This window comes from Culex quinquefasciatus, chromosome 2 (genome assembly GCF_015732765.1).
Source record: "Culex quinquefasciatus strain JHB chromosome 2, VPISU_Cqui_1.0_pri_paternal, whole genome shotgun sequence".
NCBI lineage: Eukaryota > Metazoa > Arthropoda > Insecta > Diptera > Culicidae > Culex > Culex quinquefasciatus.
This window is the reverse complement of record NC_051862.1, coordinates 18,309,162-18,381,250: the sequence shown is the minus strand read 5'-3', so window position 1 is coordinate 18,381,250 and position 72,089 is coordinate 18,309,162. Positions and strand designations below refer to the sequence as shown.

General features: G+C 36.0%; 2 protein-coding genes across 2 annotated transcripts; both read right to left on the bottom strand.

The window, feature by feature from the left end:
- Positions 1-20,216: 20,216 nt before the first annotated feature.
- LOC119767919 lies at positions 20,217-42,491 on the bottom strand. Its single transcript, XM_038257894.1, has 2 exons — positions 42,486-42,491; positions 20,217-25,469 (listed from the first exon to the last, which is right to left on the bottom strand). The coding sequence occupies exons 1-2, from the start codon at positions 42,489-42,491 to the stop codon at positions 20,217-20,219; spliced, it is 5,259 nt and encodes a 1,752-aa protein (XP_038113822.1).
- A 26,227-nt stretch (positions 42,492-68,718) lies between these two features.
- LOC119767918 lies at positions 68,719-70,137 on the bottom strand. The gene has a single exon (XM_038257889.1). The coding sequence runs from the start codon at positions 70,135-70,137 to the stop codon at positions 68,719-68,721; it is 1,419 nt and encodes a 472-aa protein (XP_038113817.1).
- Between the last annotated feature and the right edge of the window lie 1,952 nt (positions 70,138-72,089).

The window sequence follows — 72,089 nt, the reverse complement described above, 5'->3', positions numbered from 1 at the left end:
CTAAATCGTCTGGAAGTCATTAACCTAACCGGCGCGCAAAGTTTGGCGTGAAATCGGAATCCGGTTTGCCTTATCACCTGTGCCGGCGCAGAAACTTTTCCGCAGAAGCTCACACAGAAAAAGCTACTAAATTCTCTCGCCCCAACTGTAAGCAAAAGTTTCCTCATTTGTGCGCTTTCTGCTGCTGCTGCTGCTTCTTCCCGGTGGCAAACAATGATCATTAAGGGGTGGCTATCTTTCAAGCCAAGTCGAGGAAAAACTGCTGGGTTGCAACCCAGAAGAGGACGAGAGTCACGCAGCAGCCAAGCCTTTTATCTACTGAACTCGGTACAAAGGTGCTCACCGGTAAAGTGCACACTTTAATATGAGTGTGTAAACTCGGGCGGGAAACACATATGTGTGACATCTTAAACCCCTCTTTTTTGCTCAGCTCTAGCAGCTGCTGCCACTGCTGGAAAATAACGAACTGAGCGGTGAAAAGGATAGTTTTTCCAGGGGAATCTTTTCTTTAGCGAAAATAAAAGTATCATCAACATCATCATCATCTGGGAGCACTTTTATTTTACTCTTTTTTTCATTTCAACCAAGAGGAAACACTTTTTCGAGTATTTTTTTTCGTGTCTGAAGCTTCTAATGGATAAAGTTGCTCACAAGAGGGCGTGTTCGAGGGGGTGTGTGTAAGTGCTTAGTTCATGTATGTTTTCTAGCTGTTTGACTTGTATACTTTCTTTCATCTTGTAGTGGAATGATTCACTGGATTTTATGAATTTTCATTTTAAAGCTTTTTAGCATGTGTGTGTTATTAAAGAAATTCTCTGAATACAACGAGCTGTAGCTGTAGCTGTAGCTGTAGCTGTAAGCCTCCATAAAACAAAAACACACAAATTCCAATCCACTTTGCTGCTGCTGACAACCTCGTGAATGACCTAATGAGCTTATATTTGCTGGCCAAGTGGTGGTGAAGTGAAAATTATTTTGCACCCGCAGGTCATCGGTTCGCTCGGTGATTTGTTGATGGCGGGCAAATAATTACAAAGCCGATTTGTTTAATGAGCTTCGGTTGATCCATCCTACAAAAACGATTAAGTTATATTTGAAATTTTTCCCAGACTATACTTCAAACTAGGTCAACAATGTTTAATATGTTTAAAGTGTTTTAATCATGGTTTCAACATTCATCGTTTTATTTTTCGTTTGAAATAAGCTGTTTGAAGAAACTGTCCCGAAAACTAGCCAGAAAATTTAAGCTCATTTGTATAAGGTTTAGTAGTTCCACCCTTGACCTTAAGTTTTAATGGAGTTTTAATCAATTTAATTTTTTTTCACTTTTTAACTCTTTTTTGAGATGATTTATAATTAGATGTAATTTTCTCATCCTAATGATTACTTATAGGTTTTGATCCGCGAACAACTTTGATAATTTGATGAGTATGTTTTTTTTTTTATTTTGCAATGAAAAAATAAACTTCAAAAAACATCCTGTATATTTTCGGGATCGATTCCTAGCGCTTTGCAATGTTCTAAAAAGTAGTTCCCAGGATCAAAACCTAAAAACACATAAAGAATAGGAAAAAATAAAAGGGTTTTGGTAACCTTTCCTTAAAAAGAGATAAAAAGTATAAATTCCCCAAAGTAAATGGATTAAAATCCTATACTAACTATATAAAACATGTTTTTTCTGTTGTTCCGTCGTGAAACTACATGCTTTTCCCATCAATTTTGAGCGACAAACCGGCACATTTTACTCTAACAAAATGGGTCCTAAAAAGATGAACATTTCAACTTTTTTTCGAAACGTGCACACACAGAAAAAAAATGATGGTAATATTCATCAGGAAATGGTGACAGATTTTGTGGCAAAAAAAAAAATTAATTTTATCCCAGGAAATGAAGAATATTCATCAGTTTTTGATGAATATTCATCAGGTTCACATTTTTACACATTTTTTATGTAATATTACTCAAAAAAGAGGTAATATTCAACCTACCAAATTTTCAACATTCCAAAATTCAACTTTTTTTCTCTGCAGCAAAAAATAGTGTAAATTTATAAGGTTGAATATTTCCTCATTTATGATGTATTTTTACCTAAATTCAGACTGAAAAAGTGACATTACATCAGGAAAAAGGTAACATTACACATTTGCATAGAAAAATTACACAGTTTTCTGATATAAAAGATGTCCCCCTTTCCAGATGGAATTTTACCATGATTGTTTTGAAATAGCTGAATATTGTGGCATAATTTATTTATTTGAAAGGTTAAATATTACCTCTTTTATGTTGTAATTTTACCTCAATTCAGACTGAAAAAGTGACATTACACTATAAAAGTGGTAAAATTACACATTTTCAGAAGTATTTTTTATTCCGACATAAAAAATGTATTCCTTCCCAGATGTAAAATTACCATGATTTTGTTTTACTGTGAAGTACAGTAAAACGGGGTAACTTTGATAGCCAGGGTGACTTTGATAGGTTTGCGATTTTTTCGCAAAATGAAGAGTACAATTAAAATACATACGGAATGGTTTCGAATCATACTGACCGTGGTAGAGAAGTATTGAATACTACAGAAGTATTGAATAGTACATCAAAAAGAACTTTTCATATAATTTTTAAAAGTTTAACAAGTTTTTTTTTAAGAAAATGTTGAAGAATAGCATTATTTTAAACTACTCAAAGTGTCATGATTTTCTCAATGAACATGATTTTGAATTGGAAAACGGAATGCATTTTCGGATTCTTTGGACAATTATCCACTAGGAGAAGGTTTTTAAATAATAAAAATATGAGTTTTTGAAACACAATTTAAAGGCAATTTCAGTTGAACAAATTTCATGTAAAATGTGATTCGTGCTTCGAATTCAGTATGAAATGCAATTTAAATCGATAGTTTTATAAACAAAACTAGTTTTAACAAATTTCAGGAAAAATTCCGACATTTTATCAATTTTACCTGAAATTTGTTAAAAAGCTTATAAACTTAGTTAACTAAATGAAAACATTGATTTTTTACTTAAAAATTATATCAGCTACTTTAGTGATGGTACATTTAACGTACAAATAAAGTTTGAACATCTTAATTATGATTTTAACAAGAAAAACTATGACAATCAGAATTAAAACTAAGACGTAACTATTTTTCTAAACACTATTGATTTTTTTCCAAAATAGTGCATGGACTTGGTGTGGCGTACCCCAGTACATATTTAAAAATAATAATCTTGAGAAAAACTTTTTCTGTTAGAAAATATTCCAAAAACAAATTGAAATTCGGTCGAAGTCACCCCGGTTTACGGTACTCAAAATTTAATAAAAGGAACTACTGCTGATTTTTGAAGAAACTGTTTCTGTTTCGTAGTCACTATAAAAAATAATTTAAAAAACTCATATTCTACAATTGAGAAAAACAGAAAAGAATCTGTGCAATTTGTATTTCGTCAATTCAATTCGGTTTACTTATTACGTATTTCAACTAACAAATATTTTTGTAAGAGGAATACAGGGTTTCCTTTCAGCTGTGTATTTTTATAGTCACTGAAAATAGCCTTAATTAATTGGTTTAGTTTTTCGAACAGGATACGAAAAGGGATCAAATCTTCCCAGTCCCCATCCTCACCTATTATATATAGTTTTCAAATGATTGCTCTTCAAATTTCTAAAAAAAAATGGATGAAAATTAGAATGGTGGGATTATATTTTATAGATGAAACATTTTCAACTTATAAATTTTAAGCAAAACCAGAACTAATCCAAATAGAAACAAAAATATCAAAAAAAAAATCGCGAATAAAACAAAATCTAAAAAAAATTTCCTTAATGCTAAGGGATACCTACCTGTTGAAATAAAGGAAGACGCGGAATTGATGAACTATAAAGTTTTCCTAATTTAATTTTGAGGAAAGCCAATATAACCATCAAATTTTCTTATATCCGAAAATTTAGTCGGTGGTAACATAAATAGAAATGACATCAAATAATGAGAGATCACCAAATACTTTCTTTCCCACGCGGATTTTCCAAGAGTCCCCATGCAAAAGCCCTCACGTCATCTTGGCCGCTTTTCGCCCAATCCCATTAGCATACAACTTTTCCCAAGCTCGTTTCGCAAAGCTCTCGACGTCAGAACAAAACTATTCTCCAACTGCGTGACGGATTATAGGGGGGGGAGTGGGGCGCAAACTTTTCCTTCTTTTCCCGGAGAGGAATCAATCCGTCACGATTTTTGCCAGGGGCGAAAGCTTGCACGCAACGAAAAACACGTGTTCAGCTATGCATGCCAAGATGATTTTGAGGGAAAAGGTGCTCACGAAATTTGACAGCACACTAAGACGCGTGAAAACATGCTTAAAATCAACACCCCGAACTTTTCACTTTTATTCGGGCTTAATGTCCTAGCTTAACTTTTCACTTTGTCAGAGTCGAAATAGAGAGCCTGAGGTGGGAAATAAGGCAGCGGAATCCATTATTGACAGAGTGAGAAGTTTTTTGGAGTGGGGTCAGATGAAACTTAAAAGTGATCAACTTTATGATGGGAAAGTTTTGTGAAGAATTGACATGCTTTGGGCAATTGCCAATACAATGAATAAATCAACTTTATAAACTTGTAGAGGTTAACATTCTTTTGATTGTAAAACTTTTATGGGTTGTTTTTGCAGCTCCCTATCCATCTTTCTCGTGAAACTGTTTGATTAATGAATCGATTTTGAACAAGAACAAATCGCATAAAAAGCGACTGTGTAATTGGTAACTCCAACTCAGGTTCAAAAGCTTCATTCATGTTTCTGCGATTGGTTCATCTCTCACATCGGCAAATCCATTTATTTTATCACTTTTTTCTCGAATTGATGAGCCTCCTGTTTTTCCCCGCGCGTACTCCATTAATCACAATCGCCAATGGGATCGATTTCGTGCCATTTTTTTAACCCGCCAAAAACCCATCCAATGAAACAACACACTCAAAAAGCTGATCGCCCGTTGGTCATATTTGCTGCAGAACCCCCTCTTGGGAAGGAATAAATTGAGCTGGAATCAGAATTTATGATACAATCGAGCACAGCCCCCAAACTGGTTGGCTTGTTGGTGGTTCAATTTATATCCCCCTCTCTCCGGGGTGGGGTTATTTCCGCGAAATTATGCTCTTTGTTTCGGGTAAACAAGGCGTGCTGGAAAGAAGTGAAAAAAAATGGTGGCAGAATTTTAATTCACTCGCGATGAACAACAACGCCTACGCCTTCAGGCTGATTAAAACTTTGATCACTTTCTGCCGCGGGCGAGGCAATGGTGGAATGTGGGAATGTTTGACAAAGGACAAATTTTTTGAAAGAAATATTGATTGATGTTTGACGAAAAAAATCACCTACTTAAATTGTTAGAGTGATTCAAGAATTCCGCATTTTTCTCGAGACTTTTAATAGCGTATTATTAATGTTTATGAAACTTTGTCTATGCAAGTATCCGTGCAATTTTGTGGGCTGGTCATCAAAATTCGCATGTAAACATTCGGAAATCTGCTGTTTAGCTTCATGAAATATTTTAAAATTCAAAATCAATCGCTAAAGTTAGTTTGCATTCAAAAACGATTTAATTAAGCCGAACTTTCAATATCTTCGAAAATATATTTTGAAAGAAAATTGATATCTCTAGTACCAGATATGGCACTATTCAGAACTCTAGCGTGAAAGATGCTTTTAAATTCCACTAAATAACAATCAAAAATAGAAATTAAAATCAACAAAATCACCTAGAAATTTTTCCGAAGACACCAAATCGGTCAGAAAAACCCATCTCAAGAAACTGATTTTCAAATATTCACATTTTTTATTGTATTATATACAGGGCTGCGGAGTCGGGTCATATTTAAAGCGACTCCGACTCCGGCTTTCTGAGATTAGCCGACTCCGACTCCGACTCCGACTCCGGCTCCGGCTTTCAGATCCAACCGACTCCGACTCCGACTCCAACTCCGGCCCACCAACTCCAGCCGACTCCGACTCCAGCTTTCAAAAAATGGTTGGCTCCGACTCCGACTCCGACTCCACATATTTTTAAATATTTCAAAAGTTAGTGAACTGTTATTTCGAAAACATTGATAAATAGGATTATTTAAAAACACTTTAAGTGGAAAAAACCGGAAAATTTTCTAGTTTTACAAGTTTTAGACGTTATTGAAACAGAAATAAAAAAAACGCCAGTTTTGAAGGCATTTTCAGAAGAACAGTTTGGTAAGTAAATTTGGAATTATTTACTTAACCTCAAATTTTCATTCAATTGATTAAAAGCTAAAATATTAAATTGTTATTTTTTGAATGATCATTAAGAGAAAGCTGGCCGAATGATTGATTTAAAATATAAATTCAATTTGCTTACTATTAGATTGACATTTATCAGTAGCACAGTGACTATCATGGTCACCTTGTATTTTTAAATAACAATTTTAAACGAAACTATTTTTTAAAGCTCCATTGATATTTTAAAGACGTACATGGACATCACGCCAAGGCTGAAGAAGTTTATTATTACAAATCAATGTATCTAAAACAAATCTTCGTGGTAAGGACGCTTAATGGGTCCTTTTCAAATATCCGTGACCTAAAAAATATTTTACCTCGGAATTTTGGATTTATCTGAATTTTAAAATTTTTAATATATTTAAAAGGAGGCGCGCGATACTTTTTGCATCTTCACCTAAAACGAAGCTTTATAAATGGTCGTGCGCCTCCATGAAAATATATGAAAAAAACTAAGAATGTGATAAAAAAAAAAAACAAAAATCCACAGGTTAAATATTTTCTAGGTCACGGATATTTTTTTATCTTGAAATCCGGTCCTATCCTGAAGTCTTCAGATTTCTTCAACGATAATTTGCAACAATATCAAAATAGTTTGCCAAAGGATCAACATTCTCAGATTTTAGTAATAAAAATAGTAAACATTAAGATAATCGATTAGTTGCAACATTTTTTGATATTTGATGTCAGTTTGAAATATTTTAAGCGCGACACTTTTAATTTTTTGTAGTTATAAACAAAATGCGCATGTTGAGTTCCAAGAAATAGATTGTTATAATCGTTGAATATTTGTAGGAAGAGTTATCCTGTCAGTGATTTATTTTTCTAAATAGTGACTATTATTATATATTTTTTTATGCACCTCGTAACTTTTTCCCTGAACATTGATTTACTTAAAACCACCAAGACATTCGCTTTCGGGGTATAAGATGACTATGTGTGTACTTTTTTCCGAAAGAACTAGATTAAATTTGGTCAAATTTGAATTTAAAGGGTACATAAATATCGGCAAAAGGATGCAGTCAAAAATCAATTAAATATTTCTGACTACAAAACCAATATTGTTTTTATTTTTATTTGAGTTATGATGATACTACATACTTGGATAAGAGCTGATTAACAGGTTATCATATAGTGATCTCTAAAAAAAATTAAAAATGGCAACGCAGCGCATGCAACTTGAAGAACAATTAAAAATATAAGAAGTTTTGTAAATTAAGCTGTTTTATAGCAAATACTATAAAATAAAAAATAAACATATTTTTTGTTGAATTTAAGATAACTCCGACTCCGACTCTGGGTAATCAGAAATTTTCAGCTCCGACTCCAGCTAACACAATTAGCTGTTCGAGTTTTGACGACTCCGACTCCGACTCCACAGCCCTGATTATATAATTACAAGGAAAAAATAATAATGCAAAATGGCATTGACTAAGTTCAACACACAAAATCATCGGAAAAGCAGCGAATTACTCAGCTGAGTAATTACTTGAATTTTGCAGTTTGTCGAGATATATATAGTAATTTTGGTCATTTTGGTAGTTTTGGTAATTTTGGTCATTTTGGTCATTTTGGTCATTTTGTTCATTTTGGTCATTTTGGTCATTTTGGTCATTTTAGTCATTTTGATCATTTTGATCATTTTGATCATTTTGATCATTTTGGTCATTTTGGTTATTTTGTTCATTTTGGTAATTTTGGTAATTTTGGTCATTTTGGTCATTTTGGTCATTTTGGTCATTTTGGTCATTTTGGTCATTTTGGTCATTTTGGTCATTTTGGTCATTTTGGTCATTTTGGTCGTTTCGGTCATTTTGGAAAAAAACTAAATACATATTACAATAACCACAAAAAAATACTTATCTCACTGTGCCATCCCCAAAACCACCCCCAGAGGGCTTAAAATTTGTGCCACCATGACCGTCCCCGGTTCAAACAACGCGTGACCTCTCCCGTCTTGCTCTAACTCACCGTTCACGGTTGATGCTGCTGCTGATGGAAAGAAAGTTTTCGCGCTCTCGCCCTCACCCAAAAAGGTGACGCTCGGCGTGGCACGAAATTGAAATATGATAAGCTTTCATTAATGCCATCATTCATTCTTTTTTCCAATTTTCCTTATCAGCGCGCCTGCTGGCTGGCTGGCTTGTGTGTCCTGGTGGCGAAAATAACTGACGCCCTCGTCGTGGCCTTAAGAGGATTTCGGTTCCACGTGGAATAGCTTTTTCCCACCCATCGCAAAACCTCCCACTTAAATATATGATACTTTTATGCTTCTTTCGGCTGATGTTAACGCGATTATTTTATTTTTTCGTCACTGTTGATATCTCACGGACGCACACAAACACACACAAAAAAGAGGTGATGAAATAGGTCTTTCGGTGAATTACTTCTTCAGGTATCATTGCTGGGAGGTGGGGTGGGGAAGCTTTTCTCTTCTCCATTGCTGACAGGTTGTGGATTTGCGTCTTTTTTTTTTCTGAAGTGAACTGATACCGATCTGTTTACGACCTCCCACCCACCACAATTGGATTATCTGATCACAGTTGCAAATACATTCAACCGCCACACACACTCATACACCATTAAAAGAGTACTTGAATGGCAGTGGTGTAATCAATCACAAGATTGCCAATTGCGTTCAATGAAAGCGAAGAGGTTCCTGTGAATAGGGTGATTAATCGAAAAGAGGCTCTTTTGTTCAGTGAGGAACACCACACACTTACACACATCAAGCTCTCCGGGCTCAATCAATCTACATATATTTAACATACTTGGAATTGACGACGAGTATTCGCACTCGCATCGATAGTATAAAGAAGCTGGGTAGAAATCTTATCAATGGTTGAAGGGAAAATGGGAGCAAAAATTAATAAGGAAACATTATAAAAAATTACCAAGATAAAATTTATCAGATTCGTCTCCAGCACAATGCACTGGGAACTCATTTCAATTGAGAAGCATGGTACTATTGGTTTGACTGATAAGCCAAAATCCTATAATTTGTGACAAGCTAAAATTGGTTCAGCCATTTTGGAAAATGTTTTTTTTTTTATTTTGTTGTAGCGAAAAAACTGAATTTTAATTATTAAATATTTGTATTCTCGTCAATTGTGGGCATTGTGGGCATAAGGACAAATAATTTTTAATAATTGCATATCAAAACCATTTTGATTGATTTAAGATTCAGAATCATAGAACTGATGAAACTAGAACATTTATTATATTTTTCATGTAATCACGCCCTGGCTGAAATTGATTATTATTGCAAACAAATGTACAAAAAAAATCTTCGTGGAAATGACGCATGAGGTTCCTTTTAAGATATCCTTGACTTGAAAAATAATTTATTTGGGGATTTTTTTCATTTTTAAAGTTTCTATGTATTTCAAAGGAGGCGCGCGATCTTTCTTGAATCTTCACCTAAAACGAAGCTTTGTAAATGATCGTGCGCCTCCATAAAAGTTAAAATTGGAAAAATCAAAAAACACCTTCCCCCATGGCGTGTGTAAGCAATTCTTCCAAGAATCAGCATTGACGATTTTTTGTGAGTGATTTTCACTATTACCAAACAAGCCATGTTGCATCATTACACGGAAAGAAATCAAGATTAATCCGGTAACTCTATGTTGTCGAATTTGTAAACATTAAAATGTTTCCAAAATCATCTTCATTTTTCCCGATTTTAAACAACAATTTTGTCGATTTTGAAAACATTTACAAATAATTCGAAAAAAAAAGTTGATGGTTTTGGAAACTTTTCATTGTTTACAAATTCAACAACATAGAGTTACCGGTTAATCTTATAGGACTTTTATTCGTGACGATTTTCAAGGTTTTCTATTTCCCGGGAATCGAGATGTGAGTTTTGCCTTTCTCAGGAATTCCCGGGACCCGTGATTTTTTAACTATGCCAATAGTGCCAATAATTTAAAAAGAAAAATAATGCATTTGTTTTTTTTTTTTCTATGATTTCAGATACAATTAATTTATATTTATTCAAAGAAACGTTAACTCAAGTAGCCAGAATATTTTGAGGAACTTTAATTACCTTTTGAATTATTTTTTTCTGAATCTGCAAATACAAGATCGTTTCTTAAGCTTTTTTGGGACTCAAAATTGTAGTTTAAAATGTTTATAAATTCAAAACAACAACAAATTAAAGTTGTATTTTTCCTTCTCAAGATCTACTGTAAATATTAATTGAAGAAATATTTACACAATATTTACAGTTATCAAGAAAACCTCAATGTTCATAATGAGCGGACCTTAACTCTACAAAGAATGCCTGAGTTTTTTTTTTTTTTCAATATGTAATTTAAGCCGTTGCAAATATTTTTAAAAGTTTATGTTTATGTAATATTTTTGTCAATACTTAGAATTTTTTTTAAACTTATGATTCTACATTCAAGTTGTCGAAGTAGCATCGCGCGATTAAGCATGATTTCTCAAAATGTATTATGCAACAATTGATTAAAACATTTAGCATTAGTATGGTACTAGAAACAGTTTTTTTGCATTAAGTTTGTCTTTATGATTCTATGTAATTTATCATGGACCCTAAAATTGCCGAACAAATTATAGAAATGGTAGAAATACGACCATTTAAAAAATTCCCATGAGTTTGCATCATCAGCTGGCTTTGTTTCAACCTGCTTCACTTTTTGAAACCCTGTGTCATGTCCGTTCGTCCGAGCTTTATGGTAAATTTTATGGCTTAAATTTTTTGGCTACCTTCAATTAAAGTTATTGGAATTGTTGACAAGTTAAAATTTACACTTTCTAAATAAGAAGATAAGAGAAGCATAGGTTCATTCGAACTTGAACATCGAACATTTTTGAATTTTTCAAAAGTTTTTCCGATTAGTTTATATAATTTTGCTTCGATATTTATAAAATATGAAATTTTCCGGGAATCGACAGGTCCAAAAATGGTCGATTCCCGGAAAAAAATTTCCTCGGAATTCCCGCTCGTCACCCTCTCGAGTAGTTAATCGTTTAGTTCAAAGTCATTACAAATCTTAGTTCAATTTTGCATGTAACTTCATCCACTAACGATTGTATTAAAATTTATGTAAAAAAAATAATTATAAATTCATTCTTATTTTGCAAAATATCAAATGTATTGTTACTAGATATGTAAAGCATAATACTTTTTGTTTCAAAAATTAAAAAATCTGGTGAAATTTAGTTTTTTGTTGCCCTTGATTTCGATCAGAGCCGAGGGACAAAAACTTCAAATATAATTTGTTTTCTTTTCTGACAAGTAAAATAAAAAAAATAGTCAAGACATTTTAAATTATTAAATATATAAATTGGAGGTGGTTAAACTAGCCTTATACTATCAGACTAGATGAAAACTAAACGCAGAATAAGAAAAGTAATGCTTATTAGTGAACATGTAAGAAGAGGCGAAATGTTACTCTCTGGGTTCCAATCGTGCGATAAGACCTGGCATGAATAACGTTGGAATCACTTTATAATATTGTTGAACAAAAAACGAGATTTAAACCACAATTAACTACACTTGTAGATATTTGTTTGACATGTGTTCAGTTTTCAATTTTAAATCGATTAGTTTTCATAAAAGTGGATTTTCAAGCTTCTTATACTAAGTTCATGTTTAGAAAATTGATGATGGCTAAAATCAGGAAGGCTCAGAGCATCAGTACTTTTTTATTTAGAAGCTATACAAATAACGAACGGTACGATATTCCTTTATAACAAATTAAATACGAAAACTTGGGTGAAACAATTGTGCGAATAATGCTCGAAAACCTTCAAACAAGATTTTTTCATTTGAATTTGTGATTACCTAAAGCAGTTTGGCCAAAACATATCCCAAACCATCCTCTCTTCCTGAAATTGTTCAACGTCTGGTTTGGTCACTTTCACCGTTGATTTTCCCCAGCCTCCCAACCCCACTTTCCCGGTGTCAATTAAAACTTTGCCAATTCAATTTCCTGTCGCTGTTTCTCGCTGTTCTTACATTTCTTTTTCTGCAAGGGAAATTGCTCACTTTCTTCTGCGCCAAACTTGCCGAGTATATTTATGCCACGGATCAATTTGCTTACGCGCGCGCCTTCCCTTCGAGGATTTTCCGGCTCGTTGTAATGTCTTGTTTTTTTTCTCAACATTTATTTTCCCCTTCGATCAACCAACGCGGTCCAGCGGCTTGTTCAAAGTTTTCATTTCTGATACGGCAGCGGCTTTTTTTTTTGTTCGGAGGAAACTTTAATTAAAGTCGTCGTCACCGTGTCTGGTGGTGAAAAGTGAGCAATATTTAATTATCCAAGAGGAAAATTTGGCTCATTAAAATGTTTCGACAGGCCCACTTTGGAAACATTTTCATTAGCGGAAGGCCTGAACGCCCCCTGTTGAACGCTGTTCCGGTGGAAGTTGGGGAATTTAGTCATTTGGATGAAATTGGATGGCAATTTTGTGGAAGTTTTAATAGTAGAAAATTGAAGGACAATAGCGATGAGGTGTGCAAAAAAATACGATAGATTCAGATTAAATAATATATCTCACATATATTTATCATTTTTTCAATTTTCATACTTTCCTCAATCCATATAAACTACGGAGTGTCCAAACATTGAAATCGATTCTCAGAAGCGATTCCAATTTGTTACGTTGTTTGCTTCACCTGTGCTTTTGATACTGACAATATCGAATGTTCAATATCGCTTCCGGTGCCCTTTTCCAATTTATCAAGATAAACGATACTTGATACAAACAATCACTTTGGATTGAATTACGTATTATCAAATTTAATTAACAATCAACTTCGAATAAATAAATTCAATTTAATTTGAAGTGTTCTCCGAATATTTGTTCAGTAACTAACCAAATCCAAATCCGAAACGCAAACAGATTATTTGCCAAATATCATCTCCAGTTTCCAGTTTCCACCACCAACCAGCCAGTGGAATGTTTTTCAAACATAATCAGTGGATTGTACCAATTAAATTTTCACCCAGACTCTTGTTTGCTCCCCCCTCCCCACTAAACTCCATCGCCAACGAGGATCGCTCTGCTGAACACGTGTACGGTCCATCTGTTGTTTTTAGCTCTGTTGTAATAAATGAATTTACATTAACCAAAGCGACGATTAGCTCAAGCGGAAAGCCACTCCTGGATTTGCCCGGAAAACACCGGTGGCGGTGTTTGGTGAACAAATAATGGGAGGGGTGATGTGGGGAAAAATAAAAAAATGATGGAAAATAAAATGATAAAAAGCAATGCTAGAAAAAACTAAGATGTAATTGTTGCAAAACCCAAAAGAAATAATAACCATTTTACCCTCGTTACCCCTTTAACTTAGATGTGTGCGAATTTGAATTGTAAACAAGGCTAACGAACTTCATTTCTCATAAAATTAATTGAATTTAATCTGTTTGAATCTCATGCATTTAGTGTAATTTTAATTTGTTATTTCAAATATTTGGGTAGTCAGCCATATTATGAGGCTTAATGATTTAACACGCTAAAAAAATCATTTTTTTTTACGGGGACCATGATTTTAAAACAACAAATTTCACGGAACGTGCAGAACGGAAACGTGGAATAACCTGGAAAATCTCTTGTTTTAATTTTAGAAAGCACCTTTTATACTTAATTTTATATTATTTGCAATCAACTCTTCATTTTCTTCCTCAATTCATAACGTGATACACAGTAAAAAAATCATGGTAATATCACATCTGGGTAGGGGTACATCTTTTATGTCAGAAAAAAATGTGTAATTTTACCTCTGAAAATGTGTAATTTAACCACTTTTCTGGTGTAGTGTCGCTTTTTCAGTATAAATTTAGGTAAAATTACATCATAAAAGAGGTAACATTCAACCTACCAAAATTACACAATCTGAATTTACATATTTTTTACTGTGTATAAATAAAAAATCTTTTCAAAATTTCTTTATTGTTTACAGCAGGGGTACTCAAAGTTTTTGGAAGCCAGGCCAAATTTGAAGCTTAAATGAGTTTGCGGGCCAAATTCATAAAATAATCAGTTTTTTTAAACTTCTTTTATTTTTACCATTTTTGTTGATTTAAATAATAGAAAACACAAAATGACAGTTTTCGATCACTATTGTTGATTTTACTGTTTTTGGAATTTGAAAATAAAAATTTGGTTGAATGTGTTTTCATTAAAATTTTAATGTTTAAACAATGGTGACATGTAATCTGAACAATTTATGTAACGACGTAATTTTATCTTTGAATTATGTGTAACTAAAGAAAAATCGTTGAAAGCCAGAATTTCAATATTTCAATGAGAAAAATGTTAGAATATGTTTTAAACATCCGTCAAGTTGATTTGCAATCATTATTTCCAAAAATTGTAAGATTCGACGAAATAAACACATTTTATCGAAAAAAAACGAATTGTCTTAATGTTCATCGTAAATTTACTAATATTCAATTTATTTTTGAATGAATCCGAACATGCTCAAAAGGATTCTTAACGCAGAGGAATGCATTTCAATTTAATTCAGCTGATTCCACTTAAAAATCATTGATATTTTAAAATAGATTTAGTCACGATTTAAAAAAAAACATAGTCAGACAAAGGAAGGGTTGGTCGACAAAAGCTTTGTAAAATATTTGCAACAGCCTTATTTCCCCAATTTAACATTTTGTCTGCCTAAATCAGATGGTAATCAATCAGATTTGTATCTTACTGCTATGATTTCGAATCCCGAGGGAAGGTTTCTTAGTGCAAAGAAAGTTTGAGGGTCAGTCATAAAAAAGGGTCATTAATACTTTCAAACCAATATGGAAAACTTTTTTTTTTGCAATTATTGCAGATTTCTGCCTAAATCAAATTTGAACGTATTGTAAACATTTCCAAACATGTTTGAAGAAAGTTTGGACGATATTTACCAGTTTCACTCACTTTGAAACTTGTGAAATTGTTTCAATTATTAAGATTTTAGAACTAAATATATGTGTCGTAAAATGGGATCAAAATATTAATAAATCATTAGTTTTTTAACAAAAAATAGAAAAAAAAAGTTTACATAAAAAAGATTAAAATAAACCTTGAAGTATAAAATCACTTTACAAGTGGTCAACGGGCCATTTAACATGAACGTTCAAAATGGGTCCACGGGCCACAAAAAATCACCTCGCGGGCCACGTTTGGCCCGCGGGCCATACTTTGGTCACCCCTGGTTTACTGAAACATAGAATTGTTCTTAACATGACATTATCCATCGAATTACGCTTACTAGTTTTCTCTGATTCGCTTCTATTTTATCTCTATTAAAAATTATTGAATTTGGTATTAAAATTAGATTTAAAGTCTATTACAACTCACATGAAATCGAAAAAAAATGCCCCAACCCCACTTTGATTTGCGTGAAATTTTGTCCTAAGGGGTACACAGTAGATAAAATTATGGTAATATTACATCTGGGAAGGGGTACATCATTCATGTCCGAAAAAATGTGTAATTTTACCTCTTAAAGTGTGTGATTTTTTAACACTATTTTGGTGTAATGTCACTTTTTCAGTCTAAATTCAGGTAAAACTACATAATAAAAGAGGTAATATTCAACCTTCCAAAATTACACCTTCCAAATTTACACATTTTTTACTGTGTGATTTTGGTCCCTGATCACGAATTCAAGCTCCAATTCCCGATAGCTCGTGACGGGGGGGCGGTACGACAACTTCCATTTTTGAATATTCAAAAAAGTCGTGTTTTCCAATAGTTTGCAGCCTGAATATAGAGACTTTTATTTAAAATTGGACGCTCGACTCAGAATTCCGAAAAATTTAATTTTCATCAAAATAGTTTCACAAACTTTTTTGTTTTTCTATACTTGTCTATAAAAAAAATGGTATTTATTTTTTGTGATAGGGTGGTCTAAATAAAGTGTTTCTAAAAAATTTCCCAAAAAAAAACACATTTTTTCAAAAAATCACATCTCTCGAGCGGCTGAACCAATTTTCGCTCACCACGTTTTATAAGAAAAGTGATTAGACGGGCCTTTAATGAAAAATAAGACAATTAAAAAACATAGCTAAACAAACTCTCAGATTAATTGAATAATTGGTTTGCTGATTAAAAGGACTTGGGCCCAAAGAGCCAAGACACCATCCATAAACCACGGGGAAACTTTATGGAAAGTGGGGGGTGTAATTGTGCACGCTCCCTACAAAAACTATTTATTTTATATGGACAATATTTTTTTAATGATTTTTCAGGATGTTTTACGAAACATATCCAAAAATGGCGAATATCCATAAACAGGATTCTGAGACATGATTTTCTGAAGAAAAATAAATCGGATTTTGGTACATTATTTGAACCATGCGCTTCCATGGCCTACTGGGAACTCACCTCCATAGAAAAGAATGGTACTTTGAAACATTTTTTGGACCACCCTATTTTGCACAAAACCACCCCATCACCAAAAAAAAACAGGTCGAGTTATTTATATTGGCCAAGGAATTCTCAAGCAATTTTTTTTCAAATTGGAACAATTTTGACTGGAATCCATATGGTTTGACGTAGAATCGCTGTGAAGATATTTTTTACTAAATGTGCAGTGAAACAACCTCATTTATTTATTTATTTATGCAGTGGAAATTTCATACATTTTCAAAAACCTCCATTTCAAATGTGAACTTTCCACTTCATTTATTTAGAAAAATATAAATATTGTTCATACAAAAGTGTTTAGGAAAAGTTTCAAAACAATTTTGTTTTAAGTTAATTTTTTATCTGTATTCACCATTCTCGCCAGCCCGATTCACAGCTCTGATTGAAGCATCCTTTTCAATTTTCCAGCTGCCTTGGCGAAGGGTTTTGGAATGTCCCACCGGAATCCAGAGTGGCAGAAGCAGAACTTGGATCGGTGAAGAAAAATATTTTCCCACACACCCAAACCCAAAACCCCTCTAACGAAGAAGAATATTGCGATGCAAAATGGGTTCGAATCCCTTCGCACGCAATTCCCCGTTTGATTACGGGCCGTTTTTTCTTTTTGTCCCACTTCGTGCGCCGTTTATCCGTTGTTGGATCAGATATGTCGGATTGCAGTGGTAGGGTTTGGTGGAAGAGTTGGAAAAGTTTAGTGTTTTTTTTCTTCGGATGGGAAGTGATGGAAAATTTAAACGTCTCAGGGTCGAACGAAGGTCGCAATGGTGAATTTTACCTCTAAGTATATATTTGATGGTGACGAGGGTGCAACCAGGGTTTGGAAAATAAACAATTTGTCGCCGGGATGTGACCCCCTTCGAATGGGTCAATTATGTTCAGGAGAGCGGGATGTTTATTCGGGTGGCACATTTTGGAAGTAAATTAACAATTTGAAAAAGGGTGCAGGGTTGGTTGGATGTAAGAAAATGTGATAATCCGAAGGGATTTTAACTTAGTGGCTATGATTTAATCAACACAATCTAATCAAATTCATTTTAAAAACTAACTGAATTCAAATACAAGCTCAATTCTAATTACAATTTCAATTTCTAATTACAATTAATCTAGTTGAAATAAATAATAAACAATAATTTGATAGTTGCATTAGAAACAAAAATATGTATCACTTAAATGGCCATAACTTTCAACATGGGGACCAGATCTTCTTAGCTGATGACTCAATGGATAGGATTACCTATCCGATGATGTGGCACAAGATAGATCTGGACATCATTTTCATCTAGTTAACTGAGATCCGGCTACAAAAAAAAGTATATAAATATCACTTAAGTGGCCATAACTTTAGATAGGGTGACCAGATATTCAAAGTTTATGACTCAATGGATAGGTCTTTCAATTACCTATCCGATTATGTATCACAAGATAGATCCGGACATCATTTTCATCAAGTTTATTGGGATCCGGCTTCAAGAATGTACATAAATATCACCTAAGTGGCCATAACTTTAGATAGGGTGACTAGATTTCTAAAAATTTTAACTCAATGGATAGATCTTTCAATTACCTATCCGATGATTTGTCACAAGATAGGATCCGGACATCATCAAGTTAACTGAGAATCGGCTTCAAAAAAGAACATACATTTCACTGAAGTTGTCCTAACATTGTGTAGGGTGACCAGATCTTCAATGTTTATGACTCAATAGATATGTCTTTCAATTGTTTATGCAATAATGCATCACAATATAGACTGACGGACTGACCAGATCTTCAAAGACCCAATAGAAAAGTCTTTTAATTATTTTTCAAATAAATTTAGTATTTTGAGGTTTGGTGTTCAATATCACTTTTGTGACATCCGAACATTCACGAAAACACTTTTGTTCGCGCGTCAGTTATTTCGGTTTTCGGACACTACACAAAAACTCGCACTTTACAAAATTAAAACACGGTTTATTCACGCGAACTAAAACAAGACGTTTATTAAAACGCGAGGGTCACTCTGTGACGGTTTATTTCTGACTGTGAAGTCCTAAACTAAAACTACATCGGCTGACCGGTGAAACACTCTTTTTCGCGATGTCCAGCAGAGCTACGACACTCGCGGAGTGGGATTCTGCAAATCAGAACGGGAGATCACAACTGATCTCTGATGCGAGAAGGTACAGCTAGGGCAAGGGGAATAAGGGTTCAAAGGGATTACAAATCTATCTCCTAACTCGCTTCAACATAACCGGCCGCCTTGAAAGCTCCCAGGTTTCAAAACTCCTACTCTCTCTTTTCCTCCTCTTACTGTCCTGGGAAATATCTTCGATAGCTTATCACTAATTTTGTTTTGATTCCTACTTTCTAGTTAAAAACAATCGGCTTATATACTAACACAAAAGAATCAGGGTCAAGATTGGGACGAGTACATAGATCGTTCTTCTTGTGTGGACGATACGGGTTCTTTTGTTATCCAGACTGTAGCTTGGCTCAGTCTTCTTCTGCTCTCGAACTGCTGCAAATCGCACGTACGGACACCTCATCGCTTGACTGACTGCTGCACCAACCGCCTATTTCGACCTGGATTATGCTGCTGCTTGTGCTCGTACATGCTTCGACGCCGACTGTTGACCGCAATGCTCGGACTGCTGATCATGCTGCTGGATCTTGACGATAGTAACCGTGTGCGCTGCTGTTGGGATTCGATGCTGTTGTTCTCTTCTTCTTCTGGTGCTCTTCTTGGCGTTCTCGTGCTGCGACGCGTAACCGCTTCGGGACTGGTTGTACTGCTGCGTTGAACATGCTGGGGTTAGACTGCTCCAACCGAACTGTTGCACTGCTCTCTCGGCTCAGATCTTGTGCTGCTTGCGGGGGCGTAGTGCCGTGATTCGTGACGCGGGCTGGTCCGCGCATTTCGTGCCGTGCTATCTGAGAAATGAGAGGGTGCTTTTTTACCTTTATAATCACAACATAAAACGACTTGCCTGGTTTGCGGAGACCACCGTCCGTGGCCTCCGCGGACGTCCTCGGACGTCGACGCTCTGCTTACTGCTGGTGTGGTTCGGAACTCGTACTTCTTGGTGCTTCGCTGGTAGACCGTTGACTTGCTGGCTTCTGTTGCGTAGGTTCTGCGTTGTGACCGCCTGGCGAATTGATCAGATTCGCTGACGACCGCTGCACGGACCTCGAGAACGGATTGTACACTCCGTCTCGGCTCGCCGTCGAAGATTCGATCGTACCTCAAAGTAGCAAATGGTGGGGGTGGCTTTTAGTTCCGATACCGACTGTGTGGTGCCCTTGTGGCTACCGTTGACGCTTGGCGTCCTTTCTTCTTAACCCATGACCTGACTGTAGCTCTTAGCTACTCCTTAATGCAACATGCATGCAACCAACACCGAAACGACACATTTTTACCTCATTTGGACGAGACAACTGGACTTGCGTGACTTCGCCGGGTCTGGTTTGGACGGACCAGAGGGGCGTGGGCGTGAACGATTAACTGGGAGTGCGGAGGCCTCCCGGCCTCCGCCGGTGGAGGAGAAGCTAGTTCTCCCCTTGCTGCGAAGATGGTACGGTGTTGTCGCGTATTGGGAGGACGCAGATCTTAGATACGCCTCGCTTGAATGTACCGTCCTTAGTCCGCACTGTGACAACTCGGACACATCCGTCTTGCCCTGGGTGCACCTCGATGACACGTGCCAGGGGCCACTTCAGTGGTGGGATGTTTTCGCACATCAGAACCACCATCGTGCCGACTCGTATGTTGTCCTTCTGCTGGGTCCATTTAGTCCGATTGTGGAGATCGGAGAGGTATTGAGTTGTCCATATCTTCCACAGGGTTTGCACAAAGTGCTGAACTGCCTGCCACGCTGAAAGTCGGTTTTCCGGAATGCCATCCAGATCTGGTTCTGGGATGGCCACGAGTGGACGATGAATGAGGAAATGCCCCGGTGTCAGGGCCTCAAAGTCGTTCGGGTCGTTGCTTAGTGGGGTCAGAGGTCTGGAATTTAAGATCGCTTCGATTTGGGTCAGGATTGTCTGCATCTCGTCGTAGAACAGCTTGCGAGCTCCAACGGTTCGTTTCAGCAGCGTCTTGAACGATTTTACGGCGGACTCCCACAGTCCACCGAAGTTCGGGGTGCGCGCTGGGATGAACTGGAACTCAATACGGTCTGCAGCTGTCTGCGCGACCACCCTCGCTTGGAACTCTTGGTTCAGGAACAATCTGTGCAGCTCCTTCAATTCTCTCGAAGCCCCCACGAAGTTTGTTGCGTTGTCGCACTTAATCAGTTCGGGTTTACCGCGGCGGGCTGAGAATCTCTTGAGTGCTGCAAGGAACGCTTCTGTGGTCAGGTTTGCCACTAACTCCAGGTGTACCGCTTTAGTGACGAGGCAAACAAAAACAGCGACGAAACATTTCACCGGAGATCCACGGCGCAGACCGTGAACCAAATAGAACGGTCCGCAATAGTCAACGCCAACTCTTTGGAATGCGAAACACGGGTTGACTCGTTCGGGCGGGAGGTCCGCCATCAGTTGGTTCTGGACACGTGGTCTAGCGCGAAAGCAGCTTACGCATGAGTGAATCACCTTGCGCACCACGTTCCTGGCGCTGGTCGGCCAAAACCGTCCGCGCACAGCTGACAGCAGCAGTTGCTGTCCAGCGTGGTACAGGTTCACGTGGTAGTCAGCGATAACAGTCTCAGTGAAAGGATGACGATGGTCCAGGATGTACGGATGTTTTCGGCTCGCTGAGACATTGGCGTTCTGCAGCCGGCCGCCAACACAGAGTAGACCATCTACCAGCTGTGGGTTCAGTGCAGCGATCCTTGAGTTGTTCTGCACTTGGTGACCTCTTTTCAGGTCAGCGATCTCTTGTTGAAAGCATTCCTGCTGTGCGATGCGCACCAACCGCTTCAGTGCATCCTCGTACTCCTCGCTTGGGATCGGTCCGAGCTTTTTCGAATCTTGGTGAGCCTGTTTCGCGTTGTGGCAGAATCGAATACCATACGCAACACCACGTACTAGACGTGTGAGCGATGAGTTCAGGCTGAAGATGTGACTCGGTTCGATCGTTGACAACACTGCAGCAACGCTGCGTTCTTCTAGGAGCGATGCGTCGAGATCTTCTTCACGGATTTGCTGAACGTGTGGCCAGTTCACTTTGTCCAGCTTCAACCAGCAGGGTCCATGGAACCAGAGAGATTGGTACTGCAACTGGGCTGGCGTCATCCCGCGGGAGATTATGTCAGCCGGGTTCTCGGTTCCTGGGACGTGATTCCAAATTCCGCCTCGAGTGAGATGCTGAATCTCAGAAACCCTGTTCGCGACGAATGTCTTCCATCTCGAGGGCGGCGACTTGATCTGGCACAGCGTAATCATCGAATCGGTCCAGAAATACGCTTCTGGCTTGAAAGGGAGAGAATTGGCAACTTTGTCGTACAGGTGTGCGAGCAGAAGGGCAGAGGACAACTCCAGCCTGGGAATAGTCTGCTCGGCATCCAACTCGTCTTGTTCAGGATTCGATTGCTCTGCTTGCTCTTCTTCTGGCTGGTTCTGCGACGTCTTCTTCTTCGACTTCTTCTTCGGCTTCGGGATTGGTGCGACTCGAGACTTGGCCGTAAGAAGGTTCACCACTACTTCGCCATCTTCGTACTCAGTCCGCACGTACAAGCACGCACCGTATGCTTTGGTTGAGGCGTCGCAAAATCCGTGGATTTGAACTGACTTGGCCTTCCGTTCGACTCCTATCCAGCGAGGAACTGAGAGGCCTTCTAGTCCCTTGAGGTTTCGTCTGTACTCCAGCCAAAACTCTTGATCAGCTTCCTTAAGCGGTGCATCCCAATCGTACTGGTGTCGCCACAGCTGCTGTACGAATATCTTCGCTTGGACGACAACTGGACCAGCTACTCCTAGCGGATCCCAATGCATAGAAAGATCGGATGCAACCACACGCTTCGTGATCTCGCTTGTGCTGTTCCAAGTCGGTGTGGAGAATCGGAAGGTGTCAGATTGAGATTCCCAGATCAGTCCCAACGTCTTCACGGTGTAGCTTGCAGCGTCGAACTCCAGAATGGACTGACCATCCCTCAAGTGCTCGGGGACTCTCCACAGCAGCTGCTTACAGTTCGAGTTCCACTTGCGTAACGATAGTCCAGCAGACTCCATCAACTCCAAGATCTCGTTAATCAGCTGCATTCCTTCTTCCAGGTCATCTACGCCAGTGAGCAAGTCATCCACGTAAAAGTCTTGCTTGACAATCTTGGCAGCGAGTGGATATCTTGCTTCTCCGTCAGCAGCCAATCTTTGCAGACATTTAGTGGCGAGATACGGCGCAGACGCTGTACCGTATGTAACGGTCTTCAACTCGAACGTACGCACAGGCTCGGTAGGGGACTTTCTCCAGACGATTCGTTGCAAAGGCCGATCTGTTTCGGCGATCCTCACCATCCGATACATCTTGGCGATGTCAGCGACGAGTGCGTAGCGGTGGAATCGAAAGCGAATCACGGTGTTGAACAGGTCATCCTGCACAACGGGACCAACCATGAGCCCGTCGTTAAGCGAAACACCAGTGGACGTTGCGCACGAAGCGTCGAATACCACTCGCAGCTTTGTTGTGGTGCTGTCCGGCCGGAGAACAGCATGATGGGGCAAATAGTACTTAATTCCAGCAGAAGCATCATCGACAACTTCTTCCATGTGGTCGAGAGCTTCGTACTCGTGCATGAAGTCAGCATACATCTTCTGCAGTTCTGGATTCGCTGCGAATCTTCTCTCCATTCCCATCAGCCGCTTCACAGCAGTTGCTTTTGACTCTCCTAACCGGCTAATAACATCGTTTTTCTTCGGCAGAGTTACAACGAAACGGCCTTGTTCGTCCCGTACAGTGGTTTTGTCGAAGAACTCTTCACAAGCAGATTCTTCCAGTGAGTGGGTGCTGATGTTGCGGCACGTTTCGAGTTCCCAGAACTTTGCGAGATCTGCTTGCAGCTGTGCAGTGGAGACGACAAACGTAGACGACTGCTCGGTGGCCGTACTGTTCGGTACGCGTCCAGAAATGATCCAGCCGAACACCGTTTCTTGGAGTGTCGGCCCTTCTTCAGTCGCCTTCAGCTTTCCTTCCCGGAGCAGGTCCATGAAAAACTCCGCACCGATGATGAGATCGATCGGCTTCGACTCAAAGAATTGAGGATCGGCAAGTTGCGCACAATCTGGGAGTTTCCAATGCTCGGGATCAATCGTTGCAGTCGGTAGTGGGATGGTAAGCTTCGGCAGCACGTGGAATTCCATCTCCTCTGCGAACGACGAAATGGCACTCGAACGAGGGCAAACTTCTGCGCTGACAACCTTGGTTGAGACTGCAGCTGTAGGTCCAATTCCTTGAATGGACAGGTACGCTGGAGTTTGCTTGAACTTCAGCTTCACGAGCGCAGTCGACAGCAGAATGTTTTGGGTAGGCGTGATAGGAAGCGCAATGCATGCATGGCTTGTGTTCTGCTGATTTGTGTCTGATGCGTTCTGTCCGGTCCTGACGATCGCATTACTTGCAGTGTCCGTGGCAGTGTTCTGCTGGTTCTGGTTTGTGTTAGCTGGTCTGTTCTGTGGCTGTCTGTTCGGGTTCGCTGTCTGTGGTCTTGTTTGCGTGGGTGGAACGGAGGATCTTGTGATGTGCAGCATCGTGTGATGATTTCGGCGACAGTGACGGCACTGTCCTCTTTCGCAGGTTCTGGAGAGATGTCCAGGCTTCAAACAATTCCGGCACAACCTGTTCTGCATCACAAAATCGATTCTTTCTTGCAGGCTCATCGTCTGGAACTTGTTACATTGGAAGGGTGTGTGCCAGGGCTCGTTGCAGATCCGGCACCTACCAGACGACGAATTCGCTGCGAAGTTGCACACCGCAGGCCTTGATGGGCGTTGATCAGCATTACTCGATTTCACACGTGCGATGGACTGGAGGATGGAACACTGACTCTTCAGGAACTCGATCACCTTGGTGTACGTAGGAACCTCCTTCGACTTGTGGTGACTCTCCCACTCGCGCAGCGTCGCACTGTCCAGCCGTGAACAGATCATGTGAACGAGCAGGGTGCTCCAGTTTTCCGCCTTCTCGCCGAGCTTTGCGAGCATCTGAAGACTTTTCTCGAACTCGCTTACGAGATGGCTCAGACCTTGGTAGCTTTCTCGTCTCAGCGGTTCTAGCTCGAACAGAATGTCGAGGTAGGCCTTCACGAGCAACTTCTTGTTCTCGTACTTTTCCATCAACGCTTGCCAGGCCACAGAGTAGTTTATTGCAGTGAAATCGATGTTGTTGATCTCCTGCAAGGCTTCACCGGACAGCGACGAACGGAGGTATGTGTACCGATCCATGTCCGTGAGATGACCGTTCTGATCAATCAGACTCAAGAACGTATCTCGGAAGCAAATCCATTCCTGCATCTTGCCACTGAAAGACGGAAGTCGAATGTCTGGCAGCTTCACCTTGGAGAAGACAGGTTGTTGAACGACCACTTGGTTATCCGCAGCAACTTCAGGTGGAGCAGGTGGGCGTGGGAGTTTCTCCCTCAGCCGAGACTTCAGGTCGATGTACTGCTTCTCAAAATCTGTCACCACCTTGTCCGACTCCTTCAGCATCTTCTCACGCTTCGCCTTGTCCTCAGCAGTCTCATCATCTTCACCTTCTCTCAGCAGCTCTTCGATGGCGTAGCGGTTGTCGAAGAATTTGTTGTAGATGTCGTCCAGCAGCTCAATCCGCACGCTAACTTGCTTCTCATCCGTTTCAGCTCTGTACTCCTTCAGGAAGTCGTCCGTAACAGCCAAGTTGTTCAGCCACACGGAGAAAAAAGAGTTCCCAAAATCGTGAACAAGCGTTCATGAAATTCGGAACCACGAACAAAGTGTTCAAATTCCATGGTACGATTTTGAAAAACGTACCATGAAATTTGAACACTTTGTTCGTGGTTCCGAATTTCATGAACGCTTGTTCACGTTTTTGAGAACTCTTTTTTCTCCGTGCACCTGCGCTCACGCTTCGTCAATGAACGCAGATCTTCATCCATCTTGCACACGAATCACGATTGACAGCCCTGCAAATTGACTTGACTGCGCACGATCTACTCGACGTTCCACCGCGATTTCCCGAAATTGACAGCGAACTTTCAACCCAAATTATTGACTGCAGCGATGGGAGCTAACCGGAACTCAGACTAAGAACCAAATTTGCCAGATTTGAGAACCAGACCAGACCAGACCAAGGGACACGCAGTTTTTGAGAAAATAGACACAAATGCAATCAAATTCGTTTTTATTGCCATCAGTTTAAGCCAAATCACGCCTCATGCCACCCAATCATGCAATACTTCCTGCCAAACCCTTTCCTTGACCAATCCTTGTCCTGTTTCCGCTTCTGGTCCCGAATCTCCTTCCAGCAACAGCAATGGCAGCGCCCAGGTGCCGCGAGAAATGCGCGCGCGTTGCGCAACTGCAATGGCGCAGATGGTGCAGTAGTAGACCGCGCAATTCCCGGGACAATAGCACCTGCTTTGTCTGGACTCCCCTTTCTTCCTTCGCACAAAGGCAGCACTTTTGTTCCGCGGTTTTTCCGGGTTCCCGCCGTTTTCCGCGTTCCGTGGAGTCACGAGACACTTATTATTGCGAATAAACGCCACTGTTTGAGCCGCAGCCCAGAAGTTCTTTTTCACATGCACTTTTGCACACTTAAACGTTCGTGCACACAAACTGTCCGATCGCACTTTTGTCGCAGTGGACAGGTCCGATTGTCCGAAAACCGCCCGGTAATCCGGCTCGAAGGACCAATGTTCGCGCGTCAGTTATTTCGGTTTTCGGACACTACACAAAAACTCGCACTTTACAAAATTAAAACACGGTTTATTCACGCGAACTAAAACAAGACGTTTATTAAAACGCGAGGGTCACTCTGTGACGGTTTATTTCTGACTGTGAAGTCCTAAACTAAAACTACATCGGCTGACCGGTGAAACACTCTTTTTCGCGATGTCCAGCAGAGCTACGACACTCGCGGAGTGGGATTCTGCAAATCAGAACGGGAGATCACAACTGATCTCTGATGCGAGAAGGTACAGCTAGGGCAAGGGGAATAAGGGTTCAAAGGGATTACAAATCTATCTCCTAACTCGCTTCAACAACTTTTTTATGCATAACTTATAACTTTTGAACTACTTATCAAAACTTTAAAACAGTTAAACTTGATGAATGACCTTAAACCGAGTCGAGTGCGACCATTTAACATACAGACATTTGCTCAGTTTTCTATTCTGAGCCGATATGTATACAATGTATACTATACATGTAGGTAGGTCTAGGACGTTTTCATAAAAAGTTCATTTCCGAGCAAGATTACAGCCTTACCTCGGTGAGGAAGGCAAAAAGAAAAATATTTAGGCAACAAAGTATTCTATACAAGTTCTGAAATTTTAACATTGGATGAAAACCAGCTAAAACTGATCAACATAAACTAAGCTAACATAATTCCGCAGTTCATGCTAATTTACCATGAAAAAGCTTATTTTCCTAATTCTAATCCGATTTCACCCTAATGGAGCATATTTGTTAGAAACCCATTTCAAAGATCTTTATCATTGCGGTCATGTCTGTAACATAACCACTCGAATGTATGGAACATTAGGGTGCACAGATAAAATGACCCCCAGCTCTACAAGCGGAAAACGGTTTTTGGGTTATTTTAAGCATCTGTGTAAATTTTGAGCGAAATTGGTTAAGATTAACCCATTGATACTCGAGCCTAAAGTTGGTAAAAAAAAGTTTTTCATACAAAAATTACTTTTCAAAATCGCTTATAACTTTTCCGGTACGAGTTTTAGAGCTTTGGCATGTTCTACAAAGTTGTAGACCATTAAATTTTCAATAAGAATCTCACTTTTGAATGTATTTGTATGAAAGTAGCGTGCCTTGCAGACAAAACCGTAAAAAAACTGGTTTTTGATACATTTTTACGATTTTTCCCATACAAACTTCACCCTCGAGTATCTATGGGTAAATGTTGGCCCCCCAAAAGTGCCCAGGATCACCCTAATGAACAAGTTATGAAAGAAGAAACTGTATTTAACTGTTTTATTGCGTTAAAAGCTCATCTACCTACAGAAACTGAAAATTAGATACCCAAAATCAACATATTCGTTTCAATTCAACTTTTACGATTATCACTGCTTCTAATCGCTCGTAATCCTTCGACAATTTCACTCGATTCTCGACACGGAAAGTACTCAATGGGGTATAATATACCCTTTAATGTGGCACTGGTGCAGACAAAACCCCCCTCAGAACCACCCATCAGGTCTAGGGGTAGTTGAAAGCTTTCCATTTCAACCCACCCACCAAAATGCTGACTGACTACTTCTGTCTACGCAAAAAGGTAATAAAAATGGGATCCATGGAAATTGCTCTACGTGGGGATGTTTTATGGGAAAATTTATTTCCTCACCGCACCACAATCAGAGAGTGTTGGGTCTGGGATTTTGCTTTTATACATATGTACTGTAAAAACCCGTAGGTTATGATCATTATGATGATGATTATGATCCTTTTTAACTGCTTTTGAAAGATTTTATACACGCTAACTTCAATAAAAGTTGTTTTAAAATTAAAGGTTTTGCAAAGTTGCATGAAAATGTGACCATTGAACTAAAGTTTAAAAAGTTATTGACGAAATCTTTCAAGCAAAACATAAAAATACTGAGGTTTTTTCCCAACTTGAAACGAATCTTCTTCGCATTGTTGCTCACTTTCCTGGAAATTCCTCCGGAGTGTGACAATCACTTCTAGATTTGAATTGGCTTTACCAAGTACTATGACCAACTCCCCCACGACGGGGAGGGGGTGTTGATTTTCTTTGTTCGGTTGATTGCGATCTGGCATCACCATTGAGCAAAACAAGCCATCAGTCTGATATCTTGTGTAGTGTTTTGTGGTTCACTGAAAATTCGCCCCAAAATTGAATGGAGTGCTGCTGTAAAAAACGATACACAGACTCCGAACAATGTTGTCTTTGATTAAGGAACGTTCCTCTTTTTGTCTGAGCAGTTTGTTACGAATTGGTCCAACAGCTGGAGTTTTTTGCTGATGGCAGAATGGCATAACGACTTCTCCCCGGGCAGAGCCATTCAGTTGGCACCAAAACGATAAATAACTCACTTTATCGTAATTGCAGCGTCACTGACAACAAAACAGACCTCCTTCTTGTGTCTCGGGGAGGAAACCTGCAATAAAAGTGCAATTTCATAGTTTCTCCAAGAAGCATCCCAGCAAAAAACATCTTGTTGCATCTTGTTTCGGGGGGGAGGAAAAGATGATTTGCTTATTCCATTCTACGTCCAATTTTCAATTCGTTTTTCGCTGCTGGCTTGGAAAACAAGAGGGAAATTTGCCCCTCTTCATCCGAAGCTCACGGACAGCAGACAGCAGCATTGCTCACTTTTCTTGTTGCAAGCGCGCGCTCTCAACGGCTAACTTAATCAGTTACAGTTTGTTAACTTTCCGGCAGGCGAAATGTTATTCATCATGAGCATCTGCTCACTCATTTACTGTTGCTGTTGTTGCTTCAGCCCTGCTGGTGAATTATGCAAGTTGGCGTGCAGTTCGAGGTAATTAGAAAAATAAAGAAATTCTCAAGAGTCGTTACAAAGAGTAAATGAATTTGTACTTCAGGAGAAGTTGCCTATTCATAATAAAAAAAATATGTTTAAAGCTCTAGGTTTTATTAAAGTCCCGAGCAGGAAAAAGTTTCATGAATTCTTTACAAGAGCTCTTCAAGATAGCTACAGCATAGCAGTTAGGACCGCAGCAAGATTAAACTCTTAAAGATGTTTTGAAGAGAATTTAACTCCAGAACTTGTTGCTTTTTAGGTTGTCAGTTTAAATAATGAAATATAATTTCCTCAATCATAAACAAAAAATAGTGACACAGATATCCGAAAAATATTTTTATCACACATATTAACTCTATGAAGACCATTTGTGTAGAAAACTTGTTTTTTGGGAAATCAACTTAGATCCGACAAAAAGTGCATCAATATCACTTAACCCTCTAACGTCCATGGTTACTCCAGAGCACCACTAATTGTTGTCTTCAAAACTAAATTTCTCTGCAACCATGCATTTATTCAACCTGATTCACGTTAGTTAATTTATATAAATTGTTAGCTTATAACCATTAAAATTTCATAAAATTTGGTCGATCCAGTTACGAGTTATGGTGAAAAACGTAAAAAATCTCGATTTATCTCTGGGCGGGAAGGGTTTAAAAGCAATTCCAGCTCAAATCTGGAGCTTTTCTGGAACATTTGTACCTGACCCTCTCCGATTTCAATGAAACTTTTTAGACATGTTATCCTAGGCTTATATATACCATTTTTGTGTATATGGAGCCAGTTGCACTCGAAAATTACATTTGAAAAAGGCGTAAGTTTTTTAAATATTTTTGTATTTCGTAATTTAAATATTGCCAAACACAAACAACTTGTTGAAAATTTGGCGGGCTTTCTGAAAAAAATACACTGAATGCAAAATACACGCCACTTCTATAAGATTTGTTTAATTTATATTTTTAAAGGTAAACTTTAAGATGATGTCACGATTTTTTTCGATCAAACGATCAAACAAATTCATTTGGAACCCCGATCGTACAAGACTTCAATTTCCACGTGGGGTTCCAAATTACCGTGGGCTTAAGGGAGTAGCCTAAGATGTTACAAAAAGACTCACAAAAAAAATGCAGGATGGTATGTCTCTCTTAAAAAAATACAAAAATTTTACTAAACGTCAACATTTTTGATAACCGATAAAGGGTTTCGATTTTCCAGACAATTTTACACTACAGTTCCCATATTGACCATTGTCCTATGTCCAATCCTTGTGACGTTACAGCGACTTTAAAAATAAAAATGTTGAAAAAAAAAGGTTTTTTGGTGTTTTTTGGCAATTTCTATATGAAAGACTTCATTTTCCAGTCTCCGAAATATTTTTATCGGGAAGCTCGTATAATTTCCCATAAGTTTGTCTTTGACAGCATTTCAATTGGATGTATGGGCTTACAGATATAAGCTTAATTACATTGCCTAAAACTGAAAATTGAATATTTTTTTCAGTGTGGTGTTGGATTGTAAGAACCTGGATAGTAATGAAGCTTAAGTGAATATTAAAACGAGTAAAATTGAAAAACTGTCAAAGGCAAACTTATCGGAGAGGGCTAAATGTACCAGAAAAATCCTAATTTGAGCTGGAATTGCTCTTAGGTAGCCACAACTTTAGCAAGGCTTGCCAAATCTTAATACTATTCGACTTTTTGGGAAGATCTTCAAATCTCTATTCAAAATACTTGGTTTCAAAGATGTGTGGGGTTTTGAGAGCTAACTTTACAAAATTGAATTTCAGTCCTAATTCTAGCCCTAACTTTCCATACACGTATAGAAATCTTGGAAGCATATTCCGTAACTCTATGTTTTTGAAGTCGTAAACATTGGAATGTTTCCAAAAACGTCAACGTTTTGCTCGATTTCGCTTTTAATGTTTTAAAAATCAACGACATTGTTTTTCAAAACCTTTGGAAAAACTAAAAAAATCATTTTTTTAAGAGAAGAAGTTTTTTTTTCTTCTTTTAAAGAAGAATTTAATGTGATAAAATGGCAAACTTAATATCACCAAAAAAGACAATACTGAAATGTTCATTAAAGCATTAATTCTTTTCGACACCGTTTTGATTTTTAAGTCAACCAAATTTACGAACGCCAAACTTAAGCAGGAAAACAAACTATGTATTGAAAAATCCTGGTCAATCGAGTTTTTTTTGAATTGCAAACAATATTGAATGCAACTCGTTTCAAAACTCGATTTTACCAACACTCGTAGTATTTTTTGAACGCAACTGAGAACATTATCATTTTGCAACTTGTTGCTACTATTACAACATAAATAAAAAAATACTCTTTCAAATTGGCTACATACATATTTACTATTAGTCCATCAAAGAAAAAGATAGTTGTTGAATTACACATCTCAACATATTCGAAGTTGATGTCATTAAACGCTTCAGGTTCGTGAAGGTATGATAGGTTTGGGCTCCCTGCACATGCTCAAATCGACAAAATTGAATTTAAGTGGATTTCTTGCCAATAACAAAATTTGTAAATTCTGAATTTAAATTCTATCGCATTATCTTAAGTAACTTTTACCACCCATATTCACAATATTATTTATTGGTAGGGAATTAACCAAAATTCAATTCTGTCGATTGTAGCGTGGCCAGAGAGCCCAATTTTATCATACCTTGACGAAGCTGAAGCGTTTACTGATATCCACTTCAAAATTGTCGATTTGTGTTATTTGTGTCGATTTGTGTTATGTTGTGTTATCCTGTCAGAAACTTATTTTTTATAAGATAGGATATTTTAAAATAAACATCGGTACACTTAAATGCGTTGCAAATGGATTTATTTGTTTTTATAGTAAACTTGTTTGGAAAATCAAACTCTTCAAAATGTTGTCAAAAATTGAGAAAATGCAGAATAAACGTCACATTTAACTCTTTAACTATCAAGCTCATGGAAAACTAGGTTGGTTTCCTCACGCTTGGTATTCGAAGAGTAAAACAATTATTTTGATTTCACAAGTTCATTTGCAAAAAAAATGACACAAATATGTTGGTCTGAAACCCCAAAACATTATTTTAGCACAATTGAAGCACTTTTGGAGTTGGACTTCTCGATTCATGTGGACATGATTTTCACAAATAAATTTAAAACATTCATTTCTTGAAAAGAAATCACACAATTATGGGTGATTCTCCGCCAACTCACACAGCAGTTGCCCCGACCCCTCTTCGATTTGCGTGAAACTTTGTCCTAAGGGGTAACTTTTGTCCCTGATCACGAATCCGAGGTCCGTTTTTTGATATCTCGTGACGGAGGGCGGTACGACCCTTCCATTTTGCACATGCGAAAGAGGTGTTTTTCAATAATTTGCAGCCTGAAACGGTGATGAGATAGAAATTTGGTGTCAAAGGGACTTTTATGTAAAATTAGACGCCCGATTTGATGGCGTACTCAGAATTCGAAAAACGTATTTTCATCGAAAAAACACTAAAAAGTTTTAAAAATTCTCCCATTTTCCGTTACTCGACTGTAAAATTTTGGAACATGTCATTTTATGGGAAATTTAATGTACTTTTCGAATCTACATTGTCCCAGAAGGGTCATTTTTCATTTAGAACAAAATTTTTCATTTTAAAATTTCGTGTTTTTTCTAACTTTGCAGGGTTATTTTTTAGAGTGTAACAATGTTCTACAAAGTTGTAGAGCAGACAATTACAAAAATTTTGATATACATACATAAGAGGTTTGCTTATAAACATCACAAGTTATCACGATTTTACGAAAAAAAGTTTTAAAAAAGTTGGTCGTCATCGATCATGGCCGTTCATGGTCACCCGCGACAGACACGGACGACGAAACAAAGAGAAACGCAAAAAGTAACTTTTTCAAAACTTTTTTTCGTAAAATCGCGATAACTTGTGATGTTTATAAGCAAACCCCTTATGTCTATATATCAAAATTTTTGTAATTGTCTGCTCTACAACTTTGCAGAACATTGTTACACTCTAAAAAATAACCCTGCAAAGTTAGAAAAAACACGAAATTTTAAAATGAAAAATTTTGTTCTAAATGAAAAAATGACCCTTCTGGGACAATGTAGATTCGAAAAGTACATTAAATTTCCCATAAAATGACATGTTCCAAAATTTTTACAGTCGAGTAACGGAAAATGGGAGAATTTTTAAAACTTTTTTATTGTTTTTTCGATGAAAATACGTTTTTCGGAATTCTGAGTACGTCATCAAATCGGGCGTCTAATTTTACATAAAAGTCCCTTTGATGCCAAATTTCTATCTCATCACCGTTTCAGGCTGCAAATTATTGAAAACACCTCTTTTTCGCATGTTCAAAAATGGAAGGGGTCGTACCGCCCCTCCGTCACGAGATATCAAAAAACGGACCTCGGATTCGTGATCAGGGACAAAAGTTACCCCTTAGGACAAAGTTTCACGCAAATCGAAGAGGGGTCGGGGCAACTTTTTCCGATTTCGTGTGAGTTGGTAGAGAATTACCCTTATATTATTTTATTATTGAACGATTTCTTAAAATCACACACACACACAAACTGTCAGTTATCGCTTCCGAGAATATTTATTGTTAACTTCCACTCATAAAGCACAGATTACTAACATCATATCACGCCAAACATCCCCAAATCACTGAGCTGAGTACTTCTGCTTTGGTCCGATTTCATTGCCGCGGTAACTCAACCGAACCTATCTCACGAAGCAGCCGTCACTCAGCCAGAAATCGACGAACTTGCGCAGTACGAGTTCAGAGTCTGAGTTCCATGACACACTTGCCGGTATAGATAACAAACACCCCCTAGAAAGCTCTAATGGGAGGTCATTTCGGAAAAAAACAAGAAGAGGTTGTTTTGTTTTCTAATTTCGTAATAATAAAGAGATGTTGATCCTTCGCAAAACTTTTAGATTTTAATTATTATTTTTTTATTTTGTGAAAGAAATTAATAGAAGGAAAAACTACAGGAGCTATCAGATAACTCAAGAGTGCTTGCCCATGCTCATTAGCTTGAAACAAGTTTACCTGCCAAATTATGCAAATTATTTTCAAGCATCCTTCCCAACTCCTTCAAGTTGGTCGTTAGCATTTCCCTGGCAAAATATTGTCCGACAATTAGCAACCTCAGAAAAGTGGCACGTAATTAAAACATTTATCATGAAGGAAATCAGACTTGCTTAAACAAGAAGAAATTATTTGAAAATTTCCGACACTGTTCAATTTCCAAATCTAACCTAGAATCAAATAATTTCGAAGAACCTTCAAGAATAAAAACCATTCATCCGTAAAGTATTTGATTCACTTCGGACTTCATTAAAACAAAAGCTCAAATCTGAACCGTCCCGTAAAGCAGCTGACCACCATTAGCCGCAGAACAAGCGCAAGTGCCGTGGAAGATGTTGTGCCCCCCGGCGGTCGGAGAGGCCTGGTAATCTTTATGAAGGTCATAGAATTACAAATGATGGCCATGAATTATTTATCTCATCCGGCCAAGGATGGTTTTTTTTTTTTTTGCTTCATCTTCCTCCCCGATACAGATCCGGATGTTGGCCACCGGTGCCATTCCTCATGGACACGGACATGCTGCTGCTGCCTGCCACAGAACTTGCTGAAATGTTGCTTCTCATGTTTTCCAAATCCTTAGTCCGGACGCCCTCTCCGTTGCTAAACGGCATCGTTTAGCGCAGTATATATCACATTTGGGTGGCATAAATTACCCGTTATTATACAATGTTTTTTGCTGGATTTCTGCCCGAGTTCTGGACGGCCTTGGGCACAAGTCTGAGAAATGTGGTGTTACAACGTTGCTGTTTTTTGTTTCAGTTTACCACATAAATAAATTTTGTCAATTAAATTAGAGGAACAAAACCCAAAATAAATCACATTGCTTTGAGAATATCAACAGAAGCCCAATTGGGCATCACGCAATCTGACCCCGAGGTTTCATCCCCTAAAATGTCCCAGACTAACACTTTTCGGTCCATTGACTGGCTGACACATTCAAGTCCAAGCAGTATTTATAGTGAGGATAGTTGGGAAAAGCACATGGTCGTCCACAAAATGTAGAATTCCATGGAAAAATGCACAAAAACTACACAGAATCAAAATTTTCTTTTCAGTATTTTTTTTAGAGTGAAGCAAATTCTAATAAGCTAAAGAGCAGATGGTAACAACAACTTTTACATTTTCTGCATAAAACATGCCCTTTTTTCCGACAATTCAAGAAAATCAAGTTTCAACGGAGAAAGTTTTGAATATTTAGAGTGATTTTAGATGGTAACCTATACAGTAAAAAAATGAGTAAATCTAGAAGGGGTAAAATTTGAAGGTGTAATATTCCCTCTTTTATGGTGTAATATTCCCACAATTCAGACCGCATAAGTGTCAAAGCACTGAAAGAGTGGTGAATTTACACATTTTTACAGGTAACATAACACATTTTTTGTGACATAAAAGATGTACAGTTAAACCTCGCATAGTGCGCAGGCGTTACGCTTTGTATTTCTTCGATTACTCTAAAACGACATAATATTTTTGCAATCTTTTTGAAGCAATTTGTTAGTCTTGTTCCAATGTACAATTAGCTTCAAATAGATTGCAAAAATATTATGTTGTTTTTGAGTAACCGAAGAAACACACTCAAAAAAATGAGTTCGCGTAAACGTGAACAGAGTTCATGCCACCGGGAACCAGGAAGAAAACTGTTCAACTTTTATAGTGCATTGCACCATGAAAGTGAACAGTTTTCTTCCTGGTTCCCGGTGGCATGATCTCTGTTCACGTTTACGCGAACGATTTTTTTTTTTTTGAGTGCACGCACTATGCCAAGCACCTCGCATAACTGTACCAGATGGGTCTAGCTCATTTCCCCGAATGACATTTCCCCGAATGCCATTTCCCCGAAAATCATTTCCCCTAATTGGCCACATCCCCGAATACCACTTCCCCTAATCAGCCACATCCCCGAATGCCATTTCCCCGAATATCATTTCCCCTAATCGGCTATATCCCCGAATGCCATTTCCCCTAATCGGCCATTTTCCCGAATGCCATTTCCCCGAAGTGACACTTACGCCAACTGCCGTTTATTTAAATTTAAATTTTCATATCCCCTAATCATCATTTTCGCTAAAGCCTTTTTCCATGACTAACAGTTATTTTCTTTCTCAATTTTACTGAACAAACAGCTTTTACGGGTATGCTGTTGATTAAATGTTGTAAATTGGGTAGTAAAGCCCATTGTCAATTCTTATGAACAACGGTAAGAAACATGATTAAAAACCATTTCTGATAACGTTTTTTTTCACATTTTTATGCAAATAAAAAGTTATTGACAAGACAACATTTTTCGATGGATCAACTATGGTCCCCTTGGAACGAGCTGTCAAGTAGAAGCTTTTCTGCCAAGAAGGGCCGTGAAGTGAATTTTTAAAAATTGAGTTAAAAATCAATTTTAAATCCTTTGCGGTCGTTCAAAGAGTCATTGTACTTTGAAAAATAAGCCTTATCGTTGTGAACAATAATATCACAAATTTGAGCTTAATTTTAGGACCCAATTACAGTCCAGACTCGATTATCTGAAGCCTCGATTATCCGAAGTTTCGATTATCCGAAGTTCGATTATCCGAAGGTTTGTATGGGACTTCGAATAATCGAATCAAGAACAAAATTTTGTTTTCGTTTTTTTTTTCTTTTTCTTGTTTTAAACATCAAATTTGAGTACTGCAACCCCATTTTAGTCAAATTTGAGTAGTTGATTGCCTATTAAATAATAAAATGCTTTTTATCAATATTTCAACACCGCCATATTTTCCTTGGATTTAAAAGTTCTAAATCACTTTAACGTAGTTTAGGGGACATACGCTCGATAATAAAAAAAAATAGGTATCAAAAAAAATTTTTTTTTCGTGATTCGATTATGGGACCATCTATAAACCACGTGGACACCTAAGGGGGGGGGGGGAATTCGCGATTGTCCACGCTCCATACAAAAAAAGATTTTATTTGTATGGAAATTGTCCACGAAGGGGGGGGGGGTCGAGATTTCCAAAAAAGTGTCCACGTGGTTTGTGGATGGTCCCTATCCGAAGTTTCGATTATCCGAAGTGAAATTTTTCCGAAGCCAAGTCTGGACTGTACTAGATTTTTTTTGTTCAATTAACATTTGTATTCAACCGCATAATTAGATGTTGTTTTTGAGAAATTTGCAAGGAAATTTGTCTTTTTTCGAATTTTGTCAAAGAACCCAAAAATCGGACAAATAGGTACCGTAATCTGGGGTGAATCGGGACTACAGTCTGAATAGGGACAGCAGTTTTTAGAGCACTTAAAGCTTTCAAATTTGAAAATGGATGTACACATTTTGTTGGCCTGACTCTGTTCTCACCGAAACCAACCAGAAAAATCAAAATATTGTGCTCCAACATGGTTAAAACTGCTGTCCCAATTCGCCCCATGTGTCCCGATTGACCCCAGTTTACGGTACATAAGGCTGGTACAAATTTTATTTAAAGTTTTTGTTGATTATACTTTTCGCCAAATCCCAAACCAGCAATGTGAATAAAATTATCAGTGTGTACGGGGTTCTGTACTACGAAAATCGCAGGGTATGTTTTTTGAATAATAAAAAATAACAAAACTTCTATTGCATTATTATTATCATGTCTATAAGAAAAAAGTATTTGTTTTAAGAATATATGTATAAAAAAAAGTCTGTAACAATATTCATTGTAATTGAATTTATATTGAATCCCCCCTAAAATGCTACGTCTGTTCTGAATGAAGCCAAAAAGAAAGTTGATCATTCAAGGCGAACCTTTAAATATGTTGTTTGATGTCATAAAAATTGTCATCATTTTTTTTTTTTTCTTTTAAAATGCTATTTCCCCGAACGCGGTCAAGCGGAAATGCCCGGTGCCCAGGAGCGCGCGCGCTCCGGGGCACCGGGCATTTCCGCTTGACCGCGTTCGGGGAAATGGCATTCAGGGAAATGACTATTCAGGGATATGACTAATCGGGTAAGTGGCATTCGGGATTGTGGCCCATTCGGGAAAATGGCATTCGGGGATGTGGACGATTAGGGAAAATGGGAAATTCGGGTAAATGGAATTCGGGGAAATGACTATTAGGGGAAGTGTCTTTTCGGAGAAGTGGCATTCGGGGAAATGTCCCTTCGGTAATATGGGTTTCGGGGAAATGTCATAGATTCGTACCAGATGTAATATCACAGAGAACAGATGTATATCATTGAAGAAACAGTATTGAAAAACGAGTGTAAAAATTCAAACCAAAATACGTTGAAAAGAGCTAGGGTGTGCAAATGTATACAAAACGAAATCGGAGATAACATGTGTAAAAGGGAAGTTGTAGTTTAAAAAATATTTTTTGAATGAATTTTCGGTTCTGTTTTCGTTAATGTCAATGATTTTTTGCATTATTTCTAGTTAACAGGAATTATACTGAAGTGAATTTTATATTTTAACGAGGTAAACATTTATTTTCTGTCGAAATTTTTGAACCATTCTATATTGTTAAGTCAAGTATTCTCAGCCGCGACGGAAGCGCCGCCAAGCGTATCTTGCACACTCTAATTTTTGTGATGCAAGATTGTAAGCAATGCATTTTTTAGTGCAATATTGTTTACACACAAGTTCGAGCCTACATGTACATCTGTTCTCTGTGGTAATATCATCATTATTTTTTGTACTGTGTAGAAAAAACTCATTTTTTCTCATGACATTGTGATATTTTGTACACAGTAAAAAATAATGTGAATTTGGAAGGTGTATATTTGGAAGGTTGAATATTACCTCTTTAATGTTGTAATTTTACCTCAATTAAGACTGAAAATGTGGCATTACACCAGAAAAGTGGTAAATTACACATTTCCAGAGGTAAAATTACACATTTTTCTGACATAAAAGATTTACCCCTACCAAGATGTAATATTACCATGATTTTTTTCTGTGTATGCAACGATGCAACCCTATGCCTACATTTGTTCTTCTTTTTTGTAATTGTCTGCTCTTTACAACTTTGTAAAACACTGTAAAATAATTGAATTGATTTTACAAAATAAAAAAAAAACAGAAATTTTGTTTGAAAAACATGGCAGTTCTTGATGACAGCAGATGCTGCAAAAATATGGAAGAATAAACTCCAAGATCTCGATCTGAGACCAAAACTACCCATAAAAAAATGTTTCACGAAAATCGCAACCGATCAATTCTCTCGAATTTCGAAAATCGACTTTTCATTGTATTTTGATTTTTCGTTTGTATGAAACTTTGTTTGATACTTTATGTCCAAGTTACCCATTATTCATCATGAGTTTCTTCGAAGAAGTCTCATAATTTTATTAATAAATTAAAAAGCTAGTATTGAAAATTGAGCTAAAAAATCACCGATTGTGATTGGACACTCAATAATATAATTAACTGAATGAATGTATATGAACTAGAAAATCTGAATAAATAGATAAAGTAAAATAATTATTCGGTAATCTGTGTCTGAAAGTACTGAAAATGCACACTGGTAAAAAACAAAACATATTTGTTAAGATGAAAATTTTAATACAAAATCGAAAAGTAATTTTGAAATGTTGATGTATTGCATTGTTTTGGAGTTTTAGCAATTATCAGGTTGAATTATTTAACAAATTTGGCTTTTTTATTTAAAAAAAAAGTATATTTTCGAAAAGCTGAGAAAATTTTTATCCATTATCTATACTGTACTTGCAAAGAATGAAATTACCAAAAATTCATATTCAATTCAAATGCATTTTAAATCGATGATATCTTGGAAGCCGTTGATCAAATATTGAATGTTGAAAGGTGAAACAAGTGTGAAATTTTCTTAACTTTATAAAAAAAAACTAAACCTAAATTCTTTTAAAACTTGGCTGCTTTTGAAAAATATAGATGTGACGTTTAACGTTGTTTTCGTTTTTATGCGAAAATTATTTACATTAATATCTGGAAGATTTCGCATCTTTTGAGCAAAGTTCTATTACTTTGAAAAATAATCGAGTATCAAATATTTTTTTTTTTAATAGTTTTTTGAAATCTCTTTTTTGTGTTTTTCTTGAATAAAAATATTAGTCAAGATTTTTCATGAGATTTTGCATTCCATTGAATATAAGCAGGTGATAAAAAATCGTAAAAAAGCTACAAGTATTTGGAAATTGTTGCTAGCAAAGAAAACAAATTTTGATATGAAAAATTTAAAATTTCTGCAAACATTAATGCCAAAGTTATAACATTTGTGCAATGATACACATTAGTTCGATAATAAAGGGGGGGGGGAAGAAGTTCTTGAAATTCAGCCAAGGGGGGAATTGATCAATAAAGGTTGAGAAACACTGTTCTAGAGAATTGTTCATGGTGAAGAATGAATTTTACTAGTTTTTTTTAATGTTAATTTTGTTTTAGCAATTTTTTGCCTCTAGAAAAAAAAGGGGAAGTTGACAAAATTTGAAGTGGAAGTCGACAAAAATTTGAAATAAATTTTGAAATGGCATAAGCAAAACAAACAGTTTGTTTCAAAATCATTTGAATTATTATGGTACAAGTAAAACCAGTTGAATACAGCTGAATATAGCTAAAAACTGATTTTTTGATTTTTTTTTTTATTAAAATTACAGTTTTAAAAGGTAAAGAGCATTTCAGATTAGCAAAGTTAACACAATTAAAAACAACTTATCAAGGTTGCAAACATTGCATGCATTGCTTTAGAAAGGAATGAATTGAATGAAATTATAAAAAATGAAATTACTAAAAACAGCAAAATATGAAAAAAAGGAATTCTAATCTAATCTAATCTAATCAGACCCTAGCGCAGCCAATCTTTCGAAGGGATCCTGGAGAGTGCCTTAGGTTAGATGACGCCTAGCACTCTTCTTGTCATTTATTAACATTTGTAGTGCGCCATTGCATTAGAATGCATTGAAACATCACAAGCATTAAAGCGGCCAGGCCTACTGCGTAAAGCCGTATCGCAGAGATGACTCGTAATTGGGTTGAGTTTGAGCACTGAGTGTTCGAACAACAACACAATTCTGAATCGACAGGGGAGGAAGAAGCGTGGCGACACACCACCATACGCTCCGAGATTTGGTTGTATTCGTTGGGAGCACCATGCTAAGAAGGTTTGGTACTCCGGGACCCTCTGGGATGGGACATTGTATTTCCACGAATGCCCTGGACACTATTTGCCGTGGTTATAGCGCCACAACTCGCTCTCTGTAACAGTATTCCTAATTCCAGTCCACGCTCACCAAGTCGTCATGGCCTAGTGGTTAGCATTTTTGCTTACCAATCCAAAGGACGGAGAATCGAACCCCGCCTCGAGCGACTTTGATTTTTCGTTCATATTCATCATTTCAAATTTATGTGTTCTTAACTTTCTCGTTGGGAGCAGATGGGAATCGAACCCAGAACCATTCGCTTACAAAGCGAACACCGTAGCCAGTCAGCCACGGCCGCTCCAAAATATGAAAAAAAGGAATTGAGGAAAAAGTAAAAAATAAAGTCGAAATGAATACTTAAAAATTGATAGTTTAACAAGGAAAAAAATCACCGTCATTTTCACTGACCGATCTCTGGACACGGAAATGAAAGCTCCAACGTATGTTTGTGTATCAATATGTGTGCACGTGTGTGCCACTCAATGTGCACGCATGTCATCCTAACGAGCCTTGACAAGTGGAAAGAACGATCGGAAAAATAGATTTCCCTCCCCCTCCCCTGGAAGAAAAGCGGTCCATTTGTGTGGCCCTCTCCACAGTAAAAGCCGGTCAAGTGGCCGGTCACGTCTCGCTGTCAATGTTGGCTGTTGTTGTTTTGTATTGATCTAGGCAGGCTTTGTTTGTGTTTTTTTTTTTTGCTTGCGGTTCCGAAACGTGCGGAAATTGGAAATTTTCCAAGAGCTCGTCAAGAAATCACATGTGTTTACTTGGATGCCATGATTGACACTTTTTACGAGAGCTGTCGAAGCGGTGGCTCCAGAAAGGACTACTGCCCGGAAGTTTTCCCATTCAATGAACCTCACACTGTAATTAATTCCGACTGAGAAGGGGGAAACCAAATTAAACTCACAACAAACTGTTGGCCACAATCTCAACTGTAAATAAAAGATGACTTACCAGCATGATTACAGCTGGCGTTCGCTGCCAGGAGGAACGAAAAAGAAATATCTCGGAAACCTCATAAGTTTGCAGAAAATAACTTTTTTCCCTTCCAAAAGGATGAACGGAAAGTTTCACTTCCTTGTTCCATTCCCGGGGGAGGGTGTTTGCCTCTTTCGGGAGCAAAATCAGTCAGCCGACTGGAAAAGGGGATTTTTTTTTTCTTTATGGAACTCTTCAAAAGTTGTAAATTCATGACTATGAATAAATTAGCGTGCGCTGAGATAGCTTTTGCAAGTTTTTTCAACGTAGAGATTTCTGGAGAAAGTTGCTGAAGAAAGCGTGATATTTTCTGTGGTGTGAATTGCCGGATGAGAAACCAAGCACAACAGACTTTTGGATGAATTGAGATTTTTTGTTGCATCAAAGTTTATCTCCTGAAAAATTACTGGAATAATAAGTTACGACAGGCTCTTCCTAGTTTTAGTTCTTTTTTTATATTTTAACATGAATCTATATTTATAATCAATATAATTGTGAGAAACTTGAATGCAACAATATGTCAAGGTTCTCACTCCCTTTGCTTTGAAATTTAAATGAATCTTATATTGCTTATAATAGGTAAAAACTTAAAGTGCACTTTGTATGTAAGAAGCAATTTCAACACAATAAATTCAAATTGATCGTTTCATAAAGTCAACTCATCTTCTTCGCACGCACTTCATCACCTCATCACCAAAGCTTGAAGGGAAAATCTTGCCACAAATCTACTTACTTTGATAATTGAGCTTCCATCATGAGCACAAGTTGAAACGAGTTCCATGATTCATATGCAAATCAGCGCATAATCCATGCAATCCCTCAAAACTTGAACACAGCCTGTCTCTAGTCCCGAGGTAAGCCGCTGGTAAGGCCCCGTGATGACAACAAAGTTGAGATTGATGATATCCTTGGTGGGGAACGAAACTTCCTTCCACATACATCCACTTCGAGTCGGTTCTCAAACGGCGCCCGTGTACCTTAATTTGCATAAGTTAAACAAGACTGCGGGACCGAGCGAGCGTTCTCGGAAGCTGTGGCTGGGCCCTTCTCCGCGTTGATTGATCTGCAGGCTATAATGGGAAGACAAATTGATTTTCTATTAATCTTCTGGAAACTGTGGCGGATGCTGGAGTGAGTAGTTTTCAACAAGGTCGTCAGATGAAGTCTTTAACTTTTACTTAGTTGAGTTCAATCTAGAGCAATACATTTTAATTAAATTCTAAAATGCATCCTCCTACTGCCAGGAGAAACTGCACTATTCAAATGCATCCTGCTGCAACTTTCTAACCTGGAGTGTTTGTTCTTCCAGATTGGAACAACTTTGTTCGACACGACAGCTGCATGTGCTAACAAGTTATTCCAACGAGGAGCAGTTGGGGAAAGGGGCAATAGAAGGAAGTTGGAACGAACTCTTAAGTTAATGAACTTTTCGTTTGGTTGGAACTTAAATCAAGACAGACAAACATTTTCTGACATTTTTAATTTAATTGCACCAAAAATTACCAATGAAATCATTTTGTTTTGTTAAGGGTTATACCTTAAACTTATACTTATAATGACCATTTTTAGAAATCAACCTGAAAGAACGAATTTGGTCCTGTGTATTGTGGGAACCTGCTACAAAAAAAACTCCTATTGGACGATCTGTTTCTCCGAAAAATTTCAACCAGTCAGATTGCTCTTGGTTGCATTCGACAGGTATTTTTTTTTTCATCCCTTGATAAAAAAATAATGTCAGAGCCAGATGATCCAATTTCTAATAATCCAGAACGTCCGAAAGGGGGACAACCTAAACATTCATTTGTACCCAGAGTGTGATTTTGTTCAAAATCTGGATTGTAACAATTTTTTCAAAGATCTCGGATGGCGAAAAGAACTATCGATTCGTTTTTTGTGTCCCTAACCAAGAATTGTTGCTATCGGCATAAGAAGCCTACAGCAGATAAGTGGCATTTACAATAAAATCAGTACTAGTATATGGGTAATTCTCCGTCAACTCACACAGCAGTTGCCCCGACCCCTCTTCGATTTGCGTGAAACTTTGTCCTAAGGGGTAACTTTTGTCCCTGATCACGAATCCGAGGTCCGTTTTTTGATATCTCGTGACGGAGGGGCGGTACGACCCCTTACATTTTTGAACATGCGAAAAAAGAGGTGTTTTTCAATAATTTGCAGCCTGAAACGGTGATGAGATAGAAATTTGGTATCAAAGGGACTTTTATGTAAAATTAGACGCCCGATTTGATGGCGTACTCAGAATTCCGAAAAAACGTATTTTTCATCGAAAAAAACACTAAAAAAGTTTTAAAAATTCTCCAATTTTCCGTTACTTGACTGTAAATTTTTTTGGAATATGTCATTTTATGGGAAATTTAATGTACTTTTCGAATCTACATTGACCCAGAAGGGTCATTTTTTCATTTAGAACAAATTTTTTTATTTTAAAATTTCGTGTTTTTTCTAACTTTTCAGGGTTATTTTTTAGAGTGTAATAATGTTCTACAAAGTTGTAGAGCAGACAATTACAAAAAATTTGATGTATAGACATAAGGGGTTTGCTTATAAACATCACGAGTTATCGCGAATTTACGAAAAAAAGTTTTGAAAAAGTTACTTTTTGCGTTTCTCTTTGTTTCGTCGTCCGTGTCTGTCGCGGGTGACCATGAACGGCCAAGATCAACGACAACCAACTTTTTCAAAACTTTTTTTCGTAAAATCGAGATAACTCGTGATGTTTATAAGCAAACCCCTTATGTCTATATATCAAAATTTTGTAATTGAGTACTAAAGCCCTATGTCAATTTTTAAGTACAACGGTAAAAAACACGATTAAAAACCATTTCTGATCACTTTTTTTCATTTTAACACTCCTCCGTCCAAGGCATCCCGTACTTACACGAACGACCAAGGCGGAAAAAAAGTTGGAACGCTAACTTCAACTCGCTGGTTCTCAGCCAAAACTCAACCAATCTGGATGATTCCTTTTTCCAGAGATTTGTACGGATCTCCAGATGAGCCTAGAACTTTGCAGATCTCGATTTGATCAATCCTCTAATTACTACGACTAAATTTGTCGGAGCAACTTTTTTTCCGCGTGTATTTCCGAAAAGCGACTCAAGCGGGAACATTTTTGCTACGCTGAAAAACACAATAACTTTGCTAAAATGTTAGCAAAACCCATAAAATTATATATCAAAATTTCCGTTATGATCTCAGGATTATGATGAGCTTCTCAAATTTTCATTATTTTCACAAAACTACGTAAAACTACAGAAGAAATTAAAATGCCTCATTTTATGACTAGAACTTTATGGTAAAATCATTGATTTCATTGATTTTTTTATGAAAATGTTTCAAATGATCTAAATTATTTGTTTCAGAATCATTCTGAGTGTGTTTTTTCCTGAATACTACAAAATTTTACCAAAACTACGTAAAATACAGAAAATTTGATACATTCCTTTAGAACTTTATTTGCTTCATGGTAAAATCATTGATTTATTTTATGAAAATGTTTCAAATAATCTAAATTACAAGTTTCCGAATTATTCTGAGTGTGATTCTTACTGAGTACTACAAAAAAAATTTTTTTCCCGAGCGATGGCTGGAGAAGTTATTTTAACCCTTTTTATGAATGTTGTAAATGTTTTAATTCTGTCTGTGTCAAATTTACCAACGGAATGTCCAAACTTAGCTTTAAAAGTAGAATTAAGGGTATAGATTAAATTCAGTCTGTGGATATTTTTTGTATCAAAGACAAGGTGTGACTAAATAAATAAAACTAAGTAAAATACAGAAAATTTGATACTTTCCTTTAGAACTTTATTTGCTTCATGATAAAATCTTTGATTTATTTTATGAAAATGTTTCAAATGATCTTAATTACAAGTTTCCGAATTATTCTGAGTGTGATTCTTCCTGAATACTAAAAAATTCTACCAAAACTACGTAAAATACAGAAAATTTGATACTTTCCTTTAGAACTTTATTTGCTTCATGATAAAATCATTGATTTATTTTATGAAAATGTTTCAAATGATCTAAATTACAAGTTTCCGAATTATTCTGAGTGTGATTCTTACTGAGTACTACAAAATTTTACCAAAACCACGTAAATTACAGAAAATTTGATACTTTCCTTTAGAACTTTATTTGCTTCATGATAAAATCATTGATTTATTTTATGAAAATGTTTCAAATGATCTAAATTATAAGTTTCCGAATTATTCTGAGTGTCATTCTTCCTGAATACTAAAAAATTCTCCCAAAACTACGTAAAATACAGAAAATTTTATACTTTCCTTTAGAACTTTATTTGATTCATGGTTAAATCATTGATTTATTTCATGATGCTTTTTCAAATGATCTAAATTATAAGTTCCTGAATCATTCTCAGTGCGTTTCTTCCTGAATACTAAAAATAAATTACCAAAACTACGTAAAATACAGAAAGTTTTATAATTTTATGTTGGTATTAGAATGTAGAGCATTGTTTTGGAAGCTTATTGTATGGGAGCAGTTCTCTACAGAATCAGTCTTTTTTCTTTAATTTTATTTTTTGTATTTTTAATCCGGCTGAAACTATTTTGGTGTCTTCGGTATGCCCAAAGAAGCAATTTTGCATCATTGGTTCGTTCATTTAATTTTCCATACAAATTTGGCAGCTGTCCATAAAAAAATGATATGTGAAATGTGAAAATTAAAAAATCTGTACCTTTGGAAGGAATTTTTTGATCGATTTGGTGTCTTCGGCAAAGTTGTAGGTATGGATATGGACTACACTGAAAAAAATGATACACGGTAAAAAAAATTTGGTGATTTTTAATTTCACTTTTTGTCACTAAAAATTGATTTGCAAAAAAAACACTATTTTATTTTTTTTTTTTGATATGTTTTAGAGGATATCAAATGCCAACTTTTCAGAAATTTCCAGAATGGACAAAACATCTTTGACCGAGCTATGATTTTTTGAATCAATACAGATTTTTTCAACAAATCCAAATATTATTCGCAAAAAACTTTCATCTTCATTTTTCGATGTAAAATCGAATTTGCAATCGAAAAGAGCTTCAGTGATTTTTTTTATAAAGTGCAAGTTTTCAAGTCAAGCTATTTTTAGGTAACTTTTTTGAAAAAAGTCAGTTATTCATTTTTTTAAATAAATGCCCATGTTTGCCCACCTTTGAAAAAAATATTTTCGAAAAGCTGAAAATATTTTTAAAAGGGAAATGAAATGTTAGTCCTGATTTTAAATATTTGAAAATATTTTTTTCGAAAAGATCGAAAAATTTCACAAATGTTTCATATTCCAACATTGTAAATCGGACCATTAGTTGCTGAGATATCGACATTAGAAAATGGTGGGTTGTTTGGGTGAGACTTAGAAAATATGAATTTTCCTGTTTTTTAACCTTTGAATGGCAATATCTCAGCAACTAAGGGTCGTATCAACAAAGTTCAAAAATATAGAAAATTTTCTCAGATTTTCAAAAATATGGGCACTAATTTTAAAAATGAACAACTGCGACTTCTTTTCGAAAAAGTTACCTAAAAATGACTATAACTTGAAAACGGTGCACTTTATAAAAAAATCACTAACATACTTTTTGATTTAAAATTCGATTTTACATCGATAAATGAAGTTGAAACATTTTTGCGACGAATGTTTCGATTTTTTTTTAAATCTATATTGATTCAAAATTTATAACTCGGTCAAAGATTTTTTTTGCCCATTCTGTAAATTTCTGAAAAGTTGGCATTTGAAGTCCTCTAAAACATATCAGAAAATAAAAAAAATTAAAAATAGTGTCTTTTGCAAATCAAGTTTTAGTGACAAAAAGTGAAATTGAAAATCACCAAATTTTTGTTTACCGTATATTACTTTTTTTCAGTGAAGTCTATTTCCATACCTACAACTTTGCCGAAGACACCAAACCAATCAAAAAATTTCATCAAATGAAACAGATTTTTGAATTTTCGAATATCATTTTTGTATGGACAGCCGACAAATTTGTATGAAAAATTATATGAACGAACTAATGATGCAAAATGGCTTCTTTGGGCATACCGAAGGCACCAAAATAGTTTCAGCCGGATTAAAAAATACAAAAAATAAAATGACCGAAATCTCAGTGACTTGCTCATGGGTGTTTTGAAAGATTTTCATTAAAAAAAAATATCAAATTTTCCTACAACAGATGATTTTTTTACAGAACTGTGAAATTTTCTGTATTTTACGTAGTTTTGGTGAAATTTTGTAGTATTCAGGAAGAAACACACTCAGAATGATTCGAAAACTTATAATTTGGATCATTTGAAACATTTTCATAAACTAAATCAATGATTTTATCATGAAGCAAATAAAGTTCTAAAGGAAAGTATCAAATTTTCTGTATTTTACGTAGTATAGGTAAAATTTTGTAGTACTCAGAAAGAATCACACTCAGAATAATTCGGAAACTTGTAATTTTTTTTTTTTTTTGAATTAAATATACTTTATTGAATCTTTCTTATAATAATTACATTTGGTTTACATAATAAGTGGTCAGCTGTGGCTCTTCAGCTTTAATTTGCTTTTCGTGATTTAAACACTGTTCATTTTCATAACTTTAAAAGTATATGATTTCTCATTTTTGTAACACTAGGTACAATGAGGAAAAAAAAAATGTTAAGAAAACATAACCTAACCTAAAACTAACTTAAACTTACAATAAACTAAACCAATCCTTGAATCAAGGGGTATTCAGAAATAGCACATTTTTCCCTGAATTTCAAACATTTTTCTTGAATCTTCTGATCCAACATTTTTACTTCTGCTAATTCATGAACCTCACTTGATCTTGTCCAGCCAGGAACATTCAAAACCATTTTGAGTACCTTGTTTTGGACACGCTGGAGCTTCAATTTATGAGTTCTAGCGCAACACTCCCAAACAGGTACTGCATACTCAATAACGGGGTAAATTATTTGTTTGTAAACTGCTAGCTTATTTTTCAAAGAAAGCTTTGATTTTCTGTTAATTAAAGGATACAAACACCTGATGAGAATGCTGCACTTGTTCAATATTTTGTCTACATGCTGCCGAAACAAAAGTTTCGAGTCAAGTATGAGACCTAAATAGACAACTTCCTTTGACCAGGGTATCGAAACATCATTCATTTTATCAAAACATCATCCTTTGGGACAAATCTGGCCGATTTGGAAAGTGGAAAAATGATGGTTTGAGTTTTGGCTGCATTTATGCGAATTTTCCAGTCGCCAAAGTATTCGGAAAGAACGTCAAGACCCTTCTGAAGACGGCCAACTAAATATCTGGTTATTTTACCCTTATAAATAACGGCAGTGTCATCAGCAAAAAGTGACAACACACCATTACCAGGAAGAGTAGGCAAATCAGATGTAAAAATATTGTACAGAAGTGGGCCAAGAATACTTCCTTGGGGAACCCCAGCATCAATGTTGAATAATCCAGAAGCAATCCCATTCAGAAAAACCCTGAACGATCTCTCCGAAAGATAGTGCTGGATAATTTTGATAAGATACATTGGAAAACCGTATAAATACAGTTTATGTATCAAACCATCATGCCAAACATTGTCAAAAGCCTTCTCAACATCCAACAAAGCCATAGCAGTTGATTTAGACTCAAGCTTGTTCTGCTTGATGATTTTAGTTACTCTCGTAAGCTGATGAGCAGTATTATGTCCCTTACGGAAGCCAAACTGTTCATTCAAAATTATATTATTATCGTTGGTAAAATCCAAAAGCCTTGAATAGATGACCTTCTCAAAGAGTTTGGACAGACTACTCAAAAGACTAATGGGACGATAACTTGTTGGCGATGTTGGATCTTTTTGAGGCTTCAAAATTGGTATGACTTTGCCCAGTTTCCAATTGGTGGGGAAGTAACCAAGTTGCAAACATTTATTGAAAATATTGGCTAGATGTTGAAAGAACTGATCACTCTGTTTTTTCAACACTAGATTAAAAATGTTATCAAAGCCAGGAGCTTTCATATTTTTCATTTGTTTTACTGCAACTTTGACTTCCTCACCAGAAACATGGGAATCTGCAGGAAATTCAAAGGTAGAGTTATTGATTGTTGAAATACTATTGGCAACTGATGTTTCTTTACGGCTGGTCATGGAAGCGCCAAGATTATGAGAACTAACAAAATGAAGCCCAAGTGCATTTGCCTTTTCCTCGGATGTAATCAAGGAGAATCCTCAACAATAAGAGGAGGAATAGGCTTTGGTTTGTTTTTAAGAACTTTTGAAAGTTTCCAAAATGGTTTTGAATAATTCCCAAGCTGGCTTACATGTTTTGAAAATTCTTGATTTCTGATATTGTCAAGTCGGTCTTGTATGATTTTGTTCAAATTGTTCACTGAAATCTTTTGTCATAGTCCCCAGTCCGTTGATATTGTCTCCTATAAACATTCCTAAGTCTAATCAAGTGTTTAGTATCTACGTCAATATCAGTTACCTTAAAATTAACAGGAACCTCCCGAACGTTGGCAGCCTCTGCTTGGTTGATAGCCTGCTGGATCACCTCCAGCGAACGATCAATATCGGCAGAAGTTTCCGGGTGTTGATCATAGTCGATGTTGCTGTCGACCACTTGCTGAAACTGCTGCCAGTCAACGTTGTGGTAATCTTTCCGGGTTGGTTGCCGCTGCGGAGTAACGGAAGCTCCAACCTCCACAACCACCGGATAGTGATCAGAACTCAACTCTTCAAACACCTCAGGATGAGCCACGTTCTCAGCCATATTGGTAATGAAGAAGTCGATGATTGAGTGATTCCCAGACCGAGCCACCCTCGTTGGACGATCTGGACTCACAACGTTGTAGTATCCGTTTTGCAGATCGTTGTGCAGAATCACTCCGTTCCGATTCCTCCTGCTGTTGCCCCAAACTTCATGCTTCGCGTTGAGGTCACCAGCGATGATGTACTTTGCGCTCCGCCGTGTCAGCTTCTGGATATCGCTCTTCATTTTTGCTGCTGAACCATCTCTGGAATTCACCTGACGTGGGCAGTATGCAGCAATGAAGAGTACTGGACCAACAGAAGTGGGAATTTCCACCCCAACGGCCTCGATGATGTCCAGCTTGAAGTGTGGCAGCCGGCGTGGTTTGAGATCACGATGAACAGCGACAAGCACACCTCCTCCTCCAGAGGTGGTCCTGTCTAGCTGCGTCGCGATCTTGTAGTTTTGCAGATAAACTTTTTCACCGGGCTTCAGATGAGTTTCCGTGATGGCAGCTACGTCGATCTCCTTCTCGCGAAGAAAATCCACCAGCTCTAAGTTCTTCCTCCTAATGGAGCAAGCGTTCCAATTCAGCAGCTTGAGGGACCTACGATCCATACTGGATGACGAACGAGGTCAGCACTTCAATCTGCTGGGTCTTGGTTTTGCATCCACGCAGTGCAGCGGACATCTGTTTGAAAATATTGAGGAGTTCGGTTGAGGTGTAAAGATCATTACCATTTTCCTCAACTGCTGGTTCTTGGGTTGGTCTTGGCTCCTGGCTGAAGCCCGGTGGTGGCGGTCTCGGCTCCTGGCTGGAACCCGGCCGTGGATGATTCATCTCAGCTCTCTTCCTGGGATCCAACGGCAACGGTGCCAAGTTCGGGACCTGGCGTCGCGGTTGAAGAGGTGGAAAGTTTTGCTCCACCAGGGCTGGAGGAGTTCTACGACGCTGAGGCTGATTCTTCGTCGATGCTTGCTGCCGAATTTTCACGAACTCAGCTCTCTTGGGGCACTTTCGGTCGGTTGACGAGTGCTCACCGTTGCAGTTGAGGCACTTCACCAGCGAATCTTGGATGCACTGGGATGTGATGTGCGCATCGGTACCACATTTGGCGCAACGACGCTTTAGGTGGCAGTTCTTACCTCCGTGCCCGAAGCCCAGGCAGTTGAAGCATTGTGTGACGTCACGGTGCACTGGTCGGTATCGCTCCCACGACACGATAATGTTGAAAACCGCTCGAATTGCCTTCAGCTCAGGAAGCGTCGTCGATCCCTTAGCCAAATGCAGCAGGTAGAGCTGGTCACGGTACTTGATGTCTTTGTTGCGTCGGCTCATTTTGTGCACGGCCAACACATCCAGTTTCAAAACTTTTAGCTCGGCAGCTAATTCCTCCACTGGCATGTCGTACAGACCTCTGACGACGATTTTGTACGGCTTATCCATGGCGACATCATGGGTAAAGTACTCCGCCTCGTTTTCGGTCAAGTATTCCTTGACCAGTTGATAGTGCTGCCTGGATTGCACCAGCACCTTAAATCCGTCCTGACACAGACGAATGTTGCCTTGGACTTTCCCAGACTTGATGAGTTCAACCAGCCCCGCTCGAAAGTCGATCGTTGCTGCTGATTGCCGCACATAAAAAGGAGGCAGTTTCTCCTTTCGCTGTTTCACTTCATTCTCCTTTGCTTCCGCTACCTGGTCCTCGTCAGGCAGTCCAGCGAACTTGTTGTTCTTCAATAGCTGCTCCTCGTGCGACGAAGAGTTCTCCTCCTCCTCATCCATCGGTACAGTACCGTCGCTCTTTTTCGTCTTTTTGCTGTTCGATGTCACTTCCAAAAGCACCTTCCTCTTGGAAATCCCCGGTTTTTGGCCATCAGTTGAGGCCTCAACCTTCCTTTTGGAAATTCCCACTTTTTTGCCTGCTTGAGCCGCAGGTAGGGCGATATTGCCGGCGTTTTGCGCCGGGACGCGACGAGTCATGTTGAATCAGACAACCTTCTCCAACGAATGCTCGGATAACAATTTCGGAAACTTGTTATTTAGATCATTTGAAACATTTTCATAAAATAAATCAATGATTTTATCATGAAGCAAATAAAGTTCTAAAGGAAAGTATCAAATTTTCTGTATTTTACGTAGTTTTAGTAGAATTTTTTAGTATTCAGGAAGAATCACACTCAGAATAATTCGGAAACTTGTAATAAAGATCATTTGAAACATTTTCATAAAATAAATCAATGATTTTATCATGAAGCAAATAAAGTTCTAAAGGAAAGTATCAAATTTTCTGTATTTTACGTAGTTTTGGTAGATTTTTAGTATTCAGGAAGAATCACACTCAGAATAATTCGGAAACTTGTAATTTAGATCATTTGAAACATTTTCATAAAATAAATCAATGATTTTATCATGAAGCAAATAAAGTTCTAAAGGAAAGTATCAAATTTTCTGTATTTTACGTAGTTTTGGTAAAATTTTGTAGTACTCAGTAAGAATCACACTCAGAATAATTCGGAAACTTGTTATTTAGATCATTTGAAACATTTTCATAAAATAAATCAATGATTGTATCATGAAGCAAATAAAGTTCTAAAGGAAAGTATCAAATTTTCTGTATTTTACGTAGTTTTAGTAGAATTTTTTAGTATTCAGGAAGAATCACACTCAGAATAATTCGGAAACTTGCTATTTAGATCATTTGAAACATTTTCATAAAATAAATCAATGATTTTATCATGAAGCAAATAAAGTTCTAAAGGAAAGTATCAAATTTTCTGTATTTTACGTAGTTTTAGTAGAATTTTTTAGTATTCAGGAAGAATCACACTCAGAATAATTCGGAAACTTATAATAAAGATCATTTGAAACATTTTCATAAAATAAATCAATGATTTTATCATGAAGCAAATAAAGTTCTAAAGGAAAGTATCAAATTTTCTGTATTTTACGTAGTTTTGGTAGAATTTTTTAGTATTCAGGAAGAATCACACTCAGAATAATTCGGAATCTTGTAATTTAGATCATTTGAAACATTTTCATAAAATAAATCAATGATTTTATCATGAAGCAAATAAAGTTCTAAAGGAAAGTATCAAATTTTCTGTATTTTACGTAGTTTTAGTAGATTTTTTTAGTATTCAGGAAGAATCACACTCAGAATAATTCGGAAACTTATAATAAAGATCATTTGAAACATTTTCATAAAATAAATCAATGATTTTATCATGAAGCAAATAAAGTTCTAAAGGAAAGTATCAAATTTTCTGTATTTTACGTAGTTTTGGTAGAATTTTTTAGTATTCAGGAAGAATCACACTCAGAATAATTCGGAAACTTGTAATTTAGATCATTTGAAACATTTTCATAAAATAAATCAATGATTTTATCATGAAGCAAATAAAGTTCTAAAGGAAAGTATCAAATTTTCTGTATTTTACGTAGTTTTGGTAGATTTTTTTAGTATTCAGGAAGAATCACACTCAGAATAATTCGGAAACTTGTAATTTAGATCATTTGAAACATTTTCATAAAATAAATCAATGATTTTATCATGAAGCAAATAAAGTTCTAAAGGAAAGTATCAAATTTTCTGTATATTACGTAGTTTTGGTAAAATTTTGTAGTACTCAGTAAGAATCACACTCAGAATAATTCGGAAACTTGTTATTTAGATCATTTGAAACATTTTCATAAAATAAATCAATGATTTTATCATGAAGCAAATAAAGTTCTAAAGGAAAGTATCAAATTTTCTGTATTTTACGTAGTTTTAGTAGAATTTTTTAGTATTCAGGAAGAATCACACTCAGAATAATTCGGAAACTTGTAATAAAGATCATTTGAAACATTTTCATAAAATAAATCAATGATTTTATCATGAAGCAAATAAAGTTCTAAAGGAAAGTATCAAATTTTCTGTATTTTACGTAGTTTTGGTAGATTTTTAGTATTCAGGAAGAATCACACTCAGAATAATTCGGAAACTTGTAATTTAGATCATTTGAAACATTTTCATAAAATAAATCAATGATTTTATCATGAAGCAAATAAAGTTCTAAAGGAAAGTATCAAATTTTCTGTATTTTACGTAGTTTTGGTAAAATTTTGTAGTACTCAGTAAGAATCACACTCAGAATAATTCGGAAACTTGTTATTTAGATCATTTGAAACATTTTCATAAAATAAATCAATGATTGTATCATGAAGCAAATAAAGTTCTAAAGGAAAGTATCAAATTTTCTGTATTTTACGTAGTTTTGGTAGAATTTTTTAGTATTCAGGAAGAATCACACTCAGAATAATTCGGAAACTTGCTATTTAGATCATTTGAAACATTTTCATAAAATAAATCAATGATTTTATCATGAAGCAAATAAAGTTCTAAAGGAAAGTATCAAATTTTCTGTATTTTACGTAGTTTTGGTAGAATTTTTTAGTATTCAGGAAGAATCACACTCAGAATAATTCGGAATCTTGTAATTTAGATCATTTGAAACATTTTCATAAAATAAATCAATGATTTTATCATGAAGCAAATAAAGTTCTAAAGGAAAGTATCAAATTTTCTGTATTTTACGTAGTTTTGGTAGATTTTTTAGTATTCAGGAAGAATCACACTCAGAATAATTCGGAAACTTGTAATTTAGATCATTTGAAACATTTTCATAAAATAAATCAATGATTTTATCATGAAGCAAATAAAGTTCTAAAGGAAAGTATCAAATTTTCTGTATATTACGTAGTTTTGGTAAAATTTTGTAGTACTCAGTAAGAATCACACTCAGAATAATTCGGAAACTTGTTATTTAGATCATTTGAAACATTTTCATAAAATAAATCAATGATTTTATCATGAAGCAAATAAAGTTCTAAAGGAAAGTATCAAATTTTCTGTATTTTACGTAGTTTTAGTAGAATTTTTTAGTATTCAGGAAGAATCACACTCAGAATAATTCGGAAACTTGTAATAAAGATCATTTGAAACATTTTCATAAAATAAATCAATGATTTTATCATGAAGCAAATAAAGTTCTAAAGGAAAGTATCAAATTTTCTGTATTTTACGTAGTTTTGGTAGATTTTTTTAGTATTCAGGAAGAATCACACTCAGAATAATTCGGAAACTTGTAATTTAGATCATTTGAAACATTTTCATAAAATAAATCAATGATTTTATCATGAAGCAAATAAAGTTCTAAAGGAAAGTATCAAATTTTCTGTATTTTACGTAGTTTTGGTAAAATTTTGTAGTACTCAGTAAGAATCACACTCAGAATAATTCGGAAACTTGTTATTTAGATCATTTGAAACATTTTCATAAAATAAATCAATGATTGTATCATGAAGCAAATAAAGTTCTAAAGGAAAGTATCAAATTTTCTGTATTTTACGTAGTTTTGGTAGAATTTTTTAGTATTCAGGAAGAATCACACTCAGAATAATTCGGAAACTTGCTATTTAGATCATTTGAAACATTTTCATAAAATAAATCAATGATTTTATCATGAAGCAAATAAAGTTCTAAAGGAAAGTATCAAATTTTCTGTATTTTACGTAGTTTTAGTAGAATTTTTTAGTATTCAGGAAGAATCACACTCAGAATAATTCGGAAACTTGTAATAAAGATCATTTGAAACATTTTCATAAAATAAATCAATGATTTTATCATGAAGCAAATAAAGTTCTAAAGGAAAGTATCAAATTTTCTGTATTTTACGTAGTTTTGGTAGATTTTTAGTATTCAGGAAGAATCACACTCAGAATAATTCGGAAACTTGTAATTTAGATCATTTGAAACATTTTCATAAAATAAATCAATGATTTTATCATGAAGCAAATAAAGTTCTAAAGGAAAGTATCAAATTTTCTGTATATTACGTAGTTTTGGTAAAATTTTGTAGTACTCAGTAAGAATCACACTCAGAATAATTCGGAAACTTGTTATTTAGATCATTTGAAACATTTTCATAAAATAAATCAATGATTGTATCATGAAGCAAATAAAGTTCTAAAGGAAAGTATCAAATTTTCTGTATTTTACGTAGTTTTAGTAGAATTTTTTAGTATTCAGGAAGAATCACACTCAGAATAATTCGGAAACTTGTAATTTAGATCATTTGAAACATTTTCATAAAATAAATCAATGATTTTATCATGAAGCAAATAAAGTTCTAAAGGAAAGTATCAAATTTTCTGTATTTTACGTAGTTTTAGTAGATTTTTTTAGTATTCAGGAAGAATCACACTCAGAATAATTCGGAAACTTGTTATTTAGATCATTTGAAACATTTTCATAAAATAAATCAATGATTTTATCATGAAGCAAATAAAGATCTAAAGGAAAGTATCAAATTTTCTGTATATTACGTAGTTTTGGTAGAATTTTTTAGTATTCAGGAAGAATCACACTCAGAATAATTCGGAAACTTGTTATTTAGATCATTTGAAACATTTTCATAAAATAAATCAATGATTGTATCATGAAGCAAATAAAGTTCTAAAGGAAAGTATCAAATTTTCTGTATTTTACGTAGTTTTGGTAGAATTTTTTAGTATTCAGGAAGAATCACACTCAGAATAATTCGGAAACTTGTTATTTAGATCATTTGAAACATTTTCATAAAATAAATCAATGATTGTATCATGAAGCAAATAAAGTTCTAAAGGAAAGTATCAAATTTTCTGTATATTACGTAGTTTTGGTAGAATTTTTTAGTATTCAGGAAGAATCACACTCAGAATAATTCGGAAACTTGTTATTTAGATCATTTGAAACATTTTCATAAAATAAATCAATGATTTTATCATGAAGCAAATAAAGTTCTAAAGGAAAGTATCAAATTTTCTGTATTTTACGTAGTTTTAGTAGAATTTTTTAGTATTCAGGAAGAATCACACTCAGAATAATTCGGAAACTTGTAATAAAGATCATTTGAAACATTTTCATAAAATAAATCAATGATTTTATCATGAAGCAAATAAAGTTCTAAAGGAAAGTATCAAATTTTCTGTATTTTACGTAGTTTTGGTAGATTTTTTTAGTATTCAGGAAGAATCACACTCAGAATAATTCGGAAACTTGTAATTTAGATCATTTGAAACATTTTCATAAAATAAATCAATGATTTTATCATGAAGCAAATAAAGTTCTAAAGGAAAGTATCAAATTTTCTGTATTTTACGTAGTTTTGGTAGATTTTTTTAGTATTCAGGAAGAATCACACTCAGAATAATTCGGAAACTTGTAATTTAGATCATTTGAAACATTTTCATAAAATAAATCAATGATTTTATCATGAAGCAAATAAAGTTCTAAAGGAAAGTATCAAATTTTCTGTATATTACGTAGTTTTGGTAAAATTTTGTAGTACTCAGTAAGAATCACACTCAGAATAATTCGGAAACTTGTTATTTAGATCATTTGAAACATTTTCATAAAATAAATCAATGATTGTATCATGAAGCAAATAAAGTTCTAAAGGAAAGTATCAAATTTTCTGTATTTTACGTAGTTTTAGTAGAATTTTTTAGTATTCAGGAAGAATCACACTCAGAATAATTCGGAAACTTGTAATAAAGATCATTTGAAACATTTTCATAAAATAAATCAATGATTTTATCATGAAGCAAATAAAGTTCTAAAGGAAAGTATCAAATTTTCTGTATTTTACGTAGTTTTGGTAGAATTTTTTAGTATTCAGGAAGAATCACACTCAGAATAATTCGGAAACTTGTAATTTAGATCATTTGAAACATTTTCATAAAATAAATCAATGATTTTATCATGAAGCAAATAAAGTTCTAAAGGAAAGTATCAAATTTTCTGTATTTTACGTAGTTTTGGTAGAATTTTTTAGTATTCAGGAAGAATCACACTCAGAATAATTCGGAAACTTGTAATTTAGATCATTTGAAACATTTTCATAAAATAAATCAATGATTGTATCATGAAGCAAATAAAGTTCTAAAGGAAAGTATCAAATTTTCTGTATTTTACGTAGTTTTAGTAGAATTTTTTAGTATTCAGGAAGAATCACACTCAGAATAATTCGGAAACTTATAATAAAGATCATTTGAAACATTTTCATAAAATAAATCAATGATTTTATCATGAAGCAAATAAAGTTCTAAAGGAAAGTATCAAATTTTCTGTATTTTACGTAGTTTTGGTAGATTTTTTAGTATTCAGGAAGAATCACACTCAGAATAATTCGGAAACTTGTAATTTAGATCATTTGAAACATTTTCATAAAATAAATCAATGATTTTATCATGAAGCAAATAAAGTTCTAAAGGAAAGTATCAAATTTTCTGTATTTTACGTAGTTTTGGTAGATTTTTTAGTATTCAGGAAGAATCACACTCAGAATAATTCGGAAACTTGTAATTTAGATCATTTGAAACATTTTCATAAAATAAATCAATGATTTTATCATGAAGCAAATAAAGTTCTAAAGGAAAGTATCAAATTTTCTGTATATTACGTAGTTTTGGTAAAATTTTGTAGTACTCAGTAAGAATCACACTCAGAATAATTCGGAAACTTGTTATTTAGATCATTTGAAACATTTTCATAAAATAAATCAATGATTGTATCATGAAGCAAATAAAGTTCTAAAGGAAAGTATCAAATTTTCTGTATTTTACGTAGTTTTAGTAGAATTTTTTAGTATTCAGGAAGAATCACACTCAGAATAATTCGGAAACTTGTAATAAAGATCATTTGAAACATTTTCATAAAATAAATCAATGATTTTATCATGAAGCAAATAAAGTTCTAAAGGAAAGTATCAAATTTTCTGTATTTTACGTAGTTTTGGTAGATTTTTTAGTATTCAGGAAGAATCACACTCAGAATAATTCGGAAACTTGTAATTTAGATCATTTGAAACATTTTCATAAAATAAATCAATGATTTTATCATGAAGCAAATAAAGTTCTAAAGGAAAGTATCAAATTTTCTGTATTTTACGTAGTTTTGGTAGATTTTTAGTATTCAGGAAGAATCACACTCAGAATAATTCGGAAACTTGTAATTTAGATCATTTGAAACATTTTCATAAAATAAATCAATGATTTTATCATGAAGCAAATAAAGTTCTAAAGGAAAGTATCAAATTTTCTGTATATTACGTAGTTTTGGTAAAATTTTGTAGTACTCAGTAAGAATCACACTCAGAATAATTCGGAAACTTGTTATTTAGATCATTTGAAACATTTTCATAAAATAAATCAATGATTGTATCATGAAGCAAATAAAGTTCTAAAGGAAAGTATCAAATTTTCTGTATTTTACGTAGTTTTAGTAGAATTTTTTAGTATTCAGGAAGAATCACACTCAGAATAATTCGGAAACTTGTAATAAAGATCATTTGAAACATTTTCATAAAATAAATCAATGATTTTATCATGAAGCAAATAAAGTTCTAAAGGAAAGTATCAAATTTTCTGTATTTTACGTAGTTTTGGTAGATTTTTTTAGTATTCAGGAAGAATCACACTCAGAATAATTCGGAAACTTGTAATTTAGATCATTTGAAACATTTTCATAAAATAAATCAATGATTTTATCATGAAGCAAATAAAGTTCTAAAGGAAAGTATCAAATTTTCTGTATTTTACGTAGTTTTGGTAGATATTTTTAGTATTCAGGAAGAATCACACTCAGAATAATTCGGAAACTTGTAATTTAGATCATTTGAAACATTTTCATAAAATAAATCAATGATTGTATCATGAAGCAAATAAAGTTCTAAAGGAAAGTATCAAATTTTCTGTATTTTACGTAGTTTTAGTAGAATTTTTTAGTATTCAGGAAGAATCACACTCAGAATAATTCGGAAACTTATAATAAAGATCATTTGAAACATTTTCATAAAATAAATCAATGATTTTATCATGAAGCAAATAAAGTTCTAAAGGAAAGTATCAAATTTTCTGTATTTTACGTAGTTTTGGTAGAATTTTTTAGTATTCAGGAAGAATCACACTCAGAATAATTCGGAATCTTGTAATTTAGATCATTTGAAACATTTTCATAAAATAAATCAATGATTTTATCATGAAGCAAATAAAGTTCTAAAGGAAAGTATCAAATTTTCTGTATTTTACGTAGTTTTGGTAAAATTTTGTAGTACTCAGTAAGAATCACACTCAGAATAATTCGGAAACTTGTAATTTAGATTATTTGAAACATTTTCATAAAATAAATCAATGATTTTATCATGAAGCAAATAAAGTTCTAAAGGAAAGTATCAAATTTTCTGTATTTTACGTAGTTTTGGTAAAATTTTGTAGTATTCAGGAAAAAACACACTCAGAATGATTCTGAAACAAATAATTTAGATCATTTGAAACATTTTCATAAAAAAATCAATGAAATCAATGATTTTACCATAAAGTTCTAGTCATAAAATGAGGCATTTTAATTTCTTCTGTAGTTTTACGTAGTTTTGTGAAAATAATGAAAATTTGAGAAGCTCATCATAATCCTGAGATCATAACGGAAATTTTGATATATAATTTTATGGGTTTTGCTAACATTTTAGCAAAGTTATTGTGTTTTTCAGCGTAGCAAAAATGTTCCCGCTTGAGTCGCTTTTCGGAAATACACGCGGAAAAAAAGTTGCTCCGACAAATTTAGTCGTAGTAATTAGAGGATTGATCAAATCGAGATCTGCAAAGTTCTAGGCTCATCTGGAGATCCGTACAAATCTCTGGAAAAAGGAATCATCCAGATTGGTTGAGTTTTGGCTGAGAACCAGCGAGTTGAAGTTAGCGTTCCAACTTTTTTTCCGCCTTGGACGGAGGAGTGTTAATGCAAATTTTTTTTTGACAAGACAACACTTAAAATCGATGGATCAACTATGGTTCCCTTGGAACGAGCTGTCAAGTAGGAGCTTTTCTGTCAAGAAGGACCGCGAGGTTAATTTTTCAAAATTGATTTAAAAATCCATTTTAAACTCTTTGTGGTCGTACAAAGGGTCATTGTACTCAGAAAAATAAGCTTTATCGATGTAAACAATAATTTCAGCAATCTAAGCTTCATTTTAGGACCCAATTGTCTGTTCTACAATTTTGTAGAACATTGTTACACTCTAAAAAATAACCCTGAAAAGTTAGAAAAAACACGAAATTTTAAAATGAAAAATTTTGTTCTAAATGAAAAAATGACCCTTCTGCCTTCTGGGTCAATGTAGATTCGAAAAGTACATTAAATTTCCCATAAAATGACATATTCCAAAAAAATTTACAGTCAAGTAACGGAAAATTGGAGAATTTTTAAAACTTTTTTAGTGTTTTTTTCGATGAAAAATACGTTTTTTCGGAATTCGGAGTACGCCATCAAATCGGGCGTCTAATTTTACATAAAAGTCTCTTTGACACCAAATTTCTATCTCATCACCGTTTCAGGATGCAAATTATTGAAAAACACCTCTTTTTTCGCATGTTCAAAAATGGAAGGGGTCGTACCGCCCCTCCGTCACGAGATATCAAAAAACGGACCTCGGATTCGTGATCAGGGACAAAAGTTACCCCTTAGGACAAAGTTTCACGCAAATCGAAGAGGGGTCGGGGCAACTTTTTCCGATTTCGTGTGAGTTGGTAGAGAATTACCCATATAGAAAAAACTTCAAATTTTATTTTACCAAAATGTATAAAAAATAATGACAATCGGATCGGATTTGAAATAAAATAATACAAATCGAAATATGTAATACTAATCAATTTCAAATAAAATTCACAAATTGAATTTGGATGGCAAAATCCTTTACGTTTTAAACAAAATACTAGAAAAAACATGTAATTTCCAAATACTTCTTAGCGTTACATGTAGGGCTAGTGATTTTTCACGGTAAAAAAATCGAATTTTCACGGCATGCCATTTACAAAACATTGGAATTTAACGGCAATTTCACGGTACTGTAAAAACAGACTAAAGTAAACTTATAAATGTTTATTTTCACATAATTATATACAGAAAAGTGTCTACTATAGTAAGCAGTAGTTTTAACCATGCTAGAGCACAATATTTGATTTTTCTGGTTGTAACAGACTCAGACCAACAAATTGTGTACATCCTTTTCCAAACCATTAATTGCTCTAAACACTGCTGTCCCCGTTTAGACTGTAGCCCCAATCCGCCCCAGATGACAGTAGTTCTAGATACAAAAATCAATCTTCTGACACAAATTTTGTTTAAAAAAATAATTTTGTGGAACTTTGCATGATTTCCGTCAGCTTTTTAACTTTTTATACATTTAATTTGCTAAAATATACCTAAAATGAAGCACATCCGGCCGAATATTCGTCAAAAGTAGAAACAGTAGAACAAGTGAAATAACATTTTGTTTGTTTTCGTAAATATCATCAAATGAAAAATTTTAATAGTAAATTTTACGAGATTATAAAAACATTTAATTTAAAACTGTAATTTTGAATAACGTTCTTCCTTTTTTGTGAAATAATATTTTTTTCTGGAAATGCACAATTAATTATCTGTATTTCGGAATTTTTAATGAAAAATATCTTCAAAAATTGTTTTTTAACCTTAATTAATTTCTTTTTATTTGGACATTGCTCGTTAAAAATCTTGTGAAGTGTTTGAATAAGTAAACCAAAGCTTAAGTACACTAAGAAACAATCTTTCAATTGATTATTTGAAATTTCGCGGCATTTCACGGCACTTACTAAATTTCACGGAAATCGCAAAAAAACACTAGCCCTAGTTGTATGCTTCAATAATAATATTTAGTGTTCGCCAAAATAAAAAAATATTATTGAAGAATTCAAAATTCTCTGAAAAATACCTTCCAAAATACAAAATAACTCAATCCAAATTCATTAGCCTAAAGCAGATACCATTAAAGTTTTAGTAAAAATTTTGAAATTCTGAAAATATTTTTTTGAAATAGATGACAAAATTTCAAAAGAGATATTCTAAAATAGTTTCCAAGATATCGTCTATTGAGAAATGAGGGTACTCATTTTTCCTTATTTTCAGTTTTTGCAAGGTCATGGTCATATCTCAGCATCTAAAATTGAGATCAACAATACAAAGAGAAAAAAAATATGTAGAATTTTTCAGCTTATTGAAATTTGTTGTAGAGATTATTAAAAAAGGTCCAATTTATAACTTTTTTTGCTTTTTTCATATTTTGTGCAAATTTGATCAAAAATTCGAATTTGGACTGTAGTCCACTAATCATTAAAAAAATCAAAGTTTGATAAAATCAATATTTAAATGATAAACTACAACTTTCCCAAAGACACCAAATCGATCAGAAAATTCCTTCGAAGATTCGGATTTTTGAATATTATCGTATCCGCACAAAATAACAAATCTTGTTATTCCTTCATGATTCCTTCTGTGTTATTGGTTTGTTATTGCAATAACAACATAATAACAGTTTAAGTTATTCTTCGAACAAATCCTTGTTATTGATTTTTGTTATTTTAACAACTAATCCGATCATCCCAATAACATATTTCGATCTTCTCACAATATCAAAAACTGACCTTCCCAAGTTATTTCCGTCTGTTCGGGTATTTTCGTATCACTTTTGTATGGACAGCTTTAAATTTTGAATGAAGGAAAGAATGATGCAAGAAGGCTTATTTGGACGTAAGGAATCGATAGACAAAGTAACATCCAAATAAACATAAAAATAATAGATCGTCAAAAAAAATTAGAAAAGCTTGGTACTTGCTTCCCGATAATTTTTGTGATTTGTTTATAAATTATTATCTTTATTTATTGTTTGAGCTTGAATTTGTGTTGATCTTTTTTGTACTTTTTAACCTGATATAGATATTTGACAAGTAAAACAAATACCTTTAACAAATACATAAAACGGGCGCGTCAGAATATTGAATCAATTTTATCTGTCTCTCTGGGATAACATTTGCATAAAAGTCAACCTGCTCTTCATGACTGCTCAGAACAGGACCCGCAGCAGGTGAGAATGCAACGTGACCTGATGATTGATTCAGCAGCACGTTCCCACAGTGTGTGTGGGGGGGGGGGTGGAGAATTTGAATAAATTCAATGCAAACGAATCACACCATCATTGAATAATTTTCCAATAAAAATTCAAATGCATTTCCCACCCCCACGTACGTCACACTGACATTTGCCAGTGGTGTTGTATGTTTCGGGCTATGTTTGAATTAGTTGATTCCATTAAAAGTGAGAACATGGAGAAGGATTTTAGCCCCGCACAAAACCATAAAGCAACTTTATGCCTTGAGAGGATTACCAGCGTGCCCATTCGGATGGTCGGATTTTGTTGCGATTTTACGACAACACTTAGTTTGTGGCTTTTGTTGTAGTGGGTGAAAGCAGAATGCTCTATGAGGAGAGCTTTAATGGGGGTCATTACTCGGTAGTAGTCAGTATAGTGAGAGATTCACAACTTTTGCAATGTATTGTTTGAGAGTTTTCCGGATTATAACAAGTGGGCATTTGAAATTTATAAGATAATTAAGAGATTAAATATCGACGTCAAAAAATAAACATAAAAAAATCCATTTTACGTTAAATAAAAAACTCAAAGTTAAAATAAAACAAAATTAACAATTTAAAGAAGTCATTGAAAATTATTTATCGACATTTCTTTCAACCAACCTTAAAAAGCAATTTGTCCTAATGATCAAAGTAACCGCTGACCAACCATCAAAAAATTATCCCCGAGACATGGTTGCCAGCTGATAGGTAAATCTACGCAAAGAGGATCAACATTCTTCTCCTGTCCTGATGCCGAAGGACTATGCAAAGCTGCCACCTTGCCCCGGAAGCTTGATTTGCATATGGCCACGTTGAGGTTATGTTGAATAATTCTCCCCCTCTTCATCATTCTGCGTGTTCCAGGGGGCAGCTTCACGGGGGCAGATTATGTTGCACCGACCGTGAGAATCATGGCATACCATGATGAACCGGGTTGGTGCTTGAATTTGCAATTCATTATGGTAATGACGCGGAGGTTTTATGAAGGTTGTCGAGGTGAGATGAAGTACCTATAAAAGGAATAATTTGCAGGAAGAGGAAATTTATCTTTTTCGAAAATATGTTAACATTAAAACAATTTATGTAAAACAAACACAACAACTATTCAAAAAGTTCATTGCAGCCAGTTTATCACCAAATACGCAATTGACTGATATAATTTCTGGAACTTTAATTGACTTTCGCAAACTATAGTTGATTGCCATTGGTCACAGCGGCAAGGAAGAGTAATTAATCCCGGAACGAGAGTCAATCCATTGTGACGTTCCAGCGTTTACCTGTGTTTGAGTTGATTATTTAAATTTCCAATTTCGCTTTAATCAAATTTACAAAGCCGGAAGGACAGCTACCGAGTTGAAAAGTTGAAGAGATGCTCAAAATCTCATGCAGTTATTGTTTACTTTTAATATTTTTTTAATTAATTCTTTCTTTTTGTTCTATACTTCCTTCTATTTTGTATTTATTTTACAAAATCAACGGATTTCCTGAAATTTGAATTCAAAAATTTGTTTTCTGGGCTAAAGTTGTGAGAACCTGCTCTATAGCTTTGAGAGCACAGCATACAAAAAAAATAAAAATACTGGTAAATATTGTAAAAAAAAACTTAGTTTAAAATTTCGAATCTCATTTAAAAAAATGGGCATTAAAATCACAAACATTAAAATGTAACAGAATGCTCATCCACACAAGTTTTTTCAATAAAAGTTAAATTATCTTGTAAAAATTTTGTTTTGCACAAATCGTCGCCATTGTGCTAACTTTTCGTACGTGCATTTTGGGCCAAATTGAGTTAAGACCGCCATTTTGTGCAGCTCACAATGCCTCACCTTTTGACCTTCACAGATCCCCAAAATTCGATTTCAATCCTGAGATATTCAACAAAAACCGAAAAAACTCCGTGCATTATTGTCGCTCTTCATATGAAAGAAGTTTCAATCTTGTCGTGCTATCTTGTCACTCCCTGAAAATTGATGTAATTGCGACAATTGGCCAAAGGGATTTCAGGTCAGAACGCGTTTGACGCACGTACAAGTTAGACTACCGTAAACATTTGTAATTATAACCAGCAACCAATTTCAACCAAACTTCGTGACAATGCACAGAATGGTCAGCCAAACAAAACGTGTTTGTTATTGTTTACATTGCGTGCTCTAGTTTTCGTTTATTCAAGGTCAAACATTAAAACGCGTTTTTCTCGGAACGTCTAAATGGCGGGTGTTGCTGAAGCAGATGACCAGGCGAGCAAACCCCTCGGCGATCTAGACTATTATTTGATCTCCCCCTCACCCTCGGGAGTGTCAATAGGGCACAAGTAGACGAACGAAGGAAGAACGTCAAGATCGAGGAGAACGGCAGATCATTCTCGACGTGACATAGTAGAATTAGTCAATAATTTACAAATTAGCGCTCGTTTTTAAATTTATTCCTATTTGTACGGCTAGCTATCGAAAGCGAACAGAACATTTTAATCTGAATTCTGGTGAGAACCAAAACACTTAAGTTTACACGCTTTACTTACTTATTACACTTATTATATCTAGCTTGATCGGCTGCGGCAAAATTAATTTAATCGAAACTAGTTAATAGTTGACTCATTTGGTACATCTACTATTGTAAGTACTCAAAGAATGAGTTCAAGGTAAACTTAATCTAATACTAAACTAAAATCAGGTTCACACCAGCACCAACTTGAATCGTACCAACAGCGAACCCCTACAAAAGTTCTGGACTAAATTTGTAAGTGTACCACAGATATGAATTGATCAAACTTACTAAATACATACTATTTTTTAGCTTTAAGCTTACTCTGAGGGAAACGACGAGTTTTGCTGTAAAGAGTCCGAAACGACCTCTGGGGGATTCGCACCTTGGGCAACAAACTTAAAGAAATTTATTCACGCGATGTCTGACCTACGACGAGAAAGTGAGGTTAGAATTCCCGCCCTGAACGAAAACAAATCATCGAGTTCGAGTTTTGCCAGAGCAACATCTTCAGCAGAGACAGCGTTACTAATCCGACGACTGGAGGAAGAAAAACAGATACAAGAACGCTTGCTCATTGAAAGGAATAATCTAGGAAAGCTTCTTCATGAAAGAGCGATTGAGGAGGAAAGAGAACGAGAATATCGAGTTCTGGACGAAAAACAACGGCTGGAAAAAGAATTCATCGAGCGCAAATATGTCTTTTTGCAAACCAAAATCGCTCGTGACCGGAGAACGAGCTTCAGTTCTCGGAGCAATCGTAGCTCAGTCGGACCAAGGTTGGAAACCCTGACTCTGGAGGAATGTGTAGTGGGAGAGATTCCCGGCACTACTACCACGTCAAACATCGGTACCACGCTCAGGTCGACACCAGCTTCGATTCCGATTACGGCGGTGGAATCTTCGTTCACAAGCACGACAAGCATTGCAGCCCTTTATCCAGTTCTAGAATTTCACCCACCCTCGCCCGCTCATACATTGATTTCGACTGGCACAGCAGCAACCTCATCGGCCAAGTTCTCGATGACCAATCTGATCCCATCCGCTCCTGCGTCGATCTCGACTTGCACAGCGGCAGCCTCAGCGGCCACGTTATCGGCGAGCAGTTTTAACCTGTCCGCTCCTGCGTCGACCTCGACTTGCACAGCGGTAGCCTCAACGGCCACGTTCTCAGCGAGCAGTTTAAACCCGTCCGCACCTGCGTCGACCTCGACATGCACAGCGGCAGCCTCAACGGCCCAGTTTTCGGCTCCCGATCTGAACCCGTCCGTACCTGCGTCGATCTCGACTTGCACAGCGGTAGCCTCAACGGCCACGTTCTCAGCGAGCAGTTTAAACCCGTCCGCACCTGCGTCGACCTCGACTGGCACAGCGGCAGCCTCAACGGCCCAATTCTCGGCTCTCGATCTGAAACCGTCCGCTCCTGCGTCGATCTCGACTTGCACAGCGGTAGCCTCAACGGCCACGTTCTCGGCGAGCAGTTTAAACCCGTCCGCACCTGCGTCGACCTCGACATGCACAGCGGCAGCCTCAACGGCCCAGTTTTCGGCTCCCGATCTGAACCCGTCCGTACCTGCGTCGATCTCGACGGCCACGTTCTCGGCGAGCAATTTAAACCCGTCCGCACCTGCGTCGATCTCGACTTGCACAGCGGTAGCCTCAACGGCCACGTTCTTGGCGACCGATCTGAACCTGTTCGCTCCTGCGTCGATTTCGACTGGCACAGCGGTAGCCCCAACGGCCCAGTTTTCGGGGACCAAGCAGGTCCTGCATGTACCTGCTTCGATCACAACTGGCACAATGGCCACCTCATCGGCCAAGCTCTTGGCGAGCAATTTGATTCTGCCTGCTTCTGCATTGGATCTGGTTGGTACAGCGGCGACGCCGCAGCTTGCGGATGGTATCCTGGTCGCGCCTGCTCCTACACCAATTCCGAATGGCACAGCGGTAGCCTCATCGGCCAAGTTCTTGGCGAGCAATTTGATTCCGCCTGCTTCTGCATTGGATCTGGTTGGTACAGCGGCGACGCCGCAGCTTGCGGATGGTATCCTGGTCTCGCCTGCTCCTACACCAATTCCGCATGGCACAGCGGTAGCCTCATCGGCCAAGTTTTTGGCGAGCAATTTGATTCCACCTCCTCCTGCACCGAATTCTGCCGTCACAGCAGCGATGCAACAGCTCGCGGTTTGTAACCTAATCCCGCCTGCTCCTGCACCGAATCTGGCTGGCACAGCGGTACCATCGACGCCGCAAATCTCGGCGAAAAACCTGCTTGTTACTGCACCGCAACCGGCAGTCACAGAGACAGCACTGATTGTCAACCCATCTAATAAGGTCTGGTATCTGCCGGCGAATTCGGATGCATTTCCTCGACGGGTCGGGGATGTCATTTCTCAACCTCCCATAATAGGACACACGAAAGTTGATCGAGAGCTGGAAGATTCTTGGATGTCGCTGACAAGGGGTTTCCAGCATCGTGGCAGACTGGTCACTAATCCGGAATTACTTGGAATTTGAGCAAGTAATTCTGTAATTCCGGATTTACTGAGTAATTCCAGAGTAATCCTGGTAATTCCTAATAATCCCAGTAATCCTGGTAATTCCATGATTCTTGTTTGTGAAAACATACTTCAGAAAATAATTAAATAATAAAAAATAACTGTTTAAAAGATAATTTCGATAAACCTTTTATAATTCTATTTATTGCCTATTAATTTTCATGTATGAAACCAAAGTTACAGCTAGTACGGGATCATTCGGATTTTGAGTAAGTAATTCAGTAATTCCAGAATTACTCCGCAATTCTGCAGTAATTCCTATAATTCTGGAATTACCTAGTAATTCCGTAGTAATTCGAGTAATTCCATAGTTACTCAGTAATTCGTGTATTTCCCATTAATTCAAGTAACTACTAGTAATTCTTAAAAGGTAAATCGGCAGAATGCATTTTGCTTTTCCTTGATGCTTTTTATGGTTGTAAGAAGTACAGAGCGGATTCGAAATGTCCGCCAATTTGGATGCTCTCTAACTCAAATGTATTCGGATGAAAAACACTCAAACGTCAAAATCAGTTGTCAAACTGACGTTGATGTTTACCACATTATTCGATGATTTCCAAGTAGGGCGTCCAATTTTCCAGGGTTTTGAGTTTACCGGAAAACGGAAAAAATATATTTTTTATCCCGGGAAATTTTTGAAAACGTCATGAAATCTATGTTTTCTTTATATTAGTTATGTTTTTAAAATCAAACTAGCACTAGCATTTTTAGATAGTTTTGAAGATTTTTTTTGTTCTTTAAATTTTAAATGCACTCGAACGCCAAAATCTTTTTTTCAAAATGATGTTGATATTTACCCAATTGTTCGATGATTTCCAAGCAGGACGTCTAATTTTCCCAGGTTTTGAGTTTCCCGGAAAACGGGAAAAATATTTATTTATTCACGGGAAGTTTTTAGTTTTTGAAAAAGTCATAAAATCTATGTTTTCTTTATATTTGTTATGTTTTTCAAGCTTTAAAGTTATAGAATTAGCTCAATACTATTAATATCAATCTAAACAAGGATAGCAGTTTTTAGATAGCTTAACATTCCAACGCCCAAGGCTCCAAAAAAGTTGGAACGGTAACTTCAACTCGCTGGTTCTCGGGCATAACTCAACCAATCAAGATGATTCTTCTTTCCAGTGATTTGCTAGATGTTTAGATGATTATAGAACTTTGCAGAACTTAATTCGATCAAATCTGTAATTTTTGCGATCAAAAACATCGTTCCAACTTTTTTTTTTCGCGTGTAAAAAAAAATCGTCAAAAATTCCGCGACGGCAGTCGTTTTAAAAAAGGTGGAACGATGTTTTTGATCGCAAAAATTACAGAATTGATCGAATTAAGTTCTGCACAATTTTAGAATCTAGACATTCTTACCAATCACTGGAAACAAGAATTGTCCCGATTGGTTGAGTAATGCCCGAGAACCAGCGAGTTGAAGTTACTGTTCCTCTTTTTTGGGAGGCTTGGGCGTCTGTGTAAGTTGGACATGCGTTGGGCGTTCCAGTGTTAAACAAATTTTTGCTGTTCTCTGTTGTGCTTTGAATTTTATATGCACCACATTTCTAATTCAAATTAAATAAGTATCTTATAAATATTTATTTTTTATTTATTTCTATATGACATGAATAAAACAGCTTGAAAATTGGTTTAAGATGTCTAAAAACAAAAATGACAACAAATAAAATGGTACCAATTTATGTAAATTTTAGAAAAGATTAAACTTATTAATTGTAATACTAATGTAATTTCCAGGCCAAATTATGATTTTTGTTTAATTTCGGAAATTTCCCGTACAA

Excerpts from the sequence above, each read along its gene's own strand:
- LOC119767918 (XM_038257889.1), bottom strand. The coding sequence starts at position 70,137 with ATGACATCCCCGACCCGTCGAGGAAATGCATCCGAATTCGCCGGCAGA.